Source organism: Notolepis coatsorum, assembly GCF_963971535.1.
Source record: "Notolepis coatsorum genome assembly, chromosome: 9".
Lineage (NCBI taxonomy): Eukaryota > Metazoa > Chordata > Actinopteri > Aulopiformes > Paralepididae > Notolepis > Notolepis coatsorum.
Window position 1 is genome coordinate 132,338,899 of NC_140173.1, and position 57,500 is coordinate 132,396,398.

At 42.7% G+C, this 57,500-nt stretch overlaps 2 protein-coding genes across 2 annotated transcripts; both read left to right on the plus strand.

Moving 5' to 3' along the window:
* Nucleotides 1-9,850: 9,850 nt before the first annotated feature.
* Nucleotides 9,851-31,759, plus strand: ciao2b (cytosolic iron-sulfur assembly component 2B). Its single transcript, XM_084321557.1, has 5 exons — nt 9,851-10,093; nt 10,918-10,997; nt 21,651-21,776; nt 22,258-22,303; nt 30,999-31,759. Exons 1-5 carry the CDS (start codon nt 9,961-9,963, stop codon nt 31,097-31,099), a joined length of 486 nt encoding a protein of 161 aa, XP_084177683.1. The 5' UTR covers nt 9,851-9,960; the 3' UTR covers nt 31,100-31,759.
* A 4,345-nt stretch (nt 31,760-36,104) lies between these two features.
* LOC311233931 (tubulin beta-2B chain) lies at nt 36,105-44,794 on the plus strand. Its single transcript, XM_084320987.1, has 8 exons — nt 36,105-36,241; nt 36,421-36,529; nt 40,030-40,140; nt 40,776-40,891; nt 41,963-42,091; nt 42,444-42,766; nt 43,553-43,897; nt 44,281-44,794. The coding sequence occupies exons 1-8, from the start codon at nt 36,185-36,187 to the stop codon at nt 44,432-44,434; spliced, it is 1,344 nt and encodes a 447-aa protein (XP_084177113.1). The 5' UTR covers nt 36,105-36,184; the 3' UTR covers nt 44,435-44,794.
* Nucleotides 44,795-57,500: the final 12,706 nt, after the last annotated feature.

Here is a 57,500-nt window from a genome sequence, read left to right on the forward strand (position 1 = left end):
TGTGTGTGTGTGTGTGTGTGTGTGTGTGTGTGTGTGTGTGTGTGTGTGTGTGTGTGTGTGTGTGTGTGTGTGTGTGTGTGTGTGTGCGCATGCGTGTGTGTTATTACGCCATTCCCCTGTGGCTCTCTCAGTCTTGTGATGTCACTGACGCATAGAAACCATTCTGAAAAAAGAATCACTGTTTTCACCCTGAGGGAGGGAGAAAGGGAGGAAAGGAGGAAGAGAGAGAGAGAGAGTGTCATGGAGGGAAGATGGGAGGAGTGAGGGAGAGTTGGGTGGAGGGAGGAAGTTGAGTTGAGTTGAGTTTATTTTATCTCGACCAATCAACCATGTAAAAAACACAATAAAAATGATAAACGAATGAAAGAAAATGTTTAATCTAATCTTACATTCTTCATTAAATGATAAACAAATTAGTTCGAGAAGGAGTAGAAGGAAGCAAAATGCGTATCTAGTCCTGCCCCTTCCTCACAATATCATACATAAAACAAAATCTCTTACAAACCTAAAATAACAAACACCAATAAAAATTTTAAAATAAATTGTAGAAATAAAAACAAATAAATAAATGTTTTAGAGCTCCTCATTTTTGTACTCATCAATGAGAGTTTTCCTATATGATGATATTTTCCCTCTCGATCCCTAATATTTTTTTGGAGTATTACCTGGCAGTACATTATTTCTTGCTTTGAACATAATTTGTGCAGTTCTAAATGTCAGTTCTAAGGGAGTTATGAAAGGAGAGGGGGGTGGGGATGGTCAGCTGGAGGACGAGAGGAGGAGTAGGAGAAGGAGGAAGGGTGGGAGAGGCGGTGGGAGCAGGGACGGAAGGAATAAGAGATAGAGGTAAGGAGAGATAAAGAGATTCAGGGGGAGTAGAGGAATGAACGGATGAAAGGATGAGGGTTTAAAATGAGATGGAGGGAGAGCAGTAGAGAGAGTGAGGGAAAGACTGAGGGAAACATGAACCGAGGGAGGTGTAGAGGAGTGGAGGGAGGTGGAGAGGAATGGAAGGATAGAGGGTTAGGTGGAGGTGTAGAGGGTTAGAGGGAGGTGTAGAGGGATGGAAGGAGGTGTAGATGGATTGAGGGATGTGTAGAAGAATGGAGGGAGGTGTAGAGGGATGGAGGGAGGTGTAGAGGGATGGAGGGAGGTGTAGAGGGATATAGGGAGGTGTACTGACGATGCGGTCTCTCAGGTACTACACAACACCCTCTCTCAAGGGGGGCTATGTGAGACTGTTGTTCATTGACTATAGCTCAGCGTTCAACACCATAGTCCCCATCAGACCAGACTGGTGGACAAGCTGATTGAGCTGGGTCTGAGCTCTGCTCTGAGCGCCTGGATACTGGACTTTCTGAGTGAAAAGCCTCAGGCGGTCAGGGTGGGGGGTCAGACCTCCAACACCATCACCCTGAGTATCGGGTCCCCCCAGGGCTGTGTTCTGAGCCCCCTGCTGTATTCACTCTACACACATGACTGTGTGGCCAAGTTCAGCTCCAACTCCATAGTGAAGTTTGCGGACGACACAGTGGTGGTGGGGCTTGGTTGATGCACTGGCACGCTGGTGTCAGGACAACAGCCTGCTCCTGAACATTGGTAAAACCAAGGAGCTGATCGTGGATTTTAGGAGAACACAGCAGGGGACACACACACCACTGTGGATAAACGGGGCTACCGTGGACAGGGTGAGCAGCTTTAAGTACCTGGGGGTCCACATCTCAAAGGACCTGACATGGACAACACACATAGACTCAGTCGTAAAGAAGGCGAAGCAGCGCCTCTACCACCTGAGACAGTTAAGGAAGTTCAGAGTATCGGGGAAGATACCCCAGTCCTTCTACTCCGGAGCTGTAGAGAGCATCTTGACTGGAAACATCACTGCCTGGTATGGAAACAGCAAGGCACAGGACAAGAAGGCCCTACAGAGAGTGGTGCGCTCAGCTGAGCGTACTATGGGTATTGCACTACCACCCCTGCAGGTCTTATATAACAAGAGGTGCAAATCCAGAGCCTGCAGAATAATGAAAGACCCTCACCACCCCAACAACACCCTGTTCAAGCTGCTGTGGTCAGGCAAATGCCTGCGCACACCAGCAACTAGGACAGAGAGACTTCGGCTAGTATAGTAGCTAGTATAGTATTGTATAGTAGTGTACATAAGACCCAGTACCTCATCCGTAGCTAACATTGTATCGCAGGACTTTAGCATGTCTTACCATGCTTTTTGTAAACTTTATGTACATTATACCTGTTATATTTATATTATACCTGACTTAAAATAAATATATATTAAAAAAAAAAAAGGATGGAGGGAGGTGTAGAGGTATAGAGGGGGTGTAGAGAGTTGGAGGGATGTGTAGAAGAATGCAGGGAGGTGTAGAGCGAACTTAGAGGGAGGTGTAAAGGAATGGAGGGAGGTGTAGAAGGCTAGAGGGAGGTGTAGAGGGTTAAAGGGAGGTGTAGAGGGGTGGAAGGAGGTGTAGAGGGATGGAAGGAGGTGTAGGGGGATTGAGGGAGGTGTAGAGGGATAGAGGGATGAAGAGAGAATGTGCACTTGTGCGTGTGTGCATGTGCGTGTGTGTGTGCGTGTGTGTGTGTGTGTGTGTGTGTGCATGTGCGTGTGTGTGTGTGTGTGTGTGTGTGTGTGTGTGTGTTTGTGCGTGTGCATGTGTCTGTGTGTGTGTGTGTTTGTGTGTGTGTGTGTGTGTCATCATGGAGGAGAGGTGACACCGGGGGTCACACACACTATTTACTGTCAACAGACTCCTATCCGACTGGGGTGACTTTGTTTAGGGATGCTTACAGCTACCGTGGGTATAGTGTTGCCCCTCTAGGTTCTGGTACTTTCCACCATCTAAAGTTTGGATACTAGTCTACTTAGTGAGATCCACCTTTTATTTCCTGAGCCTTCAGCCACAAAAAAGATATAGCATCACTCCCATGATAAATCAAACAACGGTATTGAAGGGTTTTCCCCTGGATAATCTACAGTAGTAGTAAATACGACCTCATATAATAAGATAAGTAATGTATATATATATTTCCACATCCAACAATTTCGCAACTTTTTTTTTTAGAATCAAGGTGTGGGTAGTAAATGTATTGTCTGATTCAGTTGTTAATTTTAAGAAGCCCTCCAAAACCTACCTTTTCTCAAAGACATGTCTTTCTTCTTTGCCTGTAGGTTTAGCATTTTTGTAAAAAGCTCTATGTTTTTATTTTGAATACAAATTTGGTGAGGCACTTTGTTGTTCATCTGTGAAAGGTGTAAATTAATAAAGATGTACTCACTTAGCCTTCTTACTTACTTACTTACTTACTTACTTACTTACTTACTTACTTACTTACTTACTTACTTACTTACTTACTTACTTACTTACTTACTTACTTACTTACTTACTTACTTACAGTACAGGACATTACACTTTATTTGCTATATAAAAGTGCTATATAAATGGATTCATTCATACCCAGCAGGGTATTTGTGTACAAATTGAATTTGCTAGTGGCAGCAGGATGTAGTATATTGTCGCCTACCTTCATATTTCCCTTAAATCTATAGTTGACGAGGAGGATGCGTTGAACTAGCCTATTTAAGCTAACAAGGGCGAGCACCGCCTCAAATCCCCTCTGTTGGTAAGTAGTCCCTGAGGACAGGGCCTGTCAGACAGCACTTAGCCCAGAGCAAAGTACCACACCCATGCTCACCTGCTCCGATACCATACCTGCTTTTGTGTGTGTGTGTGTGTGTGTGTGTGTGTGTGTGTGTGTGTGTTTTACCATTACCATGCCTGCTATTAAAGGCTCAGTGAGTGTAGGTGTGGCTGTTCTTTGGAATTACAGCCTTTGAAATAACTGACTGCTCCACTGGACTAATCCACCATGACGAGCTTGAGGACCGGGAGCAGGGAGCAGGAAGAGAGCAGCCTTCCCTCTACACTCCTGAGCTTTTGCAACTTCTTATATGGGGACTCAAAACTCGTCTCGTGGGCTATTAGGGGGGGGGGGGGGGCCCTTGCGAGCATGGGGAGGACATGCAAACTCCACACAGAAGGGCCTGGGAGATCCCCCACCTGGGTACCTGGCATTGCGGAAACCTGGTCCCCAAGCGGGGATCGAACCCTGGACCTTCTTGCTGTGAGGCGACAGTGTTAACCACTACACCCCCGTGCCGCTCATTCAGCCTATACCTTACAGTGCGGGGAATGGGAAGGTTTTGGAGACAACACACAGTCAGTTGCTTCAAAGGAAGTGCCTCAGAAGAAAATGTGTAGACAACAAATACAAATGATGTTCCTCTGAGGTGAGCAACCTTGGGATCCGAGATCAGCCAGGTCTTGGAGAAACACTGAATTACCGTTGAAACTGTAGTACCGAGGGCTTGATTTGTTCCGATTTTTATTTATTTATTTATTATTTACTGAACTTAATCGTTTTAATAGTTACAATAATAATTGTATCCTGTGCCTCTCATTCCTGTTCTGGAAATGTTGCTATGGAAACAGGTGATGCAGGCTTACTTCAATTTAGATTATTTTTAAAACAAAAAAAGGTGTTTCCTCCTTTCATACGTGGGGATTGTCTCTCTGTTTTCTTTGTTTTACATTGGGGAGGCAGACGTCTGATTGATTGATTGATTGAAAACTTTATTAACAGATTGCAGAATGGGTACAATACAGTACAGCTCAATACTCAGTCTCCCCAATATAGTACACACACAGACAGACCCTACTACAGATGGGCATGGTGGGTATAGACTCAATATGTTTGTTTCCCTTCAGGCTCAGAGAGATTCCTGTCTGTTTGCCCCTCTATGAGCTCATTGTCAGGTTGGGAGGGGCCTCATGCAAATAGACACACACACAGCACACACACACTGGCAGGAAGGTGTGTTATCACGAGGAGCCATCAGACAGGTCTTTCAGGCTGGGACAGGCAGGCAGGCAGGGGACACATACACACTCAATGACTTGCTTTATATGTCAGGGCCATAATATAGAAGTTTGTGTTTTGCAGCACAACAAGGGCAATTTTCTGAGATAAATTTGATGTTGACAGGCTTTCTTTCATTTCTCGTAATATGTGTATTTGGTATAGCCAACTGAAAGTAGCTAGGGATTTATTACCACCAACTGCTGTGGACTTTGACCATTGCTTCAACAACATTTCGTCAGATACAAAGTGCCTCATGGCTTGGCTCGATGAGATGAAACTATGATGAACGCTACATTGAATCGTGGGGCTATCTGGTGTTGCTAAATGTTACTGTCAGACATTTAGCTACATAAAGGAACTGTTTGTTACCCTATTTATTAGACTTAAGCAACTCTTGATGCTTAATGAAAGTTCACCATTATTTGTTATAACTGTAAAAATGTCTATAAATCAATAAATCAATCAATCAATCAATCAATCAATCAATCAATCAATCAATCTATCTATCTATCTATCTATCTATCTATCTATCTATCTATCTATCTATCTATCTATCTATCAATCTATAATTCTATCTATTGTAAAATGACTATAAAACAGGACATCTGTTTCTACAATAGTGTCTACACTATCTACTGTCGAGGTTCCATGGTAACTGGCATTCCATGTGCAGGCCAACCTTGAGAGTTATCTCTCTCTAAACGAGGGAGGGCCAGGAACTCCTACACTATTATGACAAACAAACTGGACAAACGGGAGCTTCTCAGGCGAACTGCTGAACAGATAACTGGACCCCACCGGTCTGTGTGGCACGATGTCTAAAGTACTCATTGACTCGAGTATACTCTGCTGTCTTAAAGTGTCTTTATATTTTTCCTGCGTCAACTGCTCTGTTATTCTTATTACTTTTGTATAATTTAACTATAAAATAAATCCACATCTGATCTGAATAGAACAATGGATCCCCCTCCTTTCAAGAGGATCTGAGCACAGTCGGATTCCTCTGCATAACCGATTAAAGGCTAGTTAGTCACAAACCAATGCAAAGTCATTGGGGTCAAATATAACTGAAATCTACTCCACAGTGCACACACAGTAGATTTCAGTTGTCTTCAGTCAGCCCATACAGACAGAAGCTTGGCCTCATCATCATAACAATGTATTGAAATTACTGTTGCATTGTTATGGTTAAAGAGTCAAAGACATGGGCCATTACAGCCACCTGCTGGACAATACTGGATAAAGCAACCTGGACAGTTGGTCCCTACTATCGCAGTATGTGGAGATTGAAGGTTTTTGAAGATTGAAGGCTTCACTTGCAAATCTGGTATGTCATAAATGTATAGATGTAGCAGTACTGTCTATCTGTATGTCGTGTATGTCATATATGTTATGATGAATTGAAAATGGGGGACCCTGATGTAAACAAGACGAAAGTCTTTCTCTGGTCTGCATCCCCTTAACAATTGTGTGTATTGAGCCGTACTGTATTGTACCCATTCTGCAATCTGTTAATAAAGTTTTCAATCAATCAATCAAACTGTTACAGTGGGTGACAATATTGTCACAAGGAAAGATGAAATTACCAACCTGGGTTGTGGGTTCCATCCTAGAGGCTAATCTTTCCTGTGACAAAATGGCATCCAATGTAATAAAAAAAAAAGTCAACCAACGAACTCGATTCTTGTACCGGATCTCCTCTCTGGTAAACAAGAATACCCTGAAGACTCTAACAGGAGCACTCATTCAAGGGTAGTGGGTACTACGACTATGCTTGCACCTCATGGTACCAAAGCACCTCAAAGGCCCTAAAAACAAGATTACAAACATCTCAAAACAAACTGGTCAGACTACTACTTGACCTTACCCCTAGAACCCACCTCACCCCTGCCCACTTTGACAACCTAGGATGGCTTAGAGTAGACGACAGAGTACAGCAACTTGCAATGGGCCTGGTCTACAAGATACACTACACCACTAACATATTGATTGATTGATTGAAAACTTTATTAACAGATTGGAGAATGGGTACAATACAGTATACGGCTCAATACAAAACAAACTGCTAAGAGGATGCAGACCAGAAAAAGACTTTCGTCTTGTTTACGTCGGGGTCCCCCATTTTCAATTCATGACATTTATGACACACACGACAAACAGATATACAGAATTGTGTAGTAAAAAGAGATCATAAAAAATATATATGAAGGGGAAGAAACTGTACATTGGTGGGGGGGGGGGGATTTGGACATTTACAGGGGCTAGTTGGCAGTTTCTAATTCCAGCCACCCGTAGGTGCTCTTTGAGAGCGGTTTTGAAGGAGGGTAGGGATTCACATTCCTTGACGGTTGCGGGGTAGGGTGTTCCACATTATTGTGGCATAATTGCTAAACGTGTTTAGTCCCTTGTTTGAGCCGAATCTGGGTTGAACATGATTTGTGGAACTCCCTCTGGTGTTGTGGGTGTGGAATTCACTCACCTTTGGGAAGTATTTCGACATGTACATGGGTATCCCAGTGGTGTAGTGTATCTTGTAGTAGACCAGGCTCCGGTGCCGTTCTGGCTGATTCAGGAGCGGGATGTCAACCTGTCCTTTTTAGAGGTGGATAGGGATGGGATTCAGGCGGATGTGGAATCCTTCCTAAAACAGGAATTGGAGGTGTACCTGGGGGTCTGTCTCTGGGGAGGGCTGGGTTTGGAGTATGTGGCCCAGTGGGATCTGCGGCGGGCTGGGCTTCGGATTTCAGATGGGAGCTCAGTCTTTGTGACAGAAAGTCTTTGTGCTGGCTATCCTCTGGGCATTATGGTGGGTGGAGGATGTCAAGCCGGAGAGGGTACTTCTGTGCTCGGACTGAGTGGCGGCTTTGGTGGCCTTGAGAGAGGGCAAGTCAAAGGCTCGGCCTGACCTGATCCAGGAGATTTTGATGGTGTTGTTTAGGCTGGAGAAGGTTGGCTGTGAGGTAAAGTTCTGCTGGGTCCCAGGGCACTCAGGAGTTGTAGAGAACGAAATAGTGGATGGCATAGCCAAAGGCTCATTAGGTAGAACGGCCGCGTGTAGCTTATTGCCAGCGGAAGAGTGCAAGAATGCTTCCGCATTCGTCACCGCACGCCAGTACGGTAATGCGCCTTTCCTTGCGCCCCGCTCAGACAAATGCATGTAGTACATTGCAACACAACGCAGCATTTCCGCGTACATTGCAACGAATCACTTGGAGTTTGAAAGTGATATCAGAAGAAACTACTCAACCTCGGCTGTCTTTAACTATGAGTGAACACAACGCATTGTAACGTTAACGCAGCTGTCAACTGTACTTTACTATGGAATATACATGTATATTATCGCGACGTGTCGTCACAGACTAAACAGTGTTCTGGATTTTCCTACAATGGATTATTGATTGTAAATTGAACCCTTGCACTGAAGAACCATTATGAATCTGTGTTAGAAAATGTTTTGGATCTAAATCACTTGGAGTTTGAAAGTGATATCAGAAGAAACTACTCAACCTCGGCTGTCTTTAACTATGAGTGAACACAACACATTGTAACGTTAACGCAGCTGTCAACTGTACTTATCTAAACATGGTAAGTTAGAGTGCTGTGTTCACTCATAGTTAAATACAGTAGAGGTTGAGTACTTCATTATCTAAAGATGGTAAGTTAGAGTGTTGTGTTCAGTCAGACAGTAGACAAGTAGAGGTTGAGTACTTTATTATCTAAACATGGTAAGTTAGAGTGTTGTGTTCACTCATAGTTAAATACAGTAGAGGTTGAGTACTTCATTATCTAAACATGGTAAGTTAGAGTGTTGTGTTCACTCACCGTACTGGCGTGCGGTGACGAATGCGGAAGCATTCTTGAACTCTTCCGCTGGCAATAAGCTACACGCAGAACGGCCCCAGATCTGTCTGTACAGTTAGGGGGGACCGAGCTGAGGGGGGAAATTAGGGAGGGGGTTTTGAGGGTGTGGCAGTGTAGGTGGGACTCGGAGACCAAGGGGAGGCACTTTTATTCTATGAATGAATGAATGAATGAAAACTTTATTTAACAGATTGCAGAATGGGTACAATACAGTACGGCTCAATACACACAATTGTTAAGGGGATGCAGACCAGAGAAAGACATTTGTCTTGTTTACATCAGGGTCCCCCATTTTCAATTCATAGTGACATTTATGACATACACAACATACATGACATCATGACATTTATGGCATAGGGACATACATGACATACAGGTATATAGTACTGTTACATTTGTGACATATACGATATGCAAATATACAGTACTGTTACCCATAGGTCCTAACAGAGAATATATACATATGATGGGGAGGAGACTGTACATTAGGAGGGGGTGGGTGGGTGGGAGAGAAATATACATACCTCCCCATCCTCTGTCAGGAGGATGGGGGACCCTTTTTGGGGGGGCGAGAAGAGACTCTGTTATAATCTGTAGATTACGGTTGGGGCACTGTGGGCTTAATCAGACGTTGTGTACAGTGGGGAAACATCCTTCTGGGTTGTGTGAGTGTGGGGGGGGGGGGGGGGAGTGAGTGCGCCATATGCCATAAATGTCATGATGTCATATGTTGTGTATGTCATAAATGTCACTATAATTGAAAATGGGGGACCTTGATGTAAACAAGACAAACGTCTTTCTCTGGTCTGCATCCCCTTAACAATTGTGTGTATTGAGCCGTACTGTATTGTACCCATTCTGCAATCTGTTAAATAAAGTTTTCATTCATTCATCCATTCATTCATTCATCAGAGCTAGTGCTGTGTTGTGCAGTTCCTGCTTGAAATCTACAGTGCTCCCTCTGTCCTGTGGAGGGCGGCAATACGCCTAGACGCGCAGTCCGCCGGAAATATACAAGAAGAAGAAGAAGGTTTCCGTTATATTTCAGGAAGTGTGTTTCCTGCTTTCCAAGTTGATGAGCGTTTCATAAAAAGTATTGCAAGTTGAAAGCTTGTTGCACGTATTGACGTTCGGCCTACTGTATATCAGCGTTTCATCGACATGTCCGAAGGTGAAGGAACCCGCTTAGAGAACGCCAACCCTCTGATTTTCCAGCGGTCCGGAGCAAGGCTGCTGACCGCAACAGACAAGGATGAAGACGTGCACGATCCGATCGACGACAGAGAAATCTTTGATATCCTTTTGGTCAACTGAATTGATTGATTGATTGATTGATTGAAAACTGTATTTAACAGATTGCAGAATGAGTACAGTACAGCTCAATACACACAATTGTTAAGGGGATGCAGACCAGAGAAAGACTTTCGTCTTGTTTACATCAACTCACAACTTGTGGAAACCTGTAACTATTTGACCTCGAGTAACGTTACCTGAATGAATGAATGAATGAATGAAAACTTTATTAACAGATTGCAGAATGGGTACAGTGCAGTACAGCTCAATACATACAATTGTTAAGGGGATGCAGACCAGAGAAAGACTTTCGTCTTGTTTCCACCAGGGTCCCCCATTTCCAATTCATCGTAACATATATGACATACATGACATACAGATAGACAGTACTGCTACATCTATACATTTATGACATACCAGATTTGCAATTACAGTACTGTATTTGTGATACAAAAAGAGTCCAGAAAGAAAAGAGTATATACATTAGGCGTAGAAACTGTACAGTTAGTTAGTAACTGACTATTGATTTTGACAGATTTTTTGGTCAAAACAAAACTGCCCCAAAACACGATAATATGTGGTGAGCTAAATGTTCCCCATTTCATGCCTCTAGACCAGTTTAGTAAACAAGCTTTGAATAAAGCATAGAGGAAACATTGACACTATATGACTTGCTGGGATGAATTACCATGAATTCCAAAAATATTCTGCGTTTGTCATCAATTGTCGAAAAAGTTACAGGTGGGACCTTTTCAAATTCCTTTAATGGCTGTGCGGAAATCATGCCATTTGATTTGTCTATCTATTACCTTTAACCAGAGCTACATCTGATCAGATCGATCAACGACCCAGAGCACCCCCTGTCCCTGGAGGAGCTCAATGTGGTGGAGCAAGTCCGAGTCCGAGTGAGTGTCTGTCCCTCAGTCTGTCTCTTTCAATAATAATAATAATAATAGCTTGGATTTATATAGCGCCTTTCAAGAAACCCAAGGACGCTTTACAAGTTTAGTTTATTTGATTAGGGACAGTGCGTATCAATCAACATTTATACATTTATAAATTAATAAAAAAAAAAAAAGCCCATACATGTTTACGCACCGTATATGCAGGAACACATATACATAATCATAAATCACATAATCACAGTCAGGCTAGTGGGCAAGCATAGGGGCAGCTGGACTGCGACGTGACTTGCTAATGTTCACAGACCTGATTTTGTAACAGCCATGCTTTGAGTGTGTGTGTGTGAAGGACATGAGTGTATTTGTACTGCGGATGTGTGATGGCATGGTGTTCCAGAACTCTGCAGCTCTGATCGAGAAGGCTGATTTGCTAAATGCGCTTTTCCTCCCTGGGATGATGACATTTCCCTCTAGCACTGTTCTGGTGAACCTGCTGCTTTCTGTTAAAAACTGTGAGAGAGGTGGTGGGGCTAGACCGTGTTGGATTTTATATATCAGGCTGGCATCTTTGAGTTTCAGCATGTTTTCCCAGCTTAGCAGGGCATGTTTTTGGAGGATGGTACAGTGGTGGTGGCGATATGGTTTCTTGTCCAACACCTTCAGGGCCTGTTTATGAACTGAATGAATTGGTGTCAATGTGGTTTTGCAGGTCTGAGACCAGCTGGTTATGCAGTATGTCAGATGGGACATATTTACTGAGTTGAAGTAAAGTTTGGCTGTTTCCATGTTGAGGCAGTCTCGGATGTATTTTAATTTACGCCCTGTGTGACTTTTTTTACCTGTTTTTTGAAGGTGAAGTTTGAGTCCAAGGTTATTCCGAGGTATTTAAAATCTTTGACTACTTCAAGCCTCTCCTTTGCTGCAAACACGTCTGGGTCAGGTCACTCAGGTGTTACAGATGATCTTTTTTCGAAGAACATGCAGACTGTTTTCTTTGCGTTGAGGTGGAGACCGTTTTCTGAGAGCCATTTTACTATGCGTGCCATTATAGTGTTCCGTTTGTGTGCTGCCTGGGTTTTGTTGTACAAGGCAACAAAGAGAGAAAGAAAAAAAACACAAGGAATAAACAAAATATTTAGTAATAACAATAAAGGACAGGGAGACGATTAGAGACCATATTTGATTTAATTTGGAAAATTACAAGTTTCATTACATAACAATCAAGTGTCATGACCCTGTATTCCAGAGGATTGCACTTGCATTGCATTACTTAAAACACATTTCCAAAGTGGTCCTCGATGGAAAACATATTAAAAACACAATACAACAAGACATAAAATAAATTTCGTACCCTGCACTACACTAAGAGAAAATGGAACATTTTAATAATCTCCAATCCTACACTTCTTCCCAAAGAAGCGCCTTTTACTTTTGTTTAAAAAAAAAAAAAAAAGGAGTTTCTGGCCGTCTTACTCTTAACATCAGGAACACAGCAGGACATAATGCTGGCTCTTGTGTTACGGTGGTGTTTGTTTCTTACCATCTACATTTGACGACTCTGGGACTCTACCATTAACTATATCAAACATGTGGTTTAGTTTGAGTTGTTTAACTCTATCCTCGACTGGTAATAACCCTACTCTTTTCCTTTCTGTGGGACCAATATGAGTCCTGGGAGGAGCATTTAGCATGTATCTAATGATGTTCTGTGCAACCTGTAATTTGTTCTTAAGCTTTTGAGAAAGGCCACTATACCACGCGGAACAAGAGTAGTCAAAGACTATTAGTGATGCTACTAAACAGGTTTAATTAAGAAAGTGTGTGTATCGATACAGGAATTTGACACGCCAGTCTCTAACTAAACACAGTTCTCTGCAGAGAGTTTCCTCAATAATCTGTGTCTTTTTTCCTGATACGAGTAAAGTGGACTCGTCTGCACAAATCATAGTTCTACATGACACTGCTGATGGCATGTCATTGATGTAGATTAAAAACAAAGGCCCTAAAATAGAGCCTTGTTGTGGTACCCCACATGTGACCTCTCTAACTGAGGACCGGGCCTCCCACTTTACACACCTGTTCTCTGTTTGTGAGGTAGGATCTAAACCAGTTTACTGCAACATCTTCTAGGCCTATACATTCTAGTATAGAATTATTCTATACATAATGTTAACGTTAATATCGCCTAATCTATGTTTTAAATTATGGCTATGTGCACTGGCGTAACTCTCTCAATGTGTGCCCGGGACAGATTTGGGGGCGTGGCGAGTGACGTCGATGGGGGGGGGGGGGTTAGGGCCCGTAGCCGCATTTCTGCAGACCCCTCTCTGATTGGTTGAACTCTATTTCTGCAGACCCCTCTCTGATTGGTTGAGCGAAGCCCCTCTCTGATTGGTTGAGCGTGCGCATGCGCATGAGCCGCGACAAGCTCCTCCAGAAACTCCTCCAGAAACTCCGTTAAGCTCCAGAGAGAGAGGCTGAAAACCCACAGTTCTTGCCCGACGGATGGGAGCGAATCCCGGATCCGAGGTTTCTGATGACTACCCCCAAAACACGGAGGTTGCGAACGCAATTTATACGCATGGAAGTATTGATTACGCCATAACGAATCATTAAAAAAATATACCGTTAACTGGAATATGTTGTGTGTGTGCCTTTCTGAATATGATTTGGGAGGGTTATAATAGAAGAAAGACAGTGTAAACAATATAACGTTATGTGAATAAACTGCGAAATAATAACTAATTCCTTGGTCAATAGAAGTCTCTGTGATACTTTCTGAATATGATTTGGGAGGGTTATAATAGAAGAAAGACAGTGTAAACAATATAACGTTATGTGAATAAACCGCGAAATAATAACTAATTCCTTGGTCAATAGAAGTCTCTGTGATACTTTCTGAATATGATTTGGGAGGGTTATAATAGAAGAAAGACAGTGTAAACAATATAACGTTATGTGAATAAACCGCGAAATAATAACTAATTCCTTGGTCAATAGAAGTCTCTGTGATACTTTCTGAATATGATTTGGGAGGGTTATAATAGAAGAAAGACAGTGTAAACAATATAACGTTATGTGAATAAACCGCGAAATAATAACTAATTCCTTGGTCAATAGAAGTCTCTGTGATACTTTCTGAATATGATTTGGGAGGGTTATAATAGAAGAAAGACAGTGTAAACAATATAACGTTATGTGAATAAACCGCGAAATAATAACTAATTCCTTGGTCAATAGAAGTCTCTGTGATACTTTCTGAATATGATTTGGGAGGGTTATAATAGAAGAAAGACAGTGTAAACAATATAACGTTATGTGAATAAACCGCGAAATAATAACTAATTCCTTGGTCAATAGAAGTCTCTGTGATACTTTCTGAATATGATTTGGGAGGGTTATAATAGAAGAAAGACAGTGTAAACAATATAACGTTATGTGAATAAACCGCGAAATAATAACTAATTCCTTGGTCAATAGAAGTCTCTGTGATACTTTCTGAATATGATTTGGGAGGGTTATAATAGAAGAAAGACAGTGTAAACAATATGTTTGACGTATTTTAACACACCTAGGCTGACGACCCGAGCTATTATTATGCAAAGACAAGTACTTTAGCGAGTGGGTACTTGGCCCTTGCAGGGCAAGAATGCGACCCCCATCTACTGCTCTTTGCATAATAATAGAACAGGTAGTCAGACTCAGCTCTTTGGACGGTAAAACGTGGGGGGGACACTTTCCGCCGTCCCCGGCGTCAAATACGCCCCTGGCTATGTGTCTAATCTGCCCGTCGCTTATCAAAGACTCATTTTCCAGTCAATATAGTCGGAGGCAGATTGTTTTTTTATCGCTTCATTTCCGTTTGATAGCATTTTGAAAATCACGTTTTTACGGAAAAAACAACACATTCTATGATAATCACCTTTTACTGGAATATTCTAGAACGTTGTCATTTTTCGGCCTATTTATGAATCGTTTTCAAATAAACGCTAGATGATCGATAGTATATGTGTACGCATGCACGCTCGTGCCGCCAGTTGAAAATCGATTCTCCTATTTCCTGACCGGGAGCAGAGTCAAACAGCCTATCACCATAATCACATAAAAACGTATATATCCGTGAAAACGGGTCTGATTATCCTAATACTGATAACATAGATTCCTTACCTGAGATCAGATGGTATCCAAATGGATTATTCCAATTCCTGATCGCCATTCGAAAAAATCGCTCATTTGATTGATCCATCGTGTATACAGTAAAACACATATTCCCCACGGCTCCGAGGCTCCAGAGTGAAGCTGGTAGACCCCGGTTACATGAGTGAGAAGTAAAATGTGGAGTGCGGGTTTTTTTCATTTTCATTGAGTCCAATCCAAAAGGGTGATTTACCATCTGGGAGACGATAGGGGGCGCTTTTTTCACATCTGAGCGCCTGGGGTGACTGGATCTCCAACGGTAGACTCGCTTGATGCAATATGATTTCAGATCGCTAATAAAAAAATGAATAAAACGAATATTCTCGTGATTGGGCATTCAACCCGGGGGATAATAACCCGAATAATCTCGGGCATGGCATGCAAAGTGTTAAGAAGAACAGACCATAGTTTTTTAGGCTGTTTCAGATTTTCGTTTACAGCGGTTATATTATATAGTAATTTGACTTTGCTTTGTTTATTTTGTATTTTACTTGGTTCCTTAGTCTGACATAATCGTCATAGTCTTGTTGCTGATTTGTTCTTTTGAACCTGATAAGGGCTCTGTCTCTACTCCTGATGGACACCAATATCTCCCGAGTAATCCATTTGGCAGTGTTCTGCTTTACCCAAATGTGTCCAATTTATCTCACTCAGAGATCTGATAAAGTGGTCTTTGGAATAGTGTTTCATTGTTCTTGTTTTTACATAACCCCTTTGAGCGTGACAAGCTTTAGTGCATTTACGGGGACAATATGTTACCATATGATCACTGAGGCCATAGGCGAACACTCCTGGCTGACAAATTTTCTCTGAATCAGATACCAGGATCAGATCTAAAGTTGTTCTACTGCTGACACAAATATGCGTTGGTTGGTTCTTTAATCAGTTGTTTCAAACTATATCGTTTTGTACGTTTATACAGTTTGTCTAGCAAGCCAGTCTTTTTGGATGATTCCTGCATATTCATATTAAAGTCCCCTAGAAAAATACTTTCATTATTGGGCACATTGATCTCACTGCAAACTGATTAAAAAAGCTCAGGGGGCCTATAGCAAACTGCGATTAAAATGGGTCGACTTTTGGGTAGGAGTATATCTACACTGACCATCTCCAATTCTTCCCTCTCCAGCTCTGCCCGGTGTTTATATTGTAGGTTCTCCCTTACATATAGGCAGACACCTCCCCCATTATGATTTCGGTTGCGTCTAATAATATTATAGCCTGGAATGGTTACTTCATTATTATCTACAGTGTCATATAACTATGTTTCTGTCACTGCCAGTGCTGCGGGTCTAGTCTTAAATACAAGTAGTTTCACTTCTTACATTTTCTGTAATATACTCTGTGCATTGAAGTGAACTAAGTGCAGCCCTCTTCTATTAAAACAGGAAAGATCGACTTGATCCAAACATGCGTTTTCTTCCTGATCTTTCCTTGTAGTGCACACATCATCATCTTCAATCCCAATACTTGGTATCGCTTGTAGACAACATACATTACACACAAGTGGAATATCAGAGTATAATCTGACTGCTTTGTTATATAGTCAAGTTCACTATATACTTTTGTTGGATTTTCTTGGGGATTTGCAATACTATACATTTTTGGAAAGGATATTGTATAAGGATTCAGAAAATCCATGTTTCCATTTGCCCAGGTGAATTTCCAAATTGGCCGCCGTAAAATGAAGGTTTTGTAATATCTCCAGCATAGGAATCATCATTGTTCTGGCACTGGCTACTGCACTGACGCATGTACATCTATTGGACCATCTCAATGATCGCCTTCGGGGCTGGGAGGACCTCTGTGGTTGTTGGCTTTATGCCATCTTTGAAGTACCCATTGTGCAGGGGGGTTCCAGCTGCGGATCTTGCAGAGCAATGGCTGCCTGTGCCCATACCCTGGTTTGTACACGGACCCTCAAGATATGCTGCTTCAGAGCTCCCAAGTGTTGGAGGGAGCTTGTTACTCTCTGGAACAACCAGTCTGGGAACAACCATCTGTTTCAGGTCAGATCTGGCATCTAGGAGGCGCTGCACCACCTTCTCACAGGGCCATGTAAAAGGAAATTACTGTGGGGTGATCTTCCCCAACTGCCAACTTCCTCAGCTGATTTGCCTGCATGATCACGGTCAACAGAGTTGGCCACTCGTGTGCCACCTCTGGCAATAGTGTCAAGGCTCCAACCTGTGTCAAGGGAAGGCTTTCAGACAACAGTGAGTTCTTGTCCTGCCCAGCCTGCAATCTTGCTGGACATTTCTCCTGCTTTCATTCTGGATAATGCAGATGCAACAACAACCCATCCTAGGTGTGTCAGCTGATAGGACTCTGAGATCCCCTTGCTGATGGCAAACTGTTCTGACCTCTTGGCATGCCGCGGTTTTGGCTCGTCACAGTGAAGTATGTCTACATGGTATAGGGAGTGACGGACAGACTCTGTGCATCACCTATGATGACAGGCTCTGCAATAGGTTCTTTAGAAGGATCAACCTTCTGGTACACTGCAGTGATCGTTCTGTGGGCAAAGTCTGTGTTATCTGCTGCAAAAAAACACAAAGGTCCCCTTTCTCAGGAATGGTGGTACATGGAGGCCTTGGTGCGCTCTGGTGTTTTCTACAACAGTATTGTCCAGAGGATTTTTTTTCCATGAGAAGGGCACACGGTCGGTCACACCCATGTGAAATAGAGTAGCCATGAGCATTGAGAAAATCCATCAGCTTCTTGTTGTGTGTGTCAGCGTGGCGGCTAGTCAGTGCCAGTCCCAAAACCTGTGGGTTCTCTCATGCGTGGGGTGACCTAAATTAGGCTGATTCACTTATTGGCTTGTACTTGACCTGTGCACTGGATTTGAACTAGGGATGTCCCGATCCGATCACGTTTTTTTTTATTCAACAAAAATGACCATGTTCACGTCTTAAACTCATACTGAGGCCTTAGTTTTGGTTTTAAATTGCATATCATCATTTATTTATTGTCACACAGAGCAGAAGAATTTTGCCAAAACAAACGCATTTCCTTTGATTTAATTATACATCAAATGATTTATGTCAAGGATTGCAATGCCTTGCTTGAATGAAGTTAACTTTTCACCTGGATAACGTCAACATTCAGGGTGAATGTAATTTTTTTGTTGTTGATCGGATCGGGAAAGATCGGTATCGGTAGATACTCAAAATCACATGATCGGGATCGGATCGGGAGCAAAAAAATGTGATCGGGACATCCCTAATTTGAACCCAACCCATACATGATATTCTGGCTCACCGTCAGTGTGGCGCGCCGGTCAACAACGCTCGCTGGTCCTCTTTTCACTTTCCAGCTTTTCAGCAGGCCCAGCCAGTTCAGCTGGAACATCAGTAATGTCACTAGATACCTGTAAGACATTTCTCTTCTTGGTGAAGGTTGCAATGCTTTTCCTTATCACCTGTGCTGCTTTGTAGATTGTCTTCATGCTGTTCTCCTCCTCCTTAACAGTTGTCTTCTTCACATGCATCTGGGAAGTAGAGGATTGGTGACTTCCTTCTGTTTTTTTGGACAAACAGACTTCAGGTGCGGCAAAGCAGTGAGGATTCTTTTTTTTCAGCCACTTTCTACTGAATGAGTTTCCAAGACTTCTGAACCAAGCATATTTATTGATCTATATGTGATTTCAATGTCATCAATGCTAAGGTACACTTGGTTTTGTGTTTCAGCTCAAGCAGACTCAACCTTTTTTAGGAACTGGGTCATTTGGCAGTTTTGCTAGTGCTAGGTCCTCGGAAGAGCATGGAACAAAAGCAAACTGTCGTATTGGACATCAATGGCATTTGCATCACCTGGTGAGATGCAGGTGTTCAGCCTGGTCTGGTGCAGTATTATGAGACCTGTCCACAGCATCTTTGAGATGTTTACCAGCTTTTCACAGGTCCTCGCATTTCTCCCAGACAGGAGTAATTTTCAAACCACTCTTGCATTGAAAGGTTAATGTAACTAACTACTGCCACCATTGGATTCATTGACCCTGAAAATGTAGGTTTAGAAGTTCAAATCAACATTCTAGCTCATTTAGGAGCAGAGATATTACAAAACCTACATTTTATGGTGGCCATTTTGTAAATTCCAATAATGGTCACCTTATAGACATCTGGGCAAATGGAAACATGGATTTTCTGATTCCTTATACAATGCCCTTTCCAAAAATGTATAGTTTTGCAAATCCCCCCAAAAATCCAATGAAAGTTTAAATCAATTTATAATGAACCTGACTAATATGCATAGTGTAAAAATGGATCACAAATGTCACAAGCTACGGCTTTTTTGATCTCAGAGTAAACCCGCAATTTGGACATAATTTTGTGTCGATGGTCTCAAGTTCACCCGGTTGTTCAGACACCCCTTCCTTGCATCTCTCGCCGTCCTCAGCCCGCGGCACTCCGCCTCTCCGCGCCTGATGGTTGCCATCAGCCTCGCTGGTCCTAGCCGGTCATGTCCTCCGCCTCCCCGCTGCAGGTGCTTGCTCGCCCAAACCTCCGACGTTCGCCAGTTCCCCCACACCGCCAAGTGAGCTTTCTTCTCCAGCGCTCTCCTCGTGTCTTGGACTGTATGGCTGATATTCATACATACTTGAGAGTTGCACCTGTCAATGCAGATGATGGTTCTCCTTTCTCCATTCAGGTTAGTGGACTCCAGGTCCTGGATGTTGGTGGACGTCTCCACTCACCAACAAACAAAGCGTGATGGCTAGATAATCCCCGTCAATATTTTGCTTGTTTCCATTTTTGCGAGCACCAGCTTGGATACAAGAACGTATTAAGCAGGGTGTTCTTCCCATATTCAAAATGTTTTGTTTCGGTGCGCGCATTTCCACTCAAAATAGCTTACCCACCTTGTCAAGGATGGTTATATAAAATTTTACTATTCCGGTTTAGTATTGATGAAATTCACAAGAAACGCATAAATTAAAAGTGCTACAAGCACACCAAACTTTCCTTCCACCATCTTGACAGCTGTCAGCTGTCAGTATATAGACGTGTCTGTCTGTGTAGATGTGTCTGTGCGAAGGTGGGTGGTATGACCAATGTCAGGGCAGACAATAGGTATTCGTGAACAGGTGTGTTTTTCAGGGCTGTCTTGAAGGAGTCCAAGGATGTAACAGAGCGGCTCTTACCCTGAAGAGGGTTCCAGAGGGTGGGGGCAGCCACACTGAAGGCTCTGTCCCAAAAGGTTTGTAGGTGGGAGGGTGTGGGCGAAGATCGCAGCCTCCGGGAGGGGGTGGAAGAGGTCAGATAGGTATTGGGGGGCATGGAGGGATTTGGACAAGGATCTTATTAGGGCTGACCTTCGAAGCTTTTTTTGGCAATCAAAGCTTCGGGCCGAGCTTCGATTTTTATCTTATGTTGTGGGACTTGTACAGCACTTTGGTAAACTTTGTTGTTTTTAAATGTGCTCTATAAATAAAGTGGATTGGATTAATGAACTAAGTAGCCCCTTTCGTGACTGTGACGCAGCCAACAAGGTTTCACTCGGCTGTGTGATATAATTCAAGGTGAATCGCTGTTGTCGTTTGAACAACTTCAGATTTCATGGGAACTACCAATCCCCCAAATCAAGAATGTTTAAGATGAATGAAGTAAGATTTAGATTATTTGAAATATGGCCTGTGTAGACTAAACTATGCACAGAATTATGTCAGTCTACAAGGTCCGGATTCTACATGGTCCGGCAATGTAGACCTTGTAGACTCTACTACAGACCAATTATCAGTGAATGTTCATGCATTTTTAAGAAGGGCTACTTCCACAAAAAAACAAAGAACTCACCAAAACATCTCAGTAGCACCTTATCTAAATGTTCTTCTATTTCATATATGGAGATTCATATTTATTTATGTATTGCATGCATTTCTACATTTTATTTCCTATTTTGTTTATTCATCCCAGTATCTTTCTTTTTTATGTGTGGAATTCTACAAGGCATGTAGGTGTATATGTGTTTGAGGATGATATCCTTCAAACAGGCAATAGTGATGATATAATTTGGGCAGTGCTGAGCTGGGTTACTTTCCTCCAGTGTATTTGTCCCCCGGCCCCACCCAATGGCCCCATGCACACACACACACACACACACACACGCACACATCGATGTTCGAAGCTTGTGCCATCGAACGAAGCTTTGAAGTATTTAAGACGGCCCTAGATCTTATATGATATGACCGGGAGCCAGTGGGGGTGGATGAGGGTGGGGGATGATGTGCTGCCAGTGCAAGTGGATCAAGTCAGAGTAAAAGTGAGTGTCTGTATGTCTGTCTCATCTCAGTGATGCAAAGCACAATTACTGACTTTTGTCTCTGAGATGTAAAGTGGAAAGAAGGTGTTCTCTAGTTTTCTAACAGTTTGCACTGCACAAGTAACCACTTATTTTTATATTCCAACAAATTTACTAAGTCCTACTCTCTCTCTGTCTCTCTGTCTCTCTGTCCAGGTGAATGATGGAGATAGCACAGTGGGAATTGAGTTCACACCCACAATCCCCCACTGTAGTATGGCAACGCTCATTGGCCTGTCAATCAAAGTCAAACTACTCCGCTCCCTACCAGAGAGGTTTAAGGTCAGTATGTGTGAGAATGTGGGGTGGCATGTGCGCAATGGTAGCCATCATTGCCATATTTTTTCTCGATTGAATCGGCAAATTGACTTATCTCACAGCCCACCCTCTTTTCTTGATCTTCCAATCACAACTGTTGCTCCCCTCAGACAGGGGGAAGCAGTTGCGATTGGAGGGCAGAGCAGTGAACAGAGCAACTTAGATATCATATGATGATTTTGATCAACATAATGATTATTTACCTTTCCAGGCTATTTAACTTGATTAATAATTGGATGAAGACTATAGAAAGAAAAAAAGCATCTATACCAAAGATTACAAATATGATCATATATTTGTACCGGTATATCTTTTCGCCAAGGGGGTCCAGAACAGTACAATGCAGAAGCTCTGCGGTGGCTGTATGTGACTGCATTAATTTGTGATATACTTCTATATTGTTTACTTACTGTCTTATATGGTGTTTTTGTTAATCTCTCCTCAGATTGATGTGCACATAACTCCAGGGAGTCATGCGTCGGAGGATGCAGGTAAAGAAACACATGCACGTCTTCCTTGATTACATCATATGATCATAAAGAAAATGTGTAAATAAATATATAACAAAGAATCTACTCACAACCACCAACACTATACCGTAATTCCTCTAATAGTAACCCCGGCTTGTATTTGTTTCAACTGTAGCGGGTACCAGGCTTGTATTAGGAGGAGGCCTGTATAAGAGGGAGGCCTATATTTCAAATTTTCAAACGGATCATAATGAATAAATCAACATTTTGTGTCAGTTTGAACCCAGTAAAATGTACTGGGTTCATTTATTGAAACCAAGTACTGTATGAAATAGTAAACAGTGCAATTACAGGTGGTCACTGGTCATTTCAACGTTTTCAAAGTGAAATCAAGTAACTAGCTCAGTATGCAGCTCAGTATATTAGTAACCCGGCTTGTATTAGGAGGTCGGCTTATAATTGCTTAGCTCAAGAGCGCACCCGGCCATTAATAGAGACCCGGCTTATATTTGAGACCCGGTTACTATTAGAGGAATTACGGTAGTAATCTTTATTTTAGTCATCTTATTTTATTCTAGGCTATGTTTGTATTTTTATGATTGGAAGCTGCTATAATCGAGGGATCACAATAAATAGATGTTCACTCTTCTTGTTGTAAAGTACTGAAATAAGTGACAATAAAGGAATCTGAATTTGAATCTGAATCAGTTGCCCCGGTGACAGACTTTCAGGTTTTTCTTATTCAGCTCCATTTACTTGCATACATACTGGCTTTCCATGTTCCACTCAGGGGTGCAGTAACTAATTGTACTTGTAGGGCTGTCAACGAATATTCTATATTGAAATTAATAATCAACTTGTAAAGAAAAAAAGAAAAATTCAGAAATTATTATATTAGATTGTGAAAAAAACAGCCCCCGGTGGGCAGTCGTTAGTGGTTAACATACTGTTGTATTCGTTCGGTACACAGCCGTTCGGTACGGTACACACTGAAGCGGTTCGGTACGGATACGTGTACCTTTACACCCCTAGCTAACGTCATATACACACATAGGGGACACGTTGTGGAATATGTGAAAAAAACATCTGATTACCCCAAGACTGGTAAAATAGATTCCTTACCTCACATCAGATGTTCTGCAAAAAGATTATTCCAATTCCTGATCGCCATTCCAAATATCGATCGCGTTTATTGATCCAACGATCCAACCTCGAAACACATATTCCACGCTGCTCTGAGGGTCCACAATGAATGCAATCGTCTCGGGTTACATGCCTGAGAAGTAAAATGTGGATTCCGGGTTTTTTTCCCCCCATGCATTTCCATTTAGTCCAATCCAATGGGTGCATTACCATCCGGGAGACGATAGGGGGCGGTATTTGCCCTGTTCGAGCTCATAGACAGTCCCAATGATAACGTGAAGCTGGATTGATGATACATTTATGGATATCGCTAATAAAAGCAATAACGATTAAATAACGATATTTCTCGTCGTTGGCACTCAACGCATGGCGGCGAACAATGAGATTTCTCGTCGTTGGCACTCAAAGTGTTAAGAAACCTCGAGTCTGCAGATAAAGACACCTCCACACACTAGTGAGTGAGGATTGAGAGGGATTCTTTTTATTATTATTATTCTTTTTTTATTCTACTCATTATCAACCAATCAGTGAAAGAGACGGTAAGCATTGTAAGGTAGCTGTTCCCTTGTGTAAAAACTAGATGACAAACACATGGCAAGACTATAGCTGCTCTTAGAGTTCAGGGGTGCATGCACTGTATTTTACCTCACCCAGAATCACAATAGGAAGCCAATGAAAATATAATGTTTTAGGCGAAATTGCGCATCAGGCTAACATTGTGCCAAACTCACCACAACACAGTTCAATTAGACCATGGAGATTTCCATTAATTGGTTTATGTCAGGAGCAAGGTTTCTTCTACAAGGTGAAAGACTTTGTCAGTGATCGTCTTTCTGTGTTGTAGGGCTGGCCCGAATAAAAAAATGTTTAGGGTTCAGACGTTCATTACTGTTTTTGAACGAAGCTCCGGATGGTCACTCTCACAAAGACATGTTCAGAAATCAGGAATACCGTAGGCAGCGGGGTCAAATGTTCTGTCGTAATGTAATCACAATAGCAGCTGCGCTCACTGCTTCTGCGTTAAACTCACCATTTAACTCTGAAATGTATGATATAAGTGCATATAAAGCTATTGAATCGACAGAGCAATTGTTTACATTTATAACCTGGGAATTATTATGCTAATTTAACCGTGTTGATGGGTTACAATTATTCTGTCAGTCTCTTGTTCCGCGAGGTCATTATATTATCTTATTATACAACTCTTATCTGTCTGTCTCTTGGTCAGTGAGGTCATTATATTATTATTATTATTATATAACTCTTACCTGTCAGTGAGTCATTATATTATTATTATATAACTCTTACCTGTCAGTGAGTCATTATATTATTATTATACAACTCTTACCTGTCAGTCTCTTGGTCAGTGAGGTCATTATATTATTATTATTATACAACTCTTACCTGTCAGTCTCTTGGTCAGTGAGGTCATTATATTATTATTATTATTATACAACTCTTACCTGTCAGTCTCTTGGTCAGTGAGGTCATTATATTATTATTATTATACAACTCTTACCTGTCAGTCTCTTGGTCAGTGAGGTCATTATATTATTATTATTATTATTATTATACAACTCTTACCTGTCAGTCTCTTAGTCAGTGAGGTCATTATATTATTATTATTATTATTATACAACTCTTACCTGTCAGTCTCTTGGTCAGTGAGGTCATTATATTATTATTATTATTATTATTATTATTATTATTATACAACTCTTATCTGTCAGTCTCTTGGTCAGTGAGGTCATTATATTATTATTATTATTATACAACTCTTACCTGTCAGTCTCTTAGTCAGTGAGGTCATTATATTATTATTATTATTATTATTATTATACAACTCTTACCTGTCAGTCTCTTAGTCAGTGAGGTCATTATATTATTATTATTATTATTATTATACAACTCTTACCTGTCAGTCTCTTAGTCAGTTAGGTCATTATATTATTATTATTATACAACTCTTACCTGTCAGTCTCTTAGTCAGTGAGGTCATTATATTATTATTATTATTATTATTATACAACTCTTGCCTGTCAGTCTCTTAGTCAGTGAGGTCATTATATTATTATTATTATTATTATTATACAACTCTTACCTGTCAGCAGTGATGGGAATAACGGCACTATAAGTAACTTCGTTACTAACGGCGTTCGTTTTTTCAGTAACGAGTAATCTAACGGATTACTCTTCCAATCTTAATAACGTCGTTACCGTTACTACAAAAAAATGCGGCGCGTTACTATGAATGAACCTGTTTCTTTCATCAGACATATCTCTGCGCCGAGAGGCAATAATATGCTCTTCCTTGTTTAGTGGACAGTGCGCGAGCCAAGCATACATGCTGACGATTGGCTGAGGTTGAATACAATGTCATGGTAAGCCAATCAGAGGTGGAGGTGGGCGGGTGTCTAAAGCATCCACAGTCTGACACACAGCGCGACAAGACAAACGATCACTGATCAGTCAGCATGAGAGCGCGGTCCGTGTAGTGTACGTTTTGAGCTCAAAAACGAATCCAACGAACAACACAAGCGACTCAGTCAACATGAGACCGCGGGTCCATGAGCGTTTTGTGTTCACTCTTTGCAGCGCAGGGCACTGAGTGGCCCTACTGCAGTGCTGACAGCCTTATCAACAGTGCTGCACTTCCTGGTTTAATAGGCTTCAGGTGCTCAGAGATATAATATATCTGTATGTCATGCATGTCTTAAATGTAATGATTAGATTAGTTTAGATGATTCGATTAGATTCTTATATCTGTATGTTGTGTGTCATTGATTGATTGATTGAAAAGTTTAACAGATTGCAGAATGGGTACAGTACAGCTCAATACATACTGTAACTGAGGGGTACAATTCCCTGACTGTATTGATAAGTATGGTATCATTAAACCACTACCGCTTTATGTACTTTAACTACTGGCCATACAGTACACGATATCTAAATATGATGAACACTTTCCACAATGAAATCGGTTCCAGACAAAGGTAATAATCAAATATTTAATATAGCAAAAGGTACATAGAATATTTATCTTACATTTATCATTTGAATGCACTTGTAAGGCAAATGAGTACTCGTAGGCAAATCAACACTGAATGTCCAATCTCTGGTTACGCAGGAAGCAAGTATACAACCTGGCTCTTAGGGAAGTAGATCTATGGTACACTTAATGATATAGCGGGATATTCTGGAAGGGGTCCTCCCGGTTGTAAGCCGGTAGGGGGGGTAGGAGAGCCGTCGGTAGTAGACCGTCTGGTCAACGATATCTAGGGAGACTTCAAGTACAGAAGACAGTGCGATAGACTCTTGATCCGCAGATGAATACACCTTGGTTCTCTTGTAGGCTGTAGCTCCACAGTGAAGAAGAAGCTAGGCGACCTCAGTCTCTCTGAGCGCCGACTCAACTTGACTCCTCTCGGGGGTAAATCCAACACTCACAGGCGTCGGCGATTATCCGCTCCACAAATCACAGTACCAAAGCAAATATATATTCCAGCCGCATAGGGCTCAGCATTCGTCGGGTAGGTAATCCAGTGTACATGTCCCTCGGTCCTCGCCTAGATCTCCTCGGGTGAAAGCGCCATGTGGTCGGCCCAGCCTGGATAAGACTCTAGATAACACGAGGAAGCGTTGGAGATGCTGGTCACTTTAGAACTCTAACCGCACGATGCACCATACACGATAGACTATTATTACTTAATAGAAATACGTCGCACTCGACGGTACAGTGCCAAACTCTGACAATTCAGTTATTAATTTGCACGAGGTCTCGATGCTATTCTAAGGCCAAACAGGCCATACTTCACCGCACGTCGTATCGTGGGTGAGGCTTCACGTTCTGTTACTAAGTTGGGAAGAAGGGTAAGGGACTAAGGGTCTTCTACATTTACTTGCGCCATATTTATATGCACGGTGAACAAATAGTGCCACTCTCATTTCGGTAGCCGTATCCCTGAGCGGAGCCGGGGCTAGTACGGACATGTCTCGTCGGTACCTTTGAACTTGACGCCAGGGGCTGGTCCCCTGGCGCCTGGTCCTTTTGTCCAATAAGAGAATGAACTATTATGGGCTATAGTAGGCTAAAGGGATATTCCGTGTATATGTACAAGGAATATACAAGGGATATCAAACGATATACAAATACTATTCAATATATATCCATAAATAAATATATATATTCGGTTTAATCTGATCCTTCGTAACACATACAATTGTTAAGGGGATGCAGACCAGAGAAAGACTTTCGTCATAAATGTCATGAATTGAAAATGGGGGACCCTGATGTAAACAAGACGAAACTCTTTCTCTGGTCTGCATCCCCTTAACAATTGTGTGTATTGAGCCGTACTGTATTGTACCCATTCTGAAATCTGTTAATTAAAATGTTCAATCAATCAGTATATATTTGTTATTTATTTTTGGTATAGTGCTTAACAAGCATAATTTAATGTTGCCCAGTTGTGGCCTGTTGAGGGGCAATACATATCAAAAGTTCCAAAACATCTATTCTGTTTGTATTTGTATGATCCACTATATAAACATAGTAATTATAATATCTACATAGCCTACATGGCATTTGATTGGAGGCTAGTCTCACTTTGTCCCACAGCAACATTAAAATAGTTTAGATTTGTGTATGTTGTTTATGTAAAAAAAAATCTTGAAAGTAACGCAATAGTTACTTTCTGAAGTAACTAGTTACTTTTATAATTTGTAACTGAGTAAGTAATTTAGTTACTTTTTGGAAGAAGTAACTAGTAACTGTAACTAGTTACTTTTTTAAAGTAACTTGCCCAACACTGCCTGTCAGTCTCTTAGTCAGTGAGGTCATTATATTATTATTATTATTATTATTATTATTATTATTATTATTATTATTATTATTATACAACTCTTACCTGTCAGTCTCTTGGTCAGTGAGGTCATTATATTATTGTTATTATTATTATTATACAACTCTTACCTGTCCGATGCAAATACATTAAACCCCACTCTTAACAGCTAGCCACAACGTCAGCGTATCCTTCCATAACAATTTTAATAATTAACGATACCATCCGCTCTGTCTGCACTGCAGCAGCTCTCTCCACTCATGGAACAGCAGATTTCTTGAGAAAACAGTGCTTGGTACAGCCAGGTCGTCTTGTTTGGGTCCATGAGTCATGACCATATAGCACAAGCTACTGTAGCCACAATCTGCGTGTTGTGCAAGTGTGTCGTCCGTATCAAAAGTCTATGAAGTAAGCAACGTGTTGTTGGCACAATTCGGAACCATTATTTGTATCTTATTATCTGATTCAAGAGGTTTATTCATCACATACATACACAAGACATAGTGAAATGAAGGTGGCCAAAAAATACAAATAATAATGGAATAAAATACACCAACCTAACAAACGTTTAGTGGTTAACGTTACGTTTGTTTTCCTGGCTCGACACACACACACACACACACATACACATATATATATTGTGCATCCAGCTGTGGACTTGCATCAAGGTAAACACATACACACACGCCGCATAGTCAGAGCAAACACCCACACACACAACTACGGTGGCTCACAATGAACAAACTCTGCCTTTTCAAGTGTTTCTATCGCGCATCATTTGTCCGCATTTCAATCCAGGGTGCGTTTGCTTTGTCAATCTAGGGCCCTGCTAGTGGGCGGGCCCGTTTCAACTGAAACATGTGAAACATAGCAAATGCCGTCTATGGACAGGACAACATACTGTCCCATGTGTAATATGAAATCCATTGTTTTTCTCTGTATCACAATTCAAGTACATTTATTTTTATTTATTTTTCTATGGCCTAAGACAGTTCAATCAATATTGTGAACATGAGCTACTCTCTCCCAAAGCCGGAAACCAGAGAAGTAAGAATCAAACTTGTGATGTCATCAAGTATAAAGTCTCTGACGACCTGAGCTATTGTTATGCACGATCACACCACGATCACAACACCAGAGGGAGCTCCACAAATCATGTTAAACCCAGATTCGGCTCAAACAAGGGACTAAACACGTTTAGCAATTATGCCACATCAATGTGGAACGCCCTACCTAAAGCTGTAAAGGAATGTGAATCACTACCCACTTTCAAAAACACTCTCAAAGAACACCTACGGGAGACTGCAATTTGAAACTGGCCCCTACAAATGTCCTAACCCAGTTGTACAGTAAATGACCAAGTATGGCTTTGTCAGCATTCCAATGTACAGTGTTTTACTGAAACGGCGCCACTGTGACCACGCCCCCAAATGTGTCCCCTCCACCATTGAAAACAAAATTACGCCCTTGATCAAGTCTGAAGCTGCTCCATTGACAATGAATGAGAGACTTTGGACCCACAGAACATTTGTGGTGTTGTTTTTCTATATCCAAAAGAGCTTTTTTTCTCTGAAACAGAACATGTACTTATGAACTCAGTACATTCCCCCCTGGGTCTCAGTGTCATCTACAATGTCTTTCCCAATTCATTGTCTATGGAGCAGCTTCAGAATTTATACTTGATAACATCACAAGTTTGAGTGTTAGCTATTATGTTGTTTGTACCGTCTTTAGACCAGAGGAGTAACCTGTATGAATTATGGAATTGGGCGTAGTTCCCCTTTTAAACAGCTGGCAGATAGGGATCAAGGAAACTATAAAAGGAGGACATCATATCACCGTGTAGCATGTGAATGCACATTAGTGCCAAGTGTGGAAACTTTCAGTTGGGCCGACATTGAGTCATCTCCTCGTTTATGTCATTTAAACAGGTTATTACCTCGGATGTCAGAATCATCTGCAATGTGTTGCATTGTTAACTAGCTAACGTTTGATATGTTGGTTGATGATGTTACCCTCTTTGCGCCGCCCCTGTGCCTCAAATAGATCCGCTATCAACTCTTATCTTTAATCTTTCAAAATGTACAGTTGCTATTGCATGCACTCATCTGTGTTTCACCACACACATGAGTGCATGCTTACCAACTGTCCGTCTGCAACACTACTATCACCAACATCTAAGAAGGGAGATCCCCCCTTGAATGGCCCTTCTAAGGTTTCTCTCCTCCACACTGCCTGTGGAGCTTTTTTCCCTATTGTTAGGTTTTAGTGAGTTTTTCCTTACCTTCGCGTGGGGTATGTCTGGGAGTGCTTGCATTCTTTCATTTATTTGCATTCATCTAAAAATGTTTGGACCTTATGGTGTTCTTGTTCTGTTCTTGACTTATTGTTATGTTTTCTTCTTGACTTGTTTAAAGAAGACCTGTACGGCCCATGGGGACATTAACGTGTGTTGTCGGGCCCTATAAATAAATTTGATTTGATTTATTTCCTCAGATAGCTTGTATATTTTGAATACAGGCTTCAATAGAACTGACGCCAAAGTCTGGCACCAAGCAGAGCATAGATCGCTGGTATTCTGATGTGATGACCCTTCCTTCTTTTTCTACTTTCCTTGACAGGGATATGAGTATAGTATTTGACCTTAAATACAATATTCTGTGATGATATAAAAAAAAAACATTATTATGTTATTATAATATAACTTGTCTGTTTGTTTCTTTGTGTACCAGTGAACAAGCAGCTGGCAGACAAGGAGCGAGTCGCAGCAGCCTTGGAGAACTCTCAGCTATTGGAGGTGGTCAACCAATGTCTGTCCAGCAGAACCCTCTGAGTGACCCTCTGCTTAACCAATCACCTATCTCGCGGAAAGTCTTCAACACTACTGACTGGCTGATTTCCAGCGCAGAGTCACGTACTCGACATTTGTATCGCCTGCTCTATAGCCATTGTCATTGAGCGAGTCCCCTCGGGATTCCCAGAGAAAAAGGAATAGTATAATTTCACTATGATTTCATTTATGATTGATGTTGTGTTGTTTCAACTTCCTTGGGGAGTATTGGGTGGCTTAACAATTCAAAAGTCAATAAAGTTGTAATGTATGTGATCGAGACACAGTGGCAAACCTCACCTATCTGGTTCTCCATGCGGGCTGAAAACAAACGATGGAAATCATTTTCAAAAACCATTTGTAAAAGTACAGTATCGTGTACAGTATTGACCAGGTAGGATGGGTATTCCACGCAATTGAAGGCACACCCCGAAAAGACCATTGGGATACACTTGATCATGTGAAGGATGATGGCTGTTCAGGATCTATCTTGTAAAGTAGTATGCAAAGAGGGCGGCTAGGTGGTGCAGTGGGCAAGGCGCTCACAACCAATGCAGGAGACGCTGGGTTCGAGCCCAGCTCTCCGCATTGCATTCAGCTTTGCTGGTCGTTCATATTCATACTAATACATTTGGCAGTATTAGGGGGTGGGAAGCTGATGGGTGGGGATCGGACGTTGTGGACAGCGACTCCTACAGGTCGGTTGGTGCGCCTGCGCAGTAGAATCAGGAAGCGACAGGGGCGGCGTCCCTCCAAAGCGCAGACCCCCGACGTTGAAAGATCGCGCTGTGCAGGTGAAAAGATGCGACGGCTGCTACCTCGAGTACCGGAGGGGACTCGTGCAATGTATGGCTTCGTCCACATTACAGCTGGCTTGTGGGAGGCATGGCCAAACAGCGTTCGAGACAGGGGAGGGTAGAATTGTGGGATGGGAGAAAAATTGAAAATGGGAGAAAAAGTAGATCAAAAATAAATAAAGTGGTATGCAAAGCTGTTTTTATATTGAGTCAACTTATTCTGAGCAAGTGGAACATGTTGAGATGTATGAGACTACTTATTAGTACTTATCATTCCCTTTTCAGTGGGTGATTTCAGGGCAGCTGGCATCAAGTTACACTGTAATGTTGTCAACCAGCTAGCTCTAAGCAAAAGAGCACCTCTTGGTCCTGCTCTTTGTTTACATTTCTTTGTTTTTGTCTGTTGTGTGGGTTGGATTTCAGTGGGTATAAGGGATGGGTTGCTACTGCTGGCCACACCTCAGGCTCTTGGACCAAGAGAGGTCTGGAGAATCAGAATGCAATACCAAGCATGGCTCTTTTGTCTAGAGGTTGCTGTTTTACGGCATTGCAGATTCTACCTTTTAATTCTACATATTAATGAATTGTATAATGGCGAAATAATAAATGTTTGAAATGAAAACTAAATGAATGGTCTCTACTGACTCATGATGCCTTTTCTCGCCTGATATGATATCACCTAATGAATGAGCGGACATTTTTTCTTTCAAGTTTTACATTTTACACATTTCTAAGAAATTACACAGATGTAAAAAAAAAATTGTGTATGCTAATAAAACATATTTTTTGTTCTACTGTTGTGGCTGAAGGTTGTTTAACACAGCAGGAGACGATATTTCCAATTGTAACAAATAGGTAATTTATTTAAGAAAAGAAGTTCTTAACAGCAAGAGCTATGGGTCGAGCAGAGGATCACCACAGCTTGAACAAAAAACACTCTCCCCTCAATCCCTTTGCCTGTCCCCTAAATCCCCTCTCAGTCCTGCCCCCCCATGACAGATATGATGACGTATCATGTCAGATCTGACATGACGTACATTAAGATGATACGTAGATTTAACATCGGAGAGAGATAAGAACATGAAGAGAGATAAACAAGATATGATGTCCACACACGATATGATGTAGAGAGTGAGATGTGTGTGTGTGTCTGTGTGTGCGTGCGTCTGCGTACAGACGTATGTGTATTGTATGTGTGTATTGTGTCACAGGGAATGTGTGTGTGTGTCGGTGTGTATGTCTGTGCGACTGTGTGTGTCTGTGTACGTGTGTGTCCGTGTGTCTGTGTGAAAAAGAGAAAAGAACAAGATATGAAAGCATACAATGTACGAGATTACCAGCACACAACATGCCGTACTGAAATGTCCATCTGTTCCAAATTGTTTTAAGAACGTCAGCCAGACCGTCTTTCAGCACTGCTAGTTGACCTATATTAAACTAGTCCACCCCATACATTTTCCCCAACACTACCCTATTAATTTCCTGTGTAAGAAAATGCAGCTGAACTTATTGTTCCGACTATGATTTCACTTATTACTGTCACTATTAATATATATGTAGCAATACTCCATACTCATAGCCAAGCTCAGGGACCTGGGCTTGGGCTATGACCTCTGCCAGTGGGTCTTGGACTTCCTGACTGGCAGACCCCAGGTGGTGAGAGCAGGCAACTGCACCTCCTCATCCATCACCCTCAACATAGGGGCCCCCCAGGGCTGTGTTCTGAGTCCCCTCCTCTACTCCCTGTACACACACGACTGTGTGGCTCAGCGGAGTAGCAATACAATCGTCAAATTTGCTGACGACACAGTGGTGGTGGGCCTGATCTCTGCCAACGACGAGAGGGCCTACCTGGAAGAGGTCAAGGTCCTGGCGGGATGGTGCCAGGAAAACAGCCTCTCCCTGAACGTCAGCAAAACAAAGGAGATGATTGTGGACTTCAGGAGGTCGGGGGTCAAGGACTACAGCCCCCTCAGCATCGACGGGGCACCGGTTGAGAGAGTCAACAGCTTTAAGTACCTCGGAGCCTACATATCCGAGGACTTGACATGGACCACACACATTAACAGTGTTGTGAAGAAGGCACGACAACGCCTCTACTTCCTCAGGCGCCTAAGGAAGTTCCAAGTCAGCCAGAAGATCCTTAAGAACTTCTACTCATGTACAATAGAGAGCATCTTGACCGGCAACATCACCTCCTGGTTTGGGAATAGCACTGCACAAGACCAAAGCAGACTACAAAGAGTGACACGTTCAGCCGAACGCACAATTGGAGGGGGGCTCCCCACCCTCCAGAACATTTACCACAAGCGTTGCAAGGGCAAGGCTAAGAGAATCATTAAAGACTCCAGTCACCCGAACAACTGCCTCTTTGAACTGCTGCGGTCAGGCAAGCGATACAGGAGTCTCAAGGCGAGCACAGAAAGACTCAGAAGAAGCTTCTATCCCCAGGCCATCAGGCTGCTAAACGAACAATGAATGAACACTACACAACAACAACCACCAAACGCACATAGCACACACATCCACACGCACACACTCACTTTAAACAAACACACTGTAGCACCCACTCCACACACTTATAGCACACACCCACTTTAAACAAACACACTGTAGCACCCACTCCCCACACTTTATATTTATGGATGAAGGATTGCACTACAACTCGTACACCTTACTGTAAATTGTACCTAAAATTGTACCTCATCCCATTTCTGCTTTGCACTAGATAGTACTGTACATTAGTACACTGCATAGTATTGTGTATTGTATATTATATGGTAACTCAGAACATTGTACATATGTCTATACCGAACACTGTGACCTCATTTTCTTCTTCTAAATTCATGCTATATTATGTTATTATGTTATTTGATACTATCTTGTCTAGCACAGTCTCTGGAGCGTAACAGTAAGAAGCATTTTGTATGAAAGTATTCTGTACTTCTGTATGACAACTATTAAAGAACTTGAACTTGAACTACTGCATATTGTAATAATTTCAAACATGGTGATTTCCTGCCTTTTTTGTTGTCAAGATCACACTACTCCTGAATACAATATAAATAATGCCTACACCAGTTGGCTGTTGGTACTGACTGGAAGTGAATAGAGTATTGTGTTGTTTCCCTATCTGTAGGGGAGGACTGGTCTACCTAATGAGAGCCTCTATTCAATCCCCTCCCTCTTCCTTCTCACGATTAAAACCACAGCTGCCCTTTCTAGTGTGAAGCAGAGTGGCGCAGCGGAAGCGTGCTGGGCCCATAACCCAGAGGTCGATGGATCGAAACCATCCTCTGCTAATAGTGTTTTTCGTGAAGGAGAAGAGATACATGACAGTAAACTGAATGTCCCACTCCGCCTATATTAGCACCAGTGGGACATAGTAGAATAACAGTTTTCTAATTGTTTTAGATTAAATGTAGATTCTTTACTGATTTGCCACTAAAATATACCAAATCAACTTTATAATGTGATGAATGATTGCTCTGTGGTAAAGAATCGAGAATGAATCAATGCGCCCATTGCATCAACTTTACATTTACTTTACAATCTAAGGGTCAGTCCCCGATCAGGGTATAGGTTGAAGGAGAGATAGAAAAGATGGTTAAGCAGGGATTTAAAAACTTCGACAGAGCAGGCACCCCTGCCCTGACGACGGCAGGTAATTTGTTCCACAGGTAGGGAGCAGGTAGACGAAGTGGCCGGCGGATTTCTTTTTAACCCTCGGAATCGATAGAAGCCCCTGTATCTGTCGAAATACTTCCTAAAGGTCAGTGAAGTCCACGACCACAACACCAGAGGGAGTTCCACAAAACACGTTAGTTTCCTGATGAATTGAAAATGGGGTACCCTGATGTAAACAAGACGAAAGTCTTTCTCTGGTCTGCACCCCCTTAACAAGTGTATGTATTGAACTGTACTGTACCCATTCTGCAATCTGTTAAATAAAGTTTTCAATCAATCAATCTGTCCACTGGCTTTGGCAATGTAAACGTAAACGTATGTTTCCCATGTCAATAAAGCCCTTTTGAATTAGAGAGAGAGATTAGCGCGCGCGCTTCATTTTTAGTTCCCACCCCAAACAGTCGGCTACCCAATCACAACTAAGCATTCATTTTTTCCCCCTGGCCTCGTTCCCAGCTTTATGTGAATGACATTGCTTTCAACCAATCACCGCCCAGCTGCCAGTGTTAAATTGGCCGGCTGTTCGCTCTTGTTCTTGTTGGACATTTTTACTTTGCAAGACAGTTGAACTCGGAAGCTTGTCGTCTCGTCAATCGTCGCAACAATGAGAGAAATCGTGCATTTGCAAGCTGGCCAGTGTGGAAACCAGATCGGTGCCAAGGTTAGTGTAACATTTAGGTGTAAAACATGAAAGTTGTATTTTTTTTTAATTTTAAATTTTAAAAAAGGCTAGCGAGCTACCATTCTGACCGCCATGACAAGGTAAGTTTGGCTAGGGGTTAGTTAAAACACCCCTAACGTTATTAACACTTGTCCTTCATATCTGTCCCCAACCCACAGTTTTGGGAGGTGATAAGCGACGAGCATGGCATCGACCCCACTGGCTCATATCACGGAGACAGCGACTTGCAACTGGAAAGAATAAACGTGTATTACAATGAAGCATCAGGTAATATTATGCCCGCGAGCTCAAGTTCAGTTGGCGCTCAGCTACGTAACGTTTGGTGGGGCGATGCATAGATCTATGGGGCGATATGGCTCATTGCATAACAGTCCAGCAGGGGGCGTGCCTAACGTCACCTCCTCAGAAATGAATGATTTGCTTTCTCAAGCCTTGGGCATTTTCTCACTGCTGTGCTGTTAGCTCCTCCTCAATAGGAAACCAACCTAGGAAACTCCTACCCACCCAACCACCTCCAATGTACAGTTTCTACGTCAAATGTATATACTTCTTTTCTGGACTCTTTTCGTATCACAAACAGTACTGTATTTGCAAATCTGGTATGTCATAAATGTATAGATGTAGCAGTACTGTCTATCTGTATGTCATATATGTTACGATGAATTGAAAATGGGGGACCCTGATGTAAACAAGACGAAAGTCTTTCTCTGGTCTGCATCCCCTTAACAATTGTATGTATTGAGCTGTGCTGTACTGTACTGTACCCATTCTGCAATCTGTTAATAAAGTTTTCAATCAATCAATTAATCAAACCTATATTGACCATGATAAGCACTGAGTTATTTTTTCCGTAGCCGCAGTTTGCGGAGACGCTCTCTGATTGGCCACTGACGTTTCTGGACATGTGCGCCCAATTGTGTGACGCCTGTTTCTTTCACCGGTTAAGCTTAGGCACTCTTTCGAAGTTGGTTAAGGTTAGAGTTTGTCTTAGAGCAGGGCGATAGAACACCAGCCCTGATTCCAAACTCTAACCTCAGACCTGGAAAGAGTAATTCACGCCTTCATATCCTCACGCTTAGACTACTGTAACTCCCTGTACCTGGGGCTAAATAAATCCACCATAGCCAGTCTACAACTCTCCCAAAACGCTGCCGCTAGACTGCTCGCAGGTACCCGGAAGAGAGCTCACATCACCCCTGTACGTGCCTCCCTCCACTGGCTCCCGGTGCGCTTTAGAATAGACTTCAAGGTCCTCTTATTGGTTTATAAAGCCCTAAATGGTAAAGCCCCTGCTTACCTAGCAGACCTCTTCACTCCCTATACCAACGCCAGGGCCCTCAGATCGGCTGATAAGGGTCTCCTAACCACTCGTAGGTCTAACTTCAAGTCTAGGGGGGGACGTGCTTTTGCGGTCGCAGCCCCTGACCTCTGGAACAGCATCCCCATGTCCATTAAATCTGCCCCCTCCATCGAGTCTTTTAAATCAAAACTCAAAACCCACCTATATCGCCTGGCCTTCCCTGACTCACTTTGACTCTTGCCGTACTTGTTGACGTGTTGTTCTGTTTTTCCTTTGTCTATCCGTTGATTTTATTTTATTTTTCTGTTTATTTTATACTTTTCTTTGTACTTAGCTATGTGAAGCACTTTGGTTGACAAGCGTCATGTTTAAACGTGCTATACAAATACATTTGATTGATTGATTGATAACCTTAACCAACTTCGAAAGAGTCGCCTAAGCTTAACCAGTGATAAACTCGGCGTTAGGTAGTTTGCTGCTGTTCGAGGCGGAAATGGGCAAAGACACAGCTCGTCACGCGATTGGGCGCACATGTCACATGACCAGAAACGTCAGTGGCCAATCAGAGAGCGTCTCCGCAAACTGCGGCTACGAAAAAAAATAATGCTGAAGGACTGGTTCTAACCGAACCGTTTGTTATACCAGTATCACAGAGACATGTCAAAGGTACTCACAGTTGCACGAGGGTTTCGGACGAAAATACGGGATGGTTTGAAATCTCGGCGTTGCTAATAACCATTTTAAATATGTTTTATAAACTGGCCAACACTGCTCAAAACGGCATTATTTCTGGCGTTGGCTGCCTGGTGCGCCTGCGCTGTGATCACAGCGCATGCGCATCATGCACCCAACGCCGGAAATAATGCAGTGTTGACTAGTTTATAAAACATATTTAAAATGGTTATTAGCAACGGCGAGCTTTCAAACCATCCCGTATCTCTGTCCGAAACCCTCGTGCAACTGCGAGTACCTTTTGAAACTTCTGAGATACTGGTATAACAAACGGTTCGGTTAGAACCGTTCCCCCACCCATGACCCACCCCTCCTACCCCACCCAACCACCCCCAATGTACAGTCCCCCCCTGTTACGCACCCCAGTGGGGAGACGCAACACAAGGCCACAGACAGGGTAGGTGAGGGTGCAGCGACACAAAACCCAAGAAACAATTTGCAAAATAATAATATTTATTTCACAAAAACAAAACTCAGCAACACAGAGAGCAAAGAGGACCTACCAGTGGCACCAAATGAAATATCAAAAGGAAATTAAAGCCCCCCCCCCCCCCCCCCCCCCTTACAGGCGCGGACGCCCAAAAGTACAGGTGGCGGTGCTCACTTATTTTTTGATGTATATATACCGTAATTCCTCTAATAGTAACCGGGTCTCAAATACAAGCCGGGTCTCTATTAATGGCCGGGTGCGCTCTTGAGCTAAGCAATTATAAGCCGGCCTCCTAATACAAGCCGGGTTACTAATATACTGAGCTGCATACTGAGCTAGTTACTTGATTTCACTTTGAAAACGTTGAAATGACCACCTGTAATTGCACTGTTTACTATTTCATACAGTACTTGGTTTCAATAAATGAACCCAGTACATTTTACTGGGTTCAAACTGACACAAAATGTTGATTTATTCATTATGATCCGTTTGAAAATTTGAAATATAGGCCTCCCTCTTATACAGGCCTCCTCCTAATACAAGCCTGGTACCCGCTACAGTTGAAACAAATACAAGCCGGGGTTACTATTAGAGGAATTACGGTATATCTGTATGTCGTGTATGTCATATATGTTATGATTAATTGAAAATGGGGGACCCTGATGTAAACAAGACGAAAGTCTTTCTCTGGTCTGCATCCCCTTAACAATTGTGTGTATTGAGCTGTACTGTACTGTACCCATTCTGCAATCTGTTAATAAAGTTTTCAATCAATCAATCAGAACCAGTCCTTCATGGTAAATCTAGGTTGGTTTGCTATTGAGGAGCAAGTGACTGGATTCACTCGCAGCATCAGTCACGAAAGGGGCTAGGCCCAATCCGTAATTTTACTCTTATCAATGTGTGGTATATTCGCATACAATGAGAAATACGGAACATAGCCCACTGTACCAGAATGTAGATATTTTACTAAGTATTGTATTGTGCTTGTCGTACAAAACTTGTAAGTTGATTTGGATAAACACGTAATGTATTTGCAAACATTACCAACGTGATTGGGAACATTAAATAAGATATTTTACAGCCAAATGGAATTAAGAAATGTAGTCGATTTGAGCTCTACAGTGTCTTAAAATGTTGCTTAATAAAGGCTCATTCTGGCCTTTGCAACATTTCTTATTCTATCAATGTGTTCTATAATCTGGAGTGGGATGCCACTTATGTCAATAAATGCCATAGCACCTACATTGTAACATTGCTTCCTGTCACTCAGTCATGTTTTTACATTTGAATCACGTTTGACAGGTGGGAAGTATGTTCCTCGCGCGGTGCTGGTGGACTTGGAGCCAGGCACTATGGACTCGGTCAGGTCTGGGCCTTTTGGGCAGATCTTTAGACCAGACAACTTCGTCTTTGGTGAGCAACTTCTTCAATGCCATGTTGACTCATTTTTGGAAGAATTTTTTTTTTGAATATCAAATCTTGATTTTTTTTTATGAAGAAAAGAGTAGCCCACCTGACCATTATCTAGGCTCATTAATACTAGTTAACACTTTGAATAACGGGTATGTATATATTTCAAATTAAATTGTCCTTAAATCTTTTATTCTTGTTTTTATGAAAATGGAACCATGGGTTATATTTCAGTTACACTGCCTCATTGATCCCCATGATGTTAAAATTTGAATTATACCTCCTCAGTCCTGACCTTGTTTAACTTTGCTTTAGTTTCAACCCCCGGATTAGCCAGTGGATCATCTGACATTAACATAATCTTAAATGCAGAGTTAATCAAAACAGTGATGTAATGTCAAATGAATCTTGAGATTGCAAGGAATCCACCGCTACCAAACATGTCATACTAGTTTACCGGGGAAAGGAGCTAAATATCACTCCAAGGTCACGGTTTCTTTACTGCAACACCTCATATCTCTAGAGAGCGAATATAAGATGACTCCTCCCTTTTTGGTGTGACATTTGCGTGCAAAATATATATTCTGTTATGTACTGTGTGTAGATTATTCTGTGACATACTGTGTCTTTCTCCACAGGCCAGAGTGGTGCAGGTAACAACTGGGCTAAGGGCCACTACACAGAGGGCGCAGAGCTGGTGGACTCTGTCCTGGATGTAGTGAGAAAGGAAGCGGAGAGCTGCGACTGCCTCCAGGTGGGAACCTTCTGTTCACTCTTGGAACCTGTTTATAGGTCTACTATAGTTTACAGGTTAACAAACATCAAGTAAGTGGAACAGAAAACGAAGCGCAGCGCAACACAGATTGATGCTGCCTAGAACGAAACTAGTGCGTTATAGAATGTTAGTCTCATGTCGTCAATGAACTCTGAAATAGACTGAACCTTCTACAAAGAGCCCACAGTGTGATTTCATTATAACACCACCACGTTCCTCATAATGCTATTATCCCACATATCAGAGATGAGGTCAAATTTATCTTTTGAAGATCTTTCCACAATTTGGGGATTTCCACCCGATGGTACAACATTTACCTGATAGTACACTGCATGTTATAGGTATATTGTGACTTTCATATTATATGTATATGACAGTGAGGGCTGTCGCTGCACAAACAAAAGTGCCTCATTTTGATGAAATTATCACATGGAGACGCTATCAATTGGTTTAGCATTATGGACAGTAACGATGTATATCACAGTACAGGTGCAGCTTGATAAATTTGAATATTGTGGAAAAGTTATTTTATTTCAGTAATTCAATTCAAAAAGGGAAACTCTCGTAGATTATAGATTCATTACACACAAAGTGAAATATTTCAAGCCTTTATTTGTTTTAATTTGGATGATTATGTCTTACAGCTCATGAAAGCCCAAAATTCTGCATCACCAATAAAAAAATAGATGTATTTTTATTTTGTATATAGAAATGTCTGCCTTCTGAAAAGTATGTTCATGTATGTTCACTCAGTACTTGGTTCGTTGGGGCTCCTTTTGCACAAATGATTGCATCAATACAGCTAAATATATAGACTTTTCCACGATATTTATTGAGCTGCACCTGTATATTTAGCATTATGGACGGTAACGATCTGACCATTTGTTTTTCTTGTACGGTCATTTAGAAAGGGCTCTATAGGAATTCCCACATGCCACTGGTCTCAACAGTGCAATTATTACTGCAATTACAGTGGTGATGTTAGAAGAACACTAGTCATATTGGTCTTGGTTTCCATGCCTAGTGACGGTATATTGTTCCCATCTTCAGGGTTTCCAACTGACCCACTCCCTTGGCGGTGGTACTGGGTCTGGCATGGGTACCCTGCTCATCAGCAAGATCCGAGAGGAGTACCCGGACAGGATCATGAACACCTTCAGCGTGGTCCCTTCCCCCAAGGTGATGACACTTTAACCGATACCGATATTGTCCAACTCTTAATTTCCGATACTGATATCAACGATGAATAATTTCAGGTAATTTCAGGTAATTAACATTACATATCTCTTGTCGTGTAATTAACACAACATTATGCATACTTTGACAATAAATAAAATAATAATTTGTTCTTACTTGCTTGCCTGGGTAAATAAAGGTTAAATAAATGTTAAAAAAATTATATATATATATTTGAAAACCGATACCAATGTTTTCCGATATCACATTTTTATGCCAATATTGGACATCCCTAATAAGAAGTGATAGTTGATGATGACGGGTCAGAAAATGTAAAACCTCCCTCGCTCTCCAGGTTTCTGACACTGTCGTCGAACCCTACAACGCCACGCTGTCTGTCCACCAGCTGGTTGAGAACACGGACGAGACCTACTGCATCGACAACGAGGCTCTTTACGACATCTGCTTCCGCACACTTAAACTGACCACGCCCACTTACGGAGATCTCAACCACCTGGTCTCGGCCACCATGAGCGGCGTGACCACCTGCCTGCGCTTCCCCGGACAGCTCAACGCCGACCTGAGGAAACTGGCCGTCAACATGGTGCCCTTCCCTCGCCTGCATTTCTTCATGCCAGGCTTCGCCCCACTCACCAGCAGAGGCAGCCAGCAGTACAGGTAGACGCCGGGCTACAGTTATGCCTATTTTAAACATAATGCAACCCTTGTTTTATTAGTCTTGGATCTCCGAGGGTGATGTTTTCTTAAATTATCACAATTATGGCAATCTTTACGTTCCTAGATCTATGGCTCACTCTGCTCTCCGGCACACCCTCCCTGTGAAAGGGTATTTGTGTACAGGGCTGTGAAAGGGTATTTGTGTGTGTGTTCCTCGTGGGGCATATTTCTTTTTTCTTTTGATCCACTTTTTCTCCCATTTTCTATATTTTTCTCCCATCCCAATTTCGTATCATCCAATTCAACCCTCCCCTGTCACGAACGCTGTTTCTTGCCTCCCACAAGCCGGCTGCAATGTGGACTAAGTCATACATAGCACAAGTCCCCTCCGGTACTTGAGGTAACAGCAGTCGCATCTTTTCACCTGCGCAGCTCGATCTCTCAGTGGCGAGGAGTAACGCGTGGGAGGCTCACGCTGCCCCCCCCCCCCCCCCCCCCCCCCCCCGACACTTCCTGATTCTACTGCGCAGGCGCACCAACCGACCTGTAGGAGTCGCTGTCCACAACGCCCGATCCCCACCCTTCAGTTTCCCTCCCCGTAATACGGCCAATGTGTATTAGTATGAACGACCAGCTAAACTGAAAGCAAATGTGGAGCGCTGGGCTCGAACTGACGAGCCCAGCGTCTCCAGCATTTCGTGGCGAGTGCCTTGCCCACTACGCCACGTAGCCGCCCACCTCGTGGGTCATATTTCTATGACTAAAGGCTCCATGGTTCTCTTCCAGGGCGCTGACTGTACCCGAGCTCACCCAGCAGATGTTTGACTCTAAGAACATGATGGCTGCCTGTGACCCACGCCACGGGCGCTACCTGACGGTGGCGGCCATCTTCCGTGGCCGCATGTCCATGAAGGAGGTGGACGAGCAGATGCTCAACGTCCAGAACAAGAACAGCAGCTACTTTGTGGAATGGATCCCCAACAACGTGAAGACAGCAGTCTGTGACATCCCACCCCGTGGCCTCAAGATGGCGGCCACCTTCATCGGCAACAGCACGGCCATCCAGGAGCTGTTCAAGCGCATCTCAGAGCAGTTCACCGCTATGTTCCGCCGCAAAGCCTTCCTCCACTGGTACACAAACAAATCAATCCTTTGCTTTTAGTTAATGCTGTATAGGTGTTCATTTTATGGTGGCCATTTTGTATCCATTTGGTTTAAATTAATCGAAGACTAAATGGCGTGAGGCGTAGCAGTCGTGTCCATTTTTCCACAGTAGGGCCAACTCAACATGGATATTGTATCAAGAGTTATTTGAGGAAATCAGAAGGTTAACCCTTTACTATCACACTACAGATGGTTTACAGTCTGTAGTGTGATAGTAAATAATTAACCCTTTGTCGTATGGCAGTGAAAGGGTTAACCTGCTGTATTGTCGCAGTGAAAAGGTTAACCATTTACATTTAGTAGTGCAGTAGTGAAAGGGTTAACCAAACTCCTCTTGGTCTCCCTTCCAGGTACACCGGAGAGGGAATGGACGAGATGGAGTTCACAGAGGCGGAGAGCAACATGAACGACCTGGTGTCTGAGTACCAGCAGTACCAAGACGCCACAGCCGAGGAAGGGGAGTTTGAGGAGGAGGAGGGCGAGGGTGAAGAGGACCTTCCCTAGAAAGCGCACTTCTTTCACTACTTCCATTAAATTAATTTGAAGCATCCCTTTGATGGCATGCCCCCCTTTTTTATGTTTGTTTTCCATTTTCCAAGGAAGATACATTTTTTTTTGTTAACGTCTGTTTGCTAAACAATTCTTCACTTTCCTGCGAAAGAAAACATTTGATGTTTGATGTTCCAAGGAAGATTTATTTTCTGTTTGTCTGTTTGCTAAATGACATTTCTTCACTTTTCTACAAAAAACCATACCAATTCCATTTATATTTATATTACTTTGCTGAAATAGTCTAATGTAAAGATGTCTTCCCAACTTGAAACAAGCAAAACTGAAATGATTAATATAAAATATTTTAAAATACGTTGACATGCAACTTGGTTTTTGACTGTTTGGATATGGTGATTTGCACATGAGGTGATTTTGTTTACATCTAATGTTCCCATTGAAAATAAAACATGATCTACTCCAAATATCCGTTCCCTCATTCTGGTGCAACTAGTTTGTTAAAAGCGGATTCCCTTTCCCTACATTCTCAAATGGTCATTTGGCTCGTACTACATCAAACTGCAGTGCAGATTTGGAGAAGCCCTCTAGCAGATAATTCAACCAGGCTACACCCTTGAATGAGGAGCACTCATTCAAGGGTACTAAGACTGCTTGCACCTCATGGTACCAAAGGCACTAAAAACAAGATTACAAACATCAAAAAACAGACTGGTCAGACTACTGCTAGACCTTACTCCTAAAACCCACCTCACCCCTGCCCATTTTGACAACCTAGTATGGCTTAGAGTAGATGACCGAGTACAGCAACTTGCAATGAGTCTGGTCTACAAGATGCACTACACCACTAAAGTACCCATGTACATGTCGAGGCAGACCAGAGAAAGACTTTCGTCTTGTTTACATCAGGGTCCCCCATTTTCAATTAATCATAGAAAATGAATGAATGTGGATGAGCGCCTTGACATTAAGTGGTTGTAGCTATGGCTGTGGGGGTGCGGGAGTATCAGTAATTACACTTCTGTATAGTTACTGCAGGCTACATGTCTTAAAAGTAGACTAGTCTTTTGATTAAATATTAACCAGTGGTTCTCAAGTGGGGCAGCACGGTAGCTAGTGAGGCTTTTAGCACCTTGTGAGTTCCCGATAAGTGACTGTTGCAAACCTATAAGGCCCCATATTTGAATCAGGAAAATATCAAGCCCATTACATTAGCTAGAGACTAGGCTGGACAGTGTAGAAGAATATTCCTTCCAACAGTCGACACGTCTGGTTCCATTCCATGAGGTGATACTGTAGGTATCATGGATGTCAGATTATTATATATATTTCAATTCATAGGTATAGAATATAATATATTGTACTTTATTGATCCCGAGGGATATTCAGCACTACAGATCGCTCACAATAAACAGATGGGTAATAATAATAATAATAGATCACAGAACATAGAACAAAGTGCCCTGCCCCCAAGAAAACGTTATCTCTCATTGACATTTTTCATAGCATCTATTCACGTCGACATGTTTGTCCATCCATGTACTGTCCAAGTGCTTGGCGCCCCCAAGTGGTCAGACAGGGCATTACTACAGCACACATTTTGGACATACTGTACGGGTGACCAGGTGGCGTGTAACTGTTCCGCAACAGTAAGTGACTTATTCCGCAAGCTCTGCCGCTCGGCTCCGCGGAGCGTGCCGCGCGGCAGAGAAAGTTGCGCGTCACGTGCCTGTCGGGGCCAATCAGGCCTACCCCGGAAGTAACTTACTGTTGCGGATAAGCGACCAGCTGTCCCCCTTTTTGTACTGTTATTTATTGTTTTAAATATTCAAACTTTATCACTTGACAGTAATGTCTTGTGTTCGATTTTTATTTTTTTGCTTCGAAAAGAGGGACATCCTCTCAATATGTGGGACGCGGTCTCAAATGGTGGGACAGTACAACCAAAAGGGGGACACCTGGTCAATTATCAGCGCCGTCATTTTGAGTGTCCACTGGTGACCCATAGACTATTCACAGAGTTACTATGAGTTCAAGTTTGTTTTTATTTGTCACATTTAACGTACATGTACTTTACAGTGAAATGCTTGTTCTGTACAGGGCAGCGTGCGTTGCTGATTTCAAAGCTGGCTATACTATGTTTTAATGACGCCACGTGCATGCGCATAAATGTTCCCTCGCATAGCACAGACTAAAGACAGTGCCTAATTGCCTCTACGAATGGAATGTAAGTTGTAACACATTTCATTCACAAGTTTTGTGTGAATGTATCTGAGAACGTATTTGAACACACTTGACGACCTGAGCTATTGTTATGCAAAGTAGCTAGGTGGGATTGATTGATTGAACATTTTATTTAACAGATTGCAGAATGGGTACAATACAGTAGGCCTACAGCTCAATACATACACTTGTTAAGGGGATGCAGACCAGAGAAAGACTTTCGTCTTGTTTACATCAGGGTCCCCCATTTTCAATTCATCATAACATATATGACATACAGAGACAGTACTGCTACATCTATATATTTATGACATACCAGATTTACAAATACAGTACTGTTTGTGATAAAATAAAATAAAAAAGCGTCTAAAAAAAGAGAGTATGTTTGATGTAGAAACTGTAGAGGAGGTTGGGTATGGTGGGGGTTGGGTAGGTGGGGGGGGGAACTGTACATTGGAGGTGATTGGGTAGGCGGGGTGGGGGAAACTGTACATTGGAATATCGACGAAACCTTACTTGGTCCCAAGAAGAGGGTCTCGTGTATTATTGGGTTAGAAGATTTACTGTACATTGGAGGGGGTTGGGTTAGGTACAGACCAAAATATCTTGGGCCCCCCCCCCTCCCCCCAACAAAATAGTCATGAAACGGGCCATGTTTAAATTTATTGAAATAACACCAATATCGTGACCTTTCAAATTGACAACACCTTCCCTCGCGAGAGCCACCTTGCCTCGCTGTGAAACAGCACTGCAGAATGGTCAGCTCCCATCTCCTCACACAGCGCAGAGAACAGGCGCGCTTTCAGGGGTCGGGTTTTGATGAAATTTACCACGTTTTTTTTTTTTTTTATCCACTTTTTCTCCCATTTTCTATATTTTTCTCCCATCCCAATTTCGTGTCATCCAATTCAACCCTCCCCTGTCACGAACGCTGTTTCTTGCCTCCCACAAGCCGGCTGCAGTGAGGACTAAGTCATACATAGCACAAGTCCCCTCCGGTACTTGAGGTAACAGCAGTCGCATCTTTTCACCTGCGCAGCTCGACCTCTCAGTGTCGAGGAGTAACGCGTGGGAGGCTCACGCTGCCCCCGACACTTCCTGATTCTACTGCGCAGGCGCACCAACCGACTTGTAGGAGTCGCTTGTTCACAACGTTCGATCCCCACCCTTCAGTTTTTCCCTCCCCGTAATACGGCCAATGTGTATTACTGCGGACGACCAGCCAAACTGAAAAACAATGTGGAGAGCTGGATTCGAACACGCGAATCCTAGCGTCTCCACACTGGTGGCGAGTGCCTTAGACCACTACACCACCTAGCCGCCCTGAAATTTACCACGTTTATAACTTCTGTCAAAACCTCATTCAGCTCAGGGCTAAGCTGTCTTGACACTGGCGCCTCTCTGTGAATTTACAGTGCGTCCATTGCGCGTTTGGCGAGACCCCCTTGATGAGCGCCTGTAGCCCTCTCCTTTTCCCTGCCATGGCCTGCGCACCGTCAGAGCAAAAGCCCACACAGTTCTCCCATTTCAGTCCATGTTCTGTCAGGTAACTGTCAATCATTTTGAAGAGCTCATCAGCTGTAGCTCTGTTTTTGACATATTTGCAAAACAGCAGATCTTCACTCAGTGACTGGGAATTTACAAAGCGAACATAGGAAATAAGCAAACAGTCTTTATTGCTGTCAGTCTTTGACAAGGCAACACGCATGTCATCCTCAAGGCTCAACTTGGCCCTATATTTTGTTTTCAGAGCTGTCATGGATGAAAAGCCAGCTTCACACAGATATGTGGTGCTGAATGGTATCAACACCTTAACTGCTGCATCATGAGATACTTGGTACTCAGCACCACACTCTGAAACTAGCTCTCCAGGTGGTATCAGATGAGATTTCAATGAGTTCTTCCAAGAGTTTGGATGGAGATGTGTCAGGAAGCTTTGTCTCAATGTTGTCTGTAAAGTTTTTTTTTATCGAGAGTAACTTGGTGATCCTTTTCTTTTTTTTATCCACTTTTTCTCCTATTTTTCTATATTTTCTCCCATCCCAATTTCGTATCATCCAATTCAACCCTCCCCTGTCACGGACGCTGTTTCTTGCCTCCCACAAGCCGGCTGCAATGTGGACTAAGTCATACATAGCACAAGTCCCCTCCGGTACTTGAGGTAACAGCAGTCACATCTTTTCACCTGCGCAGCTCGATCTCTCAGTGGCGAGGAGTAACGCGTAGGAGGCTCACGCTGCCCCTGACACTTCTTGATTCTACTGCGCAGGCGCACCAACCGACCTGTAGGAGTCGCTGTCCACAACGCCCAATCCCCACCCATCAGTTTCCCACCCCCTAATACGGCCAATGTGTATTAGTACGGACGACCAGCTAAACTGAAAGCAAATGTGGAGCGCTGGGCTCGAACTGACGAGCCCAGCGTCTCCAGCATTTCGTGGCGAGCGCCTTGCCCAATACGCCACGTAGCCGCCCTAACTTGGTGATCCTTTTCTGTGTTTTATTAAATAATGATTTTCAGATTTTGAGAAATGGTCAAACTTATCCAAATATGGTATTTTCATGTAGAACAGTGCAGCTGCAACAGATAGCACTTTAGTGATAATTTTCTGTAATCCAATTTTTTTATTTTATTTTTTATAAATCTCAAGGCCCCCCCTGTCATGCCTCTGCACCCCCCCTGGGGGGCGCACCCCCCACTTTGAGAAACACTGGGTTAGGACAATTGCAGTCTCCCGTAGGTGCTCTTTGAGAGTGGTTTTGAAAGTGGGTAGTGATTCACATTCCTTTACAGCTTTGATGTGGCATAATTGCTAAACATGTTTAGTCCCTTGTTTGAGCCGAATCTGGGTTTAACATGATTTGTGGAGCTCCCTCTGGTGTTGTGGTCGTGGTATTCACTGACCTTTGGGAAGTATTTTGACATGTACATGGGTACCTCATCCACCTACTGGCTCCCCATCAAATCCCGCATCACCTACAAAACCCTCCTGCTCACCTACAAATCCCTTCACGCTCTGGCACCTCAGTACCTCACTGACCTCCTCCACCCCTACACTCAGTCACGGTCCCTGCGATCCAGGGACACTGGTCAGCTCTCCATCCCCCGAACCAGACTGCGGACCTTCAGGGACAGAGCTTTCAGTGTGGCAGCTCCCACCCTCTGGAACTCCCTCCCTGCAGAACTCCGCACCGCCCCAACTCTGGACTCATTAAAAAAACTGCTCAAAACCCACCTCTTCAACTTGGCCTTTAACCCCTAATTTCTCACTATATGTATATGTTGTGTCTGTCCACTATGTTTGTTACTTTCTATGTACTTTCTATGTAAAGCGACCTTGGGTCTTTTTAAAGGCGCTATATAAAATGAAGTTATTATTATTATTATTATTATTATTATTATTATTATTATTATTATTATTATTATTATTATTATTAGTCGTGTAGTGTATCTTGTAGACCAGGCCCATTGCAAGTTGCTGTACTCTGTCGTCTACTCTAAGCCATCCTTTTCTTTTCTTTTTTTTTATTGCACATTACTTTAGTTTACATTCCATAATGATGCACACAAGCAATCTTATTTTTCTTCTTGTTCAAAAACAATTTTACAGCGGCATATAACAAAAAAAAGATTTAAAAAAATAAACATTCTTTCATTTGGCGGATTTATACATACAAATAAACAGGATAGTTAAATAAGCTAGATTCTTACTGGAAAATAGGAAAGAGACCAAAAGACCAAAGCATTAGAAAAAGGCAAAAAGCCAAGACAAAACAGAGAATATACCTTCAGACATTAATGTAGTAAGAAGAGTAACACTGTGAACTTATATCATCTTCATCCTCCCTCGGACCCTTTAAGTAATCCAACACCGGTCCCCATGTCTTATCAAACACCTTTCTCCGTCCTGTATTTTTAAATCTAAGCCTCTCTAAGTAGAGGGTCTCACCCAGCTCTCTCATCCACATTTCAAATGAGGGTGCTGCATAGACTTCCAGAGTCTCAATATGAGCTTTTTAGCCAACACAGCACCTAGATATATCGGCCATTTTTCATTGCCAGAGTACAGAGTAGCATCGTCGCTAGAGCCCAAAATGGCCACTAAGGGGCAGGGTTCCCACTGTTTATTAAAAGCTTTTGAATAAAAGTTAAATATATCAGACCAGAACGTGTGTAAGTTGGGACAAGACCAGAGTTTATGTGTAAGGGTACCATCTTGATTTTTACATTTGTTACACAATGCTGATACGCTATAGGATACATCTTATTCACTTTCACCTTTGAGTAGTGCAACCTGTGTATATATCACTGAATCAAGTTAATTCTAACATTTACAGAGCACCGGTGAATATTTGTAAGACACGTTTCCCAATATTCCTCATTTGAGGGGTATCCCCAGTTCTGACTCCCACTCAGTCCTATATCTTTCTGTGTTAATTATTATCTGATTGAAAAGTGTCTGGTATATTTTTGACACTGCCCCTTTACTACCTCGTCTAACATTAATTATAGTTTCCAGTGCTTGATGCTAAGGAATGTCTGACCATGTATCTACATGAGTCCTTACGAAGTTCCGTATCTGTAGATAGCGGGGAAAATGTGTCGACGGTAAATCATATTTGACCCTCATTTGTTCGAATGATAAAAACTGGCCCCCTTGGTACAAGTCCTTCAAGCACCCTATACCCTTCACCTTCCACTGTGCAAACCCTTGATCCATAGAGGATGGCTTAAAGGCATGCTTATTACCGATTGGAGTGTCTGTATACATATTTGGAGCTTTCAAGTATGTTTTAATCTGTTTCCATACCTTCAAGGAGCTATGTACTATAAAATTCCCTTCATATAGTGATTTGTTTATCTTGACAGGGCTATTCAAAAGGGCTAGGAGAGAGGTTCCCTGACAGGCTGCTCGCTCCATTGAGAGCCATGCAGGAGTGACCTCCTCCATGCCCTCCGTAAGGTTAGCACTTCTCCAGAAAGCCATATTGTTTAAATGTGCAGACCAGTATAGTAACATCTGAAGTCTGGAAGACCAAAGCCACCCTCAATTTTTGTTTTACATACGTGTTTTTTGCTAATACGTGCAGTTTTATTCTGCCAAATAAAGGGGATTATAATCGAATACAACTTTTTGAAATACCGCTGTGGTATGAATACTGGGATTGACTGAAAAATTTATGTAAATCTCGGAAGAACCACCATTTTAATTGCGTTTACTCTCCCAACCAGTGACAATGGGAGGGTCTTCCAAAAATCTATATTCTGTTTCAACTGTTTTATTTTAGTTCAGGTAGTAGTTCAGGTTTTTTAGTAACGGTCACTCCTCCTAGGTATACGTAAATCTATCTTTGGTCATCTTAAAGGGGACAGAGTTCAATGAGGAGCTATCCTTATTTAATTGTACTGGCATTAATTCACTTTTATCCCAGTTAATTTGAAAACCGGAAAGAGAGCCAAAATAATTAAACAATTCCATAATTGGAGGAAGGGACTCCTGTGGGTTAGATACATATAACAAAATGTCGTCTGCATACATTGATAAATGATGCTTTTGCCCTTTAATGGTGATATTCTAGGATGTTGTCGAATTTTTGTAGCTAGTGTTTCTATGACTAAATCGAAAAGATAAGGAGAGCATGGATCTCCTTGACTTGTCCCACAGTATAGTGGAAACTGAGAAGAAATATCCTGTTAGTAACTACACTTGCTGTGGGATGGGCATACAAAATCCGTATCCAGTCAATAAATACCTTCCCGAAACCAAATGCCTCTAGGGTCACATGGCCACTCGACCTGATCGAAGGCAGAATGGGTACAATACAGTACGGCTCAATACAAACACTGCTAAGAGGATGCAGACCAGAGAAATAATCATCTTGTTTACATCAGGGTCCTCCAATTTCAATTCATCAAGAAAGTCTAATTAGGGAAAGACTAGGAAGCATTTCTGATGCCACAAACAACTTGAGTGGTTGATTTAATGCTCTTATTAATAGCTGCACAGTTCCAGTCTAGCACATTGCATTTTCCCCTTTCAAACAAACTTATTTTTTGAAAGGGAAAATATATACTGTGAGACATCTTTGGAAAGAAAAGCCAAGGATTAGCTGAAGCCATGGGTTCTGCTTCATAAAAATGTGACCACCTCTTCTGCCAGTGGGGCTTATCAGGGTAGCCCAGTTTGCAGATGCGCAGTCTTTCACATTGGAATATATTGTAAAAGGCCTACTCTCTCTCAGACCAGTGGACAATGTGTACTTCATCGGTCAGACTGATCTCGGACCAATGGAATATGTAGTCATTCACTGGTCAGACAAAAAGCAGATGGGTAGGCCTACATGTTCTGCTGAAAGAATATCATGTTGCATGTCCTTAAAAGTTATATACCTACAGTATAGAGACTGTCCAATTATGCAGCCATTCAAAACCTGGAATAAGGACCTATAAATTGAAACAACAAATCCCATATGAACAACACAGTCTAACTGGCACTCGATATAATAGTTTACACAACTTTCTGGTCTCGTACATTTTCTCGTCAAATGTTATTTTTAACACACCGTTTTGTTTCCTCATAGAGGGTCACAAATGCCTGTTTCAAATGTGTTTTCAGTATTTATAAAATAATATATATTTATAATAAAATACATGTATTTTAATTGTATACGTTCCTCCCCTCCAACATAATTTATTTCGATACATTTGTTGGAAGGAGTATTTGTAATTTGTAACCAGATATACCTTTTGGAATTGAAAAGGGGGACCCTGATGTAAACAAGACAACCGTCTTTCTCTGGTCTGCATCCCCTTAACAATTGTGTGTATTGAGCCGTACTGTATTGTACCCATTCTGCAATCTGTTAAATAAAGTTTTCATTCATTCATTCATTCATTCATTCATTCATTCATTCACCCCGGCTAACCCTGTTTAGCTCTGTAGTGGAAACCGGCTATTAAGAGTGTTGAATGGAAAACCCCACTGGCTACAGTATGCCATCATCACCATTCATACACCTGTTTTGTTGGGGTATGCTGATTGACACCCAGGTCCCACCCCCTGCACTTGTCTTTTCATTCTAATTGGTTGGGGGACACTGACTGGTGTGTGTGTGTGTGTCTGTGTGTATGCAAGTTCCCTGCGCGACCCGCGGGCTGCACGGCACCTGACCCTGTGGTTCCCAGTCGGTGGAAGAATGCGCGAGGCCGCAGACACGCAGCCCGGCAGACGAGCAGCCTCCTGGTCCTGTGAAGAAGACCCCCGCTATTTACACAAGTCACTGTGGCTGCGAACTCCGCATTATTCTCCATATAGACAAAACATAAAGTTAATAATATGCCACGGTCTTTCCTAGTGAAAAAACACTTGAGCGCCAAGAAACCAAACTATGGGATATTGGACTTAAAAACAGACGGTAAGCCACTGCATATTTTATTTACATTTTAAAATGTGTCTTGTTGATGTTGTTATTGTTGTTGTTATTGTTATTGTTATTATTATTATTATTATTATTATTATTATAGATCCACATATTTTATAAAACAAATAATTATAGTCTAGCCTACTCATGATCATGATGGGTAATCCTGGTCAATGTAGCCAATGGTTTTCTTTTCTTATTTACTTCTGAGTTCATTAAAACTCTATAGGTTACTTAAAAATAAATAAAAGCCTATTAGTCTAAAAAAAAAAAGTCATAGCCTACCCAAGCCGACTGTTCCAATTTAATCGTTGTGTAAGCTATTCTAAAATGCTGTACACAAATTCTGAATTTAGCCTATATTTCCTATACTTTGAAAATATTAAATAATGCAGCATTGAGTGAAAACGATACATTGCGTCTGGGCACAACAAAATGTGGGTTTGGGTTTAGCAGGTGCAAAATCCGCCCCACAAAAGAGTCTCTGCATTGTCCCGGGGTCCTTGAGAGTCGTGAAGGGCCCCATTAAGGAGCGTTCAAGAGCCTAATGTAGCGGCCTTCCAGCTTCCTTTTACAGCGAAATCCCTCCTTCAATCTGTGTTTTTGTTCCAATTCAGCCCTTAAAGCGAGCCAGAGCCGCGAGCCTCTCCTGTATTGACGACCTGTCAAGATTACCATCAGAAAAGTGGGAGAGAGAGAGAAAGTAGGCTGGGCTCGCTATGGGACTGAAATCAGAAGAGTTTTTTTTGTAAGGAAATGGGGTAAAAAAAAAAAGAAAAAAAAAAGCCCTGGGAATTGAATTTCAATGAGGTTTATAACCTTATGTTGCTTTGTAAAAACGTGGTTCGAGTGCAGTTTGAACCTTAAATCAATATTAGCACAGAGTGTTTGTTGTGTCAGGCTCTCAGATTCAGATTTCAATCACCATGGAGTGAGACTATATACTCGCACTTTATTGACCATGTAATTTTTTTTATCATAACCTCTGTGTGTCTGTGTGTTTCGCAGAGGTCCCCACCAGCCCAGTCCCCCACCATGACATTGATCTGTTTCCCAGCAACCTCACCACCACTCCCAGTCCCATTCAGTCTCAGAGCCGGCGGGTCCTGCAAGGCTCTCAGTCGTTCTCCTCCTCGTCTTCCACCTCCTTCTCCCTCCTTCCGCTCCGGATGGATAGACCGTGTCAGAGGAGAACCAGGCACTGCCCGCCGCCCTCACCTGGCCCCTCCCCTTTCCCCCTGTCGTCTCCGTCCAACGGCTTCCTCTGCGGCGACCTCTGTGTTCTCGAAGGCCACGGGCCATCAGAGCCCCGTTCTAGAACGCCGGCAGAACCTTACGGAACCTCGGAGCCGTACTGTAGTAGGTCTAGGACGCCGTTGGGACCCTTCAGGCCCCCGGAGCTGCTCTACTCGTACGGAACTCTGCAGGGATCTCGCTCCAGAGCCCCATCAGAACCCTACGTACTAACGTCGGAATCACACAGAACCTGGAGGAATCTGGAGGGCCGTGGGAGCTTCCCGCCCGCGCAGGACTGCAGGCCCCTGGAGGGGGAGTGTGGGAGGGAGAACATACTCTCTCCATCCCTCCCTCTCCTGGCCCTGCTCCCTGGCTCTCTGGGGGCCGGCGTCGGTGGTGGTGGTGGTGGTGGTCAGGAGCGGTTTGAATGCTTTGACTGTCATAAAGCGTATTTCACCTTCTCTGGCCTGGCCAAGCACAGGCAGCTGCACTGTGAGTGGCAGAGCCAGAAATACTTCAGCTGTAAGTACTGTGAGAAGGAATACGTCAGTCTGGGGGCGCTGAAGATGCACATCAGAACACACACGCTGCCCTGCGTCTGCAAGCTCTGCGGGAAGGCCTTCTCCAGGCCCTGGCTGCTGCAGGGACATATCCGCACTCACACAGGTGAGCGATGACTCACACACACACACGCACACACACACACACTTAAAAAAACAACAAAAAGTTAAATAATCCAAACTCCACTAAAGTCTGTTTCATCTGCCCTCACATTGCATCACATCTGATGTCATTGTTGTTGTTGATGACTATTGTGTTTCTTTGATGCCGTTGGTTATTCCAGGAGAGAAACCGTTTTCCTGCCCCCACTGCAGCCGTGCGTTTGCCGACCGCTCCAACCTGAGGGCTCATCTCCAGACCCACTCGGATGTCAAGAAGTACCAATGTAGAAGCTGTGCTAAAACCTTCTCCAGGATATCACTGCTGGCCAAACACCAGGAGGCTGGCTGCTGTCCGCTATCCTGAAGCATTATAGGACAAAATACTGCAGTATAGGAGCTGTTCCACAAACCTTCTCCAGAATATCACTGCTAGCAAATCACTAGGAGGCTGGCTGGTATCCGCTATCCTGAGACAGCATAAGACTAAACACTATAGGAGGCTGGCTGCTGTCCGCTATCCTGAGACATCATAAGACTAAACACTAGGAGGCTGGCTGCTGTCCACTATCCTGAGACAGCATAAGACTAAACACTATAGGATGCTGGCTGCTGTCTACTATAGCCTTTCATGGTCTGTATTGACCACAGAAATTGTGTGAGAAAGAAACAGATTTTGTTCTGAGTTTCTGAGATGACGCTGGTATTTGATGACATTACAACTTGAGAGAAAGAGAGTGTCCATAATATACAGTACACATTCATTTAAAGAAAGAACCATGAAACCGACGAGCTGAAAGAGTCTTCGGTCTACAGTATGACTTCCGTGTCTCTGCTGTGTCACACCTCTCACAACAGAGTCAGTATTAATTCACTTCTCTCTGTATTTAATACAGTCAAAAGCCTTGTATTGCACGAGGCAAAATAATAGTCAGTATGCTCTATGCCTTTTGTCAGCCTCCATGTTAAAACATGTTAAAAAATAAGACACCTGTAGACGAAGACCAACTTTACTGTCACTAGTGATTGTGTATAAATAGTTGTTAGGGCGGTCAGGTGGCGTAACGGAGATTGCGTTCGTCACCAACCCCGGAGCGGCTGGATTCGCCTGTTCGAATCCAGCTCACAGCTCCGGGGTTGTCACCAGCTTGGCTGGCCGTTCACACTAATACAATTGGCTGTATTAGAGGGTGGGAGAAGCTGGCGGGGTGGGTCCGGGTCGTTGTAAACAGCGACTCCTACAGTTCGGTCGGGGCGCCTGCTAAGCGCGGATAGGATCTAAGTGGGATAGTGTGATCCTTCCACACGCTACGCCCTCTCAGTGAGAATCCGCGCTGCCAGGTGAAAAGAAGCGGTTGATTGGCTGGACGTGTGTCGGAGGAAGCACGTGATAGCCTCCACTCTCCCAGACCGACTGTGGGGGGTAAGTGCGCAGCGACCAGGAAGGGGATTGGGAATTGGCATAACGACTAACATTGAGATGGGAGAAAAAAGGAGGAAAAAGGAGGGATAAAAAAAAAAGA

Bases quoted from the DNA above. Each gene is read 5' to 3' on its own strand.
- ciao2b (XM_084321557.1), top strand. From the start codon at position 9,961: ATGTCCGAAGGTGAAGGAACCCGCTTAGAGAACGCCAACCCTCTGATT. The intron at 10,998-21,650 runs GTGAGTGTCTGT...CTCTCTGTCCAG, and splicing joins TGGAGCAAGTCCGAGTCCGA to GTGAATGATGGAGATAGCAC. The intron at 21,777-22,257 runs GTCAGTATGTGT...ATCTCTCCTCAG, and splicing joins CCCTACCAGAGAGGTTTAAG to ATTGATGTGCACATAACTCC.
- LOC311233931 (XM_084320987.1), top strand. From the start codon at position 36,185: ATGAGAGAAATCGTGCATTTGCAAGCTGGCCAGTGTGGAAACCAGATC. The intron at 36,530-40,029 runs GTAATATTATGC...CACGTTTGACAG, and splicing joins GTATTACAATGAAGCATCAG to GTGGGAAGTATGTTCCTCGC. The intron at 42,092-42,443 runs GTGATGACACTT...CTCGCTCTCCAG, and splicing joins GCGTGGTCCCTTCCCCCAAG to GTTTCTGACACTGTCGTCGA.